Source organism: Chelmon rostratus, chromosome 13 (genome assembly GCF_017976325.1).
Source record: "Chelmon rostratus isolate fCheRos1 chromosome 13, fCheRos1.pri, whole genome shotgun sequence".
Lineage (NCBI taxonomy): Eukaryota > Metazoa > Chordata > Actinopteri > Chaetodontiformes > Chaetodontidae > Chelmon > Chelmon rostratus.
In genome coordinates, this window is record NC_055670.1 from 25,169,139 (window position 1) to 25,222,909 (window position 53,771).

Genomic DNA, 53,771 nt, shown 5'->3' on the forward strand with positions numbered 1-53,771 from the left:
AAAACGGGAGTCCAGTAAGACTTCATATTCACTTTTTCACTCTTTAATTCAAATGTCCCGACTGCAGTGCTGTTTCTATAGAGTTGTTGAGGCTAAGTGAATGCTCAAAGCTCATTTAACATCATGCAATGAAATGAAATCAGCTGACATTCTGAGATATGCTAATGAGTTTGAATCAATTAGCACTTAGCTGGCACATCTGGTTTAACAAACACCTGGTCCTGATGGGGGTTAAACAGGAACTAAAAACAGTAAACAAGCCTCTGTTATGCCTCTTGCACTTTTGGAAAATCTATGAAACTCGTTATTTTACAAATAAATATTTTTTTATTTTTTTCCAATCCAAGATACAAAATGAAAAACTTTAAGTAGAGTGAACAATCTGCACCATTCCTCAGTAATCAAAATGTTTTGTCCTTTGGCCCCCTGTTCATATTGTTTATCAATGTTTCTTCCAAAGGTACACGTGTTCTTTTGACTAACTGTATATTGGAAACTTTATATTCACAGCTGCCTTAGGTAGCTGTGAAAGGTTAAAGTATTCTGGTGCAGTGTATAAAGACTCGTTGAGGCTCGTTGCCTCCCAGCATTCAGTCTGTGTATTTAAGGGCCTGGACCAGGACATGAAAGGGTTCCATGTCAGCGTGGGTTAACCACACATGAACACCAGCCCACACCTGCAGCCGCCCGGAGGCCAGAGTCATCTCACATTTTAAAACTTCCTGTTTCTGATATGAATGCACAAAAAAGCAGGATGAGTCTTGATGTCTGTCTTCAGTGTAAGCTTTAAAGTAATGAGGTAAAGAGAGTCCTGCTGTTAGTTGAGGAAAAGACTCTGCAGTGGGTTGGACATGATTTCCTTCTGCTGTGTTCCTGTGTTTATAAAGTCCATAGTCTCTAATAGGAAATGCTCTGAATGTTTGCTGCATGCAGCGGCTGTAAGAACCCACTTCACGGTAATGACTCGTGCATTACCTAATTGCCACGTATGAGCGTTAGTCTGACAGCTCTGATGTTCTCTTACTCTTGTCTCCCAGAATAGACAGTTTTCCGGCTCCTTGCTCACCATTCATCAGAGAATCTGCCCAAACCGTGTGTCTGCTGTATGAAGAGAAACACACCCTGTGATTGACAGGAAGAGGTGCTGCCCCTCGTTGAATGCTTGCCTGATTGCCGAGTTTGGCTCACAGGATTTCCAGAGGGGGCAACTGCAAAGCGCTCACTGTGTCTGCACGCCTCACTGAGTATTTTAAAAGAGCACAAGAAATGGATGGATATGGAAGATTGATAGCTTTAAGCTTTTTTATTTAATTAATACAAACACCTTTGAGGAGAGGCCATGTTAAAAATCCAGAAGAAAAAGATCCTACAGGCTAATGGTAACAACGTAAGTGTAAGCCGTCTGTAAAGCTGAGTTTATAGAGCAGTCTGGTTGCTGATTTTTGTGCTATGCTCTCAAATCATCCATTACTGCAGAAGCAGAATGGAACTGAGTACATGTTTAGGTAATCATGGTCGGCACTCGCCCCCTCCGACAGGTGGAGGGAGTCTGTGTGAACGTGGAACTTGTCAGAAACGTGTCAGAAACACTCAAATTAACGTTAACGTATCGCTCCTGTGCCTGATGATGAAGAAGTGCTGTGTGGAGGAGCCAATTGAATCCAGCAATGATTACTTAACTCATGAAACTCTGATTTCTTCCATTGTGATCAGAACAATTGCATAGTTTCATAAAAATCAGACACACATAATACTGTGAAATGAAATCAGTCAGACTTTAGTGGTCCCTGGTCTTCCTTTGTTGCCAAACTGCTCAGAAAGCACTCAAGGATTTGATAATAATGGGGATTTAGAAAGGTAAAAGTAATTTCATGTAGGCAAAAGCTTGTGGCTTTAACTTTTCCATTTCTGTCTCACAGAGCTGCAGGGTGAGCGGCTGTACAGATTTCCTAAATGTGAAATCCTCTGCATACAGTTCAGCATTAAAGCAGGTTTGACATGGATGTGTGTGTGCATGAGCTCTCTGAATACATTTATTTTTCAGTTTACATGCACGGTGCCAGCTTGTCTACTTATTCCTACAGTAGGTTTGTCCACACTTCGGGTGGAACAGGCTTTTGATCGGCTTTGGATTGACGCTGAGAGGAAATGATCAGGCAGCATTTTAAACATGCCAGCAAGTCATTGTGTGTTAATTTACTTTGTGATAGAGTGACGAAGAGCAATGCACACATCAGTCATGGTGTAGCGACAGCACCTTTGTATGTATACTCGAAAGCTGGTGCCTTCACGCATGTAATAATTTGTCGTTGCCGCCACCTTGTGACTCTTAAATGCAACTGCAGGTTAGATTATTTGTTATGGTTGGCTGGAGTCTGTGCGTGTGCAGCCTCATGATGCGACAGAGAGGAAGAAACCACAAAAGTAAAGACGTGTGTTGAGTTCAGCTCGTAGTCTGCCGCGTATATTAAAACATGCACTTAAATCCACCATAAAGTGGCATCAATCAATATCTTCATAATAACAATGTCTTAAATGACAATTCAAAGATATTGCGAAAGGGATCAACCAGTGAGAGTGAGTCATCAATCTGCAGCTCCGCTCGGCGTTACAGAGTTTAATTAGTGAGGCTTAGCTCACTGTTTAGCTGTCCGGCACGCAAAATCGCTGCTCTCATAGCGCCTGTTTTCAGAGAGAAAACTCCTGCTTGCCAGCAAACTGCAGACACAGTTAGAGGCTAGCTGGTAGCATTTAGCAGCTAAAGAGATGCTTCCCTTGTTCGCTGGTGGAGACCAAAACAGCAAAAGGAGAGTGAATATTGGACTTGTATTTGACTCGATATACATGATGATGGTGCTGTGTGTAAACAAACAGCTCTTTGCTAACAAGTTTGAGCTATTAGCTTAAAAATATGTAGATGTGCTCTCAACTTGTTTCTGCTGCAGCAAGAATAAAACAAAGTTATTGTTGGTTTGAGGCCAAACTGATGCAATTGAATTTTGGAAATTCTTAAAGTATTTTCATTATATCAAACATCAGTTTTTAATACTTTATGACTTTATGACAGCCGTTCAGTATATATGCAGTCTGCAAGTACATTTTGTGCATTTCAATTAATGCAGAAGACAGTATAGTTTTATTTGGAATGTGGCAGACACTCGTCATTTATACCATTAAGCACTTCTGGCGCATGTTATTATTAAAACACACTTCAAGATCAGAACCAGAGCTGGAATCTTTAAAAAGTACAATTTTTATATGCAGAGTACAGCCCCGTTTGCTCACTGCCAACTCCCGACATTACACAGCCCGGTCAAAACATGTAATTATCAAACCATACTGCACCGCAGTCGAGCTACAGCACGCACTGATAGCCTCTGGATAACATGCAATCAACGCGGAATGAGAAAATTCACACCTGCACACTCGACAATGACTTTCTATCGGGATGGCGCGTCCGCCTTCCACCTGTTTTCTCAGCTCTGCACGCCGCTCACCTCACGGAGCCGAGCGGGGGGAACTGCTGGGGAACTGCAATCACAATCATCTCCTTTCAGAGCAAGACTCAGATTAGCTCCTCCAGCTGCTTCACCTCTTTCATAGTGCTCTCGCACCAAAAGATCCAAGCGATGTTAAAACCAGTGCTGCTGTAATTTGCTTTAACACTTCACTCAGAAGCGCTCCATGAACATCGGAATATCAATTATGAAGACTTATTTTTAGTCCTCTTCTGCTTTATGCTTCAGCAGAGGCAAAAGTGGTGGAAGTGAGTCGCTGTGTTCATCTGATGACGAGAACCAGACGCTCATCCTGTCTTCGTCGTTTGTTTTCCAATTACAATGGCCCAATGAAATCTAAGAAGCTTATATTCAACAAACCAACGGTACATCTGGCAGCGGTTAAGTAAGAGCTGAACCAGTTTTAAGGATTTTTTCTAATGGCTTCATCGTGTGGAAGATCGCCAGCGCTGCATAGAGCTGACAGCTGGATTCATCTTGATGTCTGTGAGCAGTATGCCGCGTCTTTGCGGCCTTTCAATGGCAATTCAAATCCTGTCGCAGGCTGTCTGACATCTGCCTAGAACCATACATATATTCAAAATGAAGAAACACCATCACTTGCCAAACTCTATAAAGCACTTGCCAAATCGTAGCCCTCACAAGGTTGGCAGTGACAGTGCTTTTACATGCAAAGAGCCTGCAAGCTCCCAGTCCGCTCAGGGTTGAATTCAACCCTTTAAATATTCTTGTAATGTAAATGATGGTCAACATGTTCCTCAAACATACAGTGTTGTGCTCCTATGTTTTCCAGAATCTCTTAAAGAATGATCTGTCGTTTGATTCATGCTTGTTAAATTGTGTCTTTCACGAGTTTTCCCAGCTCCTGGAGACCTTGGTATCAGAGTTTTGGTGAAAGGTTTTTGTCACAGTGAACACTCTCTGCAGGGAGCGAGGTGACAAGAGCCCGACTGTTTTCCCATCTGTCCCGCAGTGTGAGCTCCCTGTGGTGCTGGCTTTCTCTCCGGTGAGCCCTAATGCGTCGAGGGGATTTCCTTTAAATTACACACTAGGCTGTTCCAGAAGACAGCACTGTTCCCCTGTGCTGATCCGTGTGCTTCATCAGTCCAAGCAAGCTGTTTGCTCACTGGAGGCGACAATAATGGAACTCGTCATTTGTACCTGAACACATCAGATGCTGGACAAAGGGAATAAAAAAACGAGCCGAGTGCATGTTTTGCTATGTTGAACGCCCAGTTTGAGATGCTCACAGCTGCTGTTTTTCTGTAGATAGACTATCTCTGTCAACCTGCTGGCTTCATGGATTCCATGTTTGGGTATGACAGCGGATATTCCAGCCAGAACTGGGTGGCCAAATCATTACCACTGGCCAAATGAATGCATGCTAACTTCAATGTGCTGCTTTGGATGATCATAGAACCAGAGTTACTACACATAACCTTTACTGTTTCCCCTTGAGGGGCGTTTAGAAGTCGACCCTGTGTTGACAAAACACAATGTGCTGCATTGGTGAGGGTTGTTGCTTCAGCCAGCAGGGTTAGGAGGCTTCTGCATATTGAGGCTGCGCTCTTTCACGCTGTAGTCTAAGGCTCTGTTTTCACGTGTCATTTCAAGTTTCTCATATCCAAATAAAATCACTCTTTACACGTAGCCACATGTGCGCATGTCTATTGGCCAGATCACAAACCACATGCAAACCAGGGCTCCAGTCCAAAAGGTCGTAGTAATGCACCTGAAGCTGCTGGGTAACTGCCACACATGCCAGAAGAAGAGTAACTTACAGCTGCACTTAGAAATTTAGCTTTAACAATAATGGTTAAGCTAGTTAGCTAACAGCCATACACTTTAAACACTTTAGCTGCTTTATCACAGGGACAAATCCTGTACAGACTACAGACCACTTCCTGATGTAGTTTCAGTTGGGAGTGTGACGATTCTGTATGTCAGCCCCTCAGGAGGGGGCTTGAGCAGTGGGATTTCAGTCTGTCTTGATGCCTTTTGGCTTTTTGGAAATCTGATAGCTATAAGAAACATGAAGTGTTTCACAGAGGGGTCTCTTTCAGTACCGAACCCAGAAAGCACCTTTTAGATGGACAGGACAGACAAAGAGGTGAGAAAGCACATCAAAACCTCCAAGCCAGATCTTAACCAATCATGCTGTGAGACACCCACTGCTTTAAAACACGTTGTGTTCCTTTTACCGGCACCGCTCCCCACAGCAGCTGCTGTCCAACCCCAAAGCACTTCTGTATCCTGGTGACATATTGCCTTTGATAACAACATCCCTGCTGGGGAATCCAAACAAAGTAAGATAATGGCAATCTACCATTCAGGTAAAGATGTGTGATCACAACTGTGGAGGACTCGGAGATGAATGTTTAAAAACCTCATTCTTAGCTGTGAGCAGTGCCTCGAGTGCCTCTCCCAAAATATTCAAGGAGTTCTTCAATATTGCCCTAGTTTCTTAGAAGGATGTGTGCAGTTTGGCACTTTTTGTAATACATGTATAAAATAGGGGCATTGATTGTTGTTGATTTTAAAGAAATATTCTTGAAAGAACTGCAAAAATCTTGAAAACTGGCAGAGATTCATTTAACCTGTATAAGAAAATACATGTAATTTTGGAAAACTTACCTCATATTTGTTGTCTGTATACGTCATGTCCACACATGTCCATATATAATACACTCAGTGGCCACTTTATTAGGTACACCTGTATAATATAATGCAAGCCCTCTCATAAAACCTGCCTGTAGGAAGCCCGTCAAGTGTTGGAAATGTCTACCTTCAATTATATGTGTTTTACTGAGGTCATACTAGAGGTGGTGTTGTGCTGGACTACATTATATTGAGAGATGTTTCTCATTTCCTCCTTATTTATTTTCATGAGGAGGGCAGAATATTAAAAACACCTCTCTAATTAATATCATGAACTATGATCTCCATGGTAACACATATAAATTAATTCTAAAATTAACACCTCTATCACAGTGTCCATTCATTTATCAAAAGAACTGAAAAATCTCCCAATGGGTTCGATTTTTGTAGCTTTTACCAAAGAAATACACTAATTTCTGAGAATTTGTGACACCAGTGCAAACAATGTGCCCGACTCTGTCATGTTTCAAGATATTGACATTTAACCCAGAGCAAAAAAAAAAAGTGAATCATCTCACAACAACGAAAAAATGATATATCTTTATATTTTGCCTTCTACAGAGAGGTGGGGCTTTTTGTAGTGAAAAGTAAGAAATGGGCCTCAAACAGATCTGACACTGTGTTTGTAATATTCAGATGGTTCAGAGTGTGTCATTAGGAAAATTGTTAGTCTCGAAAGAAAAATTGTACAGCTCACATCCACAGTTTAATGGACAGACTGGAGGAGGCAAGAAAAAGAACAACTGGATAGCTGCCAGCTATGAATGCACATTTATTTCTCCCTCAAAGCCCACGAGGGGGGAAATGTCACAATTGCCCTCATTTTCCATTTTCTGCAGCTGGTTTTAATGGCTACAGAATTCTGGATGTAATGAGACAAGCGCTGAGTGAAGCATAAAGCCGAGATGATTGAAATTAACTTCTGTTCCTCAGAGTGAAGCTATCATTTCACTCTACCGGCCTGGCTCGAGAAACGGCAGTGTCAGTCGTTCGGCCCTTTGGTCCATTAGTCTGTCGGTCCAAACCTCAGAACGACACAAGTGATATTTCAACAGTTAAATGTTTGGAGCATATAGACGATGCATAATGACACTGATCCACTGACTTTACATGCACCGCCACAAACTAATAACTTATAACATGATGCTTTAACAGCAACCAAACATGATACACGTGAACATGTTGCACCAGCTAAACATGCTCCGAAGCTAAATGGTACATAACGAATCATATGGACAGGTATCAAAGTGACACACTTCATATTACAGGTAGATGTATATGACCTGAGTTTCTCATCAGCAGACCGCTGTTTGAGCCAAAACAGGGAATTTTTACATGTGACATTTTCCAGCCATGTTTTAGTCTTTTCAAATCAAAACCTTTTCATAGCTCTAACCGAGTGGTTTTTGTGGCTTAACCCCACCAGCACCACAGCGTTGTCGCAACATAAAACTGAACCATAAAGAAACGTAAAGTTTCAACTTATCTGTCTTATCTATGTTTCTTTGCAGAAACACCAACGACTGGGTGTAACGGCCACGCTAACATGCTCCTGTCTCACTGCCGTCTCTAGACGCTGACAAAGATTATTTTCATTTTATTCTACTCCGACTGTACTGCAGCGCAAACTCCTTAATAAGGATCATGCAGTTTTTATTTTCACCTTCATACTTTTATGTTTTTTTTTTATGGTTGTAATCACAGTTCTCTCCAAACACACACACACACACACACACACACACACACACTGAGGCGGCTGCACCTGATTCGCTGCCGTTACTAAAACCAAGAAAGTGAAACATCAGCTGAGGTTTTTGCGCTGGTGTGTCAGAGAAATAACATGGACATGGACTACAGAGCACTGAAGGGTTTAGAGTGACACTGCAGCCACATCATGAACCGTCCACACCTCTCAGATCATCTGGGGCAGCTCTGCTTACTGTCCTCAGGGCCAACACTGAACAGGGAAGCTGCAGTGAACCAGATATCTGGAAGAAACTCCCAAAAAACTTGAGGTCTGCTCCAACTCTCACTTTTTTCACATAAAGGAATAAAACTTTTATGTTTGCCACAACTTTTTAATAAATCCAATTTGTAGTATTGCACTGTAGCTGCAAAGCAATTTTTCATTCTTCTGTTTATTCTGGGTTTTGACAGAATCATTTGAGATTATTTTCTCTTCTGTTTTATTTCATTCATTGTGTCTCCGTGTGTCTTTTTATATTGCCTTGTGTTCTTTATATCTTGTCTTAATGATTGTTTATGTCTTATGTAAAGCACTTTGAGTTGCCTTGAGGTTGAAAGCTGCTGAACAAAAAAAAAAGAGCCTTGAAATTCGTACATTTCTAACACTGAGGCCTCTTTCTGTGAAGATGAGGGTGCAGAAATGTGTCTGTACCATTTAGTAATTGTTTGTAATCATAATCATCTTTATCCTACATAGTATTACACTTAACAATGTATGTTTTTCAATTTATGTACTGCATGTTATATATGATTTAACATATAGTGTGCACAAACATTTCCATCAGGATGAATGATGATGAGTTCTTTCCTATCTTATCTTATCTTATCTTATCTTATCTTATCTTATCTTATCTTATCTTATCTTATCTACACTGTCTTCATTGGCTTGTTGCTATGTTACCACTTGCATGATGCCAGCAAGGAGAGCAGAAGAGAAGCTCATGCTGACCCAGCTTGGACTGAAGACAGTTAAGTCAATGGGCAGCTAAGCCTTTGCAGATTCATGAAAGTTGTGGGGAATAGAAAAAGTTTTCACCCTCTCTTACAGGTGCAGACTTTACCAACTCACTGCTCTGCAGAGAGCCATATTGGATTTGAAGCTTGGCATAAATGAAGAACTGAATAATAATAATAATAATAATAATAATAATAATAATAATAATAGTGAATGGATGTTTCCTCCACGTCCCTCATCCTCTGGATGGATGCAGTTTTTGTGCTTCTATCATATTAACTTTAAGAGACATCAGCGTTCTTTCTGATGGGATTCTAGTATTTGGGGTGTGGCAGCTGGACATTAGCTGTGGCAGATTACACCCTGGGATCCATTATCAGGTAGATCTGAGATCCTGTTCAACCAGTTATCCAGGTTGATGGGTCTTTGTCTGTTTGCACAGTTAAAAGCTCTTAATCAGAGCCAAAATGGACAAACACTATTGCATCTGCGTCAATATGCTTCAGTCCTTTGTTTCCTTTTGGTGGTTTGTTCCCTCAAACTGAGAAGTGTCTGATTCAGCTGCAGGAAACCCTGTTTCCTCTAAACTTACCTCTAACAGAGAGACAGCTGCTGAGTCTGAGCATCAGTGTGAGCATTAAACACTGTCGTACTAACATGTTAATTCACTGGTATGCAATGCAATGCCAATGTCTTTTCATTTCCACTGAAACACCAGCAGTGAGTCCAGCAACAACGCTGCGATTGATCCGTTTCACTCCAGGAAAGACTAAATAAATGCGTCCAGTATCCAGGGTCGATATTAAATGTTAATATTTGGCCTGTCATATTTGTCGGTAGTATTCAAAGGCCCATAAATCATTTAATCAAGTGGATGCACTGGAGAGAGACCGTCCTCAAACGGAACACCGCCTGTCCTGCCCTCCTGCTAAATCATTCATCCAACATCGTGCCTGCGCTAAAGCAACACAACAACCGATCAAATGTTCAGACGCAGTAATCACACACACACTCTCTCTCTCTCACACACACTTTTCTGTAGTTTAAATCACTCACAACTTGCTCCACGTGGTTTACTTTTGTTCCTCGCAACTTATCCGAGCAGCAGCCAACTTTATTCTCCCGCTGACTTGGCGCTTCTGAAAGTTGAGCCTCAGATGTTCCAGTCATACAAACAGCTCCACTCATGCAGCTTGCATTATGAGGCACCACACGAGACACAACCCCGTCGACATGATGCACGATGCAGTGGACGGCGACAACCAGCCTCCCTCTTACCTTTCCATCAGTGGAGTACCGCCGGGTGTGCTGCGCTGCTCCTGCGCTTTGGTTCATGTTTCAGCACCGTGGAGAGCTCCACCGGGAAAGAAGCCGCCAATCAGTCCGCGGATCGATAAACTGCTGCTCAGAGTGATCACAGAGAGCAACTGCTCGACGAAGGGAGCCACTGAAACTAGTTTACTGGTTCGTTTAAGCTGGTTACTGGTTCGCTGTTCTTCTCCGTGACACGCATGAGTTCTCAGCCAATGATGCCTTGTGCGTAAAGACTCGCTCTGCTGGTGCGCCAGCTGTGCGCGCAAGCGGGCTGTTCATTCATCCGACACTTAGCCCACACGAACCGAGATAACGTGAACAATTTGGCTGCCGGATGCTGAAAATAAACAGAAAAACTTCTAATGCATTAAGAAAATATGTTTCATAAATGCTAAATCATTACTAGACATGCGGGGACAGTTGCTGGCTCAGGCATTAACCTTTGTTTTATCCTTCCACGGGGTCAGATTGCATAACGTGATAAAGCTGATGACAGCAGTTTGCTGCATGTAAAAGCATCATGTTTGCAGAGCTGCAGCACATGCACACATTTCTTCCGCTGCTGTTAGCACGCTCCTGCTGTCTTCATGCTGAGGAGCACAATTAAAAACGAGTTTTGGTAATTATTGTGAGAAATGTGTTATTTAAATAAAATGTGCAGAAAACAAGTTCAGTGCTTTAAGTATGTAAACATCAAGTCCGTCATCACCATCATCTATTTTAGCCCTTCTCTCCAACATAAACTCCCAGGAAACCCTAACAGACTGACATTTAATGAATAATACATATACATGCGCACAGCAACAACATTAACTGATGATAATAATGACTGATGCTGCAGACTCTTTAAGTTGAATTTGGAGCTTCCAACTGAGAAACATTCACCCACATCCCAGTAAAACACTATGGACGTTATGTCTCCATAACATAATCACTGCAGTGCTGTCTCGCTTTCTGCACAGACTCTGAAGAGACTTGCTCAAAGGCATAAGACAGATGTAAGATGTATTTCTTGGCGGACTCCACCTTTAATTAGGGTAGAAAATCCCCTCCCACGTTTCACAGTAACAGCGTCAGTGCAAAATAAATTCCACTCTTTATCTACCTGGGTGCTATTTCCATATTTCATATCTTTTTCCATTCTAACTATGGGTCATATACTGTTACTGTAAAACAGTATTTCTTGTGGTATCCATGAAGAAAGGTCACTGTGATTAGACTCAGTGTGAAGCATCTTTGTTTAATATATGCCCATGAACACAGCAGCTAGGACGGACCCCTCTGGAGCCCCGACGCTGGTGGTGGAGTGAAGCTGGCAGGGGGAGGATGGAGCCTCTCATGTGAACCTCTCTGAACATCCTGAAAGTCATGGCGGTGGTGGGGAGGTGGTGAGTTTGCGCACTAGTGAGTCAGAGCAAAATCTTACAACCAATTGGCTCAAGATAGGTGAGCACAAAAATGATGGGTCAGGCATGATGATGCAAGAATTTGTGACCAACAGGAACTCTGACAGCGTGGGAAAGCAGAAGTGAGAAACAGGAAATACAGGAAATTAACCAATAGAGAAAAAATGTGAACAAAACTGAACAAATGCAGCTTTAATTTATCCTGAACTATCATCTTTGGAACTTGAACTAAGAACCATGGTGGCTTTGTGGCTACACAATGTGTTACATGCATTATTTGAAATTTTCTCTTTAGTTACTTCACCTTCCTTACATATACATATAACATACATATAAGCTCAAGCACGACCACCAACATACAGCTGCCATACAACCCAAAAAGACCACAGCATTGTATTTTATACCTGCAAACTTTTTGTTACCTCTGCACATCTTACAGTTGTTTGCACCATTTATTGTGTCAAATTTTCGTGTGGGCTTTATAAAGAAGCACAATAATCAATGTCCACATGTGTCCCTTGAAGATTTACCACTGCTCTGACCAGTGCCCCATCTTCAGAGGTCAAAACCAATTTCCTCTGCGCTTTCCTGCTCAGATGAGGAGGCAGTTTGCATTTTATAGTAAAGGTCTCGGCACTGTATTCACCTTACTTCTTAAGTCAGTCTTGTGCTATTATCGTATGAAATAAACGTCCAAATGCATTTTCACACACAGGTTTATCTTTCAGTAGTTAAATCAGAGTGTCAAAGCTGCAGAATCCAGCTATGTTTGACAGCTGTGACATTTTAATAGCTTTGAAACATGCTAAGAATACATGCTTCACCCTTCTAACATGAAGGAGATGTGAAGAGGGTATCAGAGCAGCTATCCCCTCTGTTCTGTTAAAGAGTGATGGTACAGTGGTCGTCAGCTGTAAACTATCCCGCAGATGCAGCCAGATTGTACCCACGCTGCCCAGTAACTCTCGGCATCAATAAGTAAAAGCCTCCTCTTCCGTTAACTTATCACAGAGCACTTTGAAGACCGCCGCTCGCCTTCACTTGAAAGCATGCATCTAGTTTTAGAATGAAGGAGACGCAACCCTTTGATGCATCAAAGGTCGAGGTGTGATAGGAAACGTGTCGCTGTCCAACGGCAGAGACGCCTAAATGTCACCAGGAAGTGTGGGTCTGTGCAGCGGCAGGCGCTAACAGCACAGAACAAGGCTGAGCTGCTGTGAGCTCCAAGTTCGGAATTACAACTGGGTGCACAAAAACCACAACCGAGTAAACACGGACTGTGCAGCGTTTCTGACGCTTTTTCACAGCATACATTTTGGCATGTTAGCCTTTCTAGTACTTAAACATGTGGTTGTTTCTGGGGTCACTCCCTCATTGGCAGCATTAGTTTTTTTTCAAAATTTGTGCACTCTAATAAGTTGTGGTTGTAAATAAAGTGCATAACATGCCAAATAGAGAGTGATTGGTGACACATTAATTAATCCGATAATGTGAATCATGTGTTTCCATCCGCAGAATGCGAATATCAGGAATAGAGCACATCAAGATCAACACGAGTCAAACCTGAAACGAAGGAAACTCATTTGGAAACATGATGGAAATGTGACATTTATGTTAGTTTCATGTACAACGGCATCCAAAGAAGTTTGGGCGCTGTGTAAAACATGAAAAGAACAGAATGTGATAACTTGCTCATCCTTTCTGACATAAACAGCACAGAGACAATATATTGAATGTTTGACTTCATCAGCTTTATTGATTTGTGTAAATATCTGCTTCTGAGTTTGATGCAGCAAAACGATTTAGACAAGTTGGGACAGGAGCAGCAAAAGACTGGGAAAGATGTGGAACGCTCCAAAAACACCTGTTTGGATCATTCCACAGGTAAACAGGTTGATTGGTAACAGGTGAGAGTATCATGATTGAAAGGCTCAGTGGTTCACAGCGAGGATGGAGCGAGGGTCAACACTTTGTGAACACATGATTGGATAAAGGAGATTAATACCTGGACTCACTTCAGAAAACTGCTGCCAGTAAACACAATTTGTTTGCAAATGATCCTGTTTTATTTACATTTCACAGGTAGTCCAGACTGTTTTTGGAATCAGGGTTGTATAAATCTGAGGAAGGTTAATGTCTCATCTTTGTTTTTTTTTTGTCTGCCATGATTGTTAAGGAGTAGGAGGGTTCAGGGAAAAATGATTATCATCATGGGGCATCGGCAAGGATGCATGAGCCAGGAGAAGTGCTTATATTCAAGAATATGTTGATTTATTTTCACTTCTTCAGTTAACACACATCAACAACAAAAAACACACATGGACCGATGTCTCTGAAACAAAGCAAACCAAGGATTAGAAATTATCAAGTCCATTAAACTTAAACTTAAATAAAGGATAAACAAAGATCTAGTTTAACTTCATGAAAATGCTAAAATGTGCAAAACCAGCCCTTACCTGTGCTGCCGCCCCGTGAAATGGTGAAAGACTGAATGAATGGGTGAGTAGGACTTAAATAGGGTGTGCACAGGTGAATGAGGTGAGAGGCAACCAATGAGTGAAGAAGAAAGGGAGGGAAGTGATGTAAAGGGAAGTGAGGTGAGCTAAACAGGGTGGGGAGACACGAGAAATAGGAATCTTTACTACAATGATAGTTCTTCACGTATCAAGTATCTTGTGTTTAAATTAACTTCTGACAAGAAACCAACTTTTCTGTCTCATCCAAGTATAAAAACTTCTTTCTGATATTTTCACAGGTCCGGTTTTCCAACATGTGCTAATAAAAATGCTAATAAAATGTATATTGAGGTTGCAAATAAAAACAATCTGAACTGTGTGTCTCGTGGTGTTACTAATAACATCAACGATGGCTGATGGATGATGAGCCAGCGTGCACAGCACCAGGATCCTGACACAGAAGCAGCTAAATGGAATTCAGCCACCATTTGTTTTATTATTTAAACTGTGCTGTGACATGTCACAGTGTCTCTTGTGCAGAAAAGGTCAGCACTCTTCATCTATTAAACCTTTCTAACCAGTCATGTTTGGGCCTTTTTGCCTGTTTCCTGTCCGTCCTGTTTTTTCAACCCTGCCCATCTTTTTTTCAGCTTTTGTCTGCCAGCTTGTTTTGATTGTCTACAACTCCTGACTCAAAAAACTCTGCTTTTAATCTCCCCTTCCTGTCTGTGAGTCATGCTTTTGAGCCCAAACCTCGCTTTGCTGAGCCACTACAGTCGTACCCGCTCTTCATCCTGAGAAGTCTTTTTTATTTTCTCCGGCTTGTCTCTGTCTTGTGAAACTACTTTTATTAGTTATGTACTTTTGAAGTAGATTCAAAAGTACAAAAGTAAATGAAGTGGTGCAATCATTTTAAAATAAAATGAGAAGCAAATAAGACCAGCTGGTCGGCAGTCAGTCAGCTGTCGGCTCTCCACACAGGCCTGAAGGAAGCACCTCGACACAAAATGACATTTATGAGATTTAGGATGATAATTATCTGCAAACTCTGTTGACATTGTTTCATGAAGCGTCCTAATTTCCTTCATCCACCCACAGCCTGCACGTACTGAGGCCTTTTTCCTGAATCCTCTTCCCTTTTAGGAAAAAAACAAATGTGAGTGCGCCCTCCCTGCCCGCCTGTCACATCAAAGGGATCGGCTGTTATGGCGGATATGCTTACAGACTTCTGTGAATTCAGTCCCGCCACGCTGCCCCTGCCCACACTGGTGCCAACTGTACTAATCCCTCTGACTCCTTCTGATCTGTGGCCTGCGGATAATGCAGCTGATGTTACGTAACAATGATTTGTTTTCTTTTCTTATTTCAGTCGCGCTATTTTTGCTCCTCTCCATTAAGGTGTATTAATACACTCGTCTCCTGATTTCTCTCTCTCTCTGATTTCCATTTGATCATTTTCAGACACCAAATAAAGTCTAAATTTGCATTCAGAAAGCAACACATTGGTGCAGGCTCACTAAACGTTTGCCTTGATGACACGTAGGACGTTTCACTGGAGTGAAAGTGCAGCACAACTCTGACTTTGTCCACTCAGAAATTCCCTTTAATCTGTCTCATCCATTCCTGGGTGCGATCCGGCTCTCGTCCATACGCAGCACGTGTATTCTTCTACAATATGATGATCGATTCCTCTTTGATCTACATGACAGACTCACTCCCCGCTGGTGCAGCCGAGCGCTTTGCAGGCATGTGGAGGAGGAAGTTCACGGGGCCTCGGCCAGACAGCATTGCTGCGTCAGTCCAAACTCACCTCCCGATGTCACAATCTGTCCATCAGGCTGCCGGCCGGGGTGATGTGTTGTCTCTGCTCTTCTTCAATCAGCTTCGGGAAACAGAACTGAGGTGCATCTCTTCTTCAAATCTCCCTCAATCACCATTCATCTTGTAATCTATTCCCAGAGAGCGTCTGCATGCTTATTTGTATGTTCTGCAACTGCGACAGCTTCACTTTTTTCCAGATTCTCAGCATTTCAATCCCAGACTGAGGAAATGCAATTTACACACGTCTGATATGTTACATTTGAACCGCTCACGGTCATTAAATAAATCTCCACCTCCACTTCCCACAACACCGGACGGCTTTATTTGTGCCCAGTGCTTTCATTAGTGACCACATCAACCGATGTGTTTTCTTTATACCTTCCATACAGAGGAGGGATATTAGTGCGAGATGGATGCAACTGCTCCCCCAGACAGAGGAGACAAACAAAGTGCTCGTCTTCTTTTTTGATGGATTCCCAGAATTGTCAGTGCTCCTACCGGAAGAAAATCATGGGACTTTTATTTATTTCTGTCATAGGAAATTGCTATTTCCCCAAATATAAAGGTTATTACTGCAGTACTTGGTCTTGTTTCAAACAGGAAGGACGTCCAGACCATCAGTGGAGTTACATTCAGCTTCCATTTTTTAGGTAAATTAGGCTTGTATACTAACATTTACCACAATAATGAAACCTGTTGTATGTGTATTCCCTTCATGTAATCTGAGATGTGTAGGAGTTATGCGTTAATGGACTGCTGTTTCTCTGACGAACATAATTCTACTGAATGCACAGTGATGTAGAGCCTCAGGTAGTGAGACACTGGATTAAATTACAGTATAAACCTGACTGACACCTCGAAACACCGTTTACTATTTCAAGATTGCAACATAATTAAGTTGTATTCTCACAACCTGGTCCCCTAGAAATTATGGTATATATTTGTATTCATTTGTATCACCAAGCTAGCTAAGGTTTTTGTCTCTTTTACTACAGTGGAACGCAATGATCAGAAACCTTGGCTAACGTTAGCTAGCTTGGCGATACAAATTAGTTATATATAAACAGAATTTCCCGGGACCGAGAATTCTATAGAATACCAGTTAATTAGCTCTGGAACAGAGGATCACACGTAATTATTATTTGGTTTTATGTTAATCACTTTTTTATTATGGTTTTGTATCATTTTACTGATTTCACAAGCAGAATTGTGCAGCTTTTAAAACACATTTGCTGTTTCAGATTGAAAGCGCTCCACATAAACATGTTGGTCCTCAATAATAAAAAGCAGCGAGAGAAAGCAGGAAGCGTCCCTGCTCTCAGCCTCGGTGATGAACAGATGTGCAGACAGCAGAGAAAATAATTGCCACAGAAAGGCAATTCCTCCTTCCTCTCTGCACAGAATCAGCACTTAAACAGTACTCTGCGTCATCCACTTGTGAGCGTTTACTTTGGCGTAAAAAGGACGAGTGGGACCATTCGCTCCTCTGTTCACAGGGAATTAGGTGGGTTGACCTTCCTGCCTCCATTCTGATTACCTCTTTGGCTTCTCCTAAAGTGGAAGCTGATCTAATCAGAACTTCGCCCATGCAGCACCACGATCTAATTCTCTTCTCATGCCTCCCTCACATTACCATTCGGTTTCCACATGCAACTCTTCAAGCCTGTTTTCAAGCTCGCTCTCTTGGGGAGCTTTCCCTCACCTTTTCATATGTCGCCCATTAATTATGAATGAGACAGAGGTCTCTGAAGAGTCGGAGGAGCAGTGATGGTATGGGGCCACGGGTAGGCCTGGGGGAAACAGGGGAATTGTGCGCCTCCTTGAAGAGGAAATAGAGAGGAGGTCCTGCAGTGCTGCATATCCAAGTGTTCTATGTGATAAACCCATAATAACTCCTCAGCAAGTCGCTCAGTAATGCACCTGTGCTTTGTTATGGAGCTTGAAGTAAAATTTGAATGCTGCACTTTAACTGCATTTCATATTAAATTCAATCACTCATTTACGTGGACAGTCAGCGGGGAAGAGATTCAACCTTGAACCCACAGCGGAGCGAGGAACGGGGTCACGTTTCCGCTTTTCTGTGGATTCTCTGCTGCGCCATGACACACTTCACTGTACAGTACGGGTGCACGGCTGACAGGAAATGATTAATGCACGGGTCTATTTAAGACTTTTTGTAATTACAGAGAGAATAGAGGGAGAGAAACTAAATCCACAGAGGGAATAACCCTCGCAGTAAGACATCTGTGATGAATTGAGGACTGAGCCAGTGACACGTGTACCATAGAGAAATTTTATAATATTTTAATGATGTTTGACCTAGTACTTGAGAAGGTTCTGTATTATAAGTACAGCTCTGGAAACAGGATAACCATAGTGATTATATGAAAATAAAAGAATACCACACTGGGATTTTATGATAATATATTTAATTAAGTCGTTTTCATTTCATATTGATAACAGTTATTAAAACACAATGCCTCCTCTTAGATCCAACTTCTATTGAAAACAGTCCTGACTATAAAATGACTTTCAGAACTGTCAAGTTGTACCAGAATACTTTCCTTTAACATTCAGAAAGTGTGTGTTTTTGTGTACAGCCTTGTAGCCCAAACTGCTCTGCAGGTTTATTGATCATTATTTGTTGAGAGCAAAGGAAACATTCTCAAGGCCTTTGTGCATCCTCGTTCTATTTTTATTAGTCGCTTTGAGGTGAGCTCGGTGCTGCGGAGCCTTGTTTTTCTTTACTTCTGTTGTCTCTTCCTATAATCCTCCTTGTAAACTGCTTTCAGCTTAAGGGCTATAATGTTTATTATCATCACTATCATCATCATACGTTGCAGAAACATCTCACCTGCACTAGCCGAGGTTATGCTTTCCACAGTAAAACCTCTGATGGGGCTTCTGAAGCTTGTGTTTGAGCTTTAATAGCAGTTACAGTGCAGACTGAGTGACAGGAGCCGGCAATGAAAAGCAGCTTGCTGCAGGGGAAATGTCAGTTACACATTATGAATTAAATTGATGCAATAAACTATAGACATGTGGTGCCACTCCAGAAAAAAACAAAGGCACAATTAGACTTACAGTAATTAGTTATTGGGCAAAACCTTAAACTTAAATATCTTCTTAATAGAACGATATTATTGCCACCAAGACACACATTAGAAGCAAAATTAATTAATTAATAACTAAATTTTAAGACTAGCGCAACCAAATGTTCCAGTGAGTTTGTGTTTAGAAGAAGAGCTGCGCATGAATTAGCAAACTGGGTGTAGTTATTTATTAAGGCACCTCTGTGTGGGCTGTTCACTGACGAAGATCATCCTGGAGCAGCTGCTGTTCGAGGTCCAGAGGAGGAACACGATGATGAGACAGGCAAGAAGTGACGGTAAAACTTTAATGTCCCTGAGCAGCTATTTGGCTTACAGACAGCACTCGATAATAATAAATACAGAAAAATACTGCAATGAATAAAACTGTCAATCAATACAAAAAATAAAAAAAACTGCACAGGTTAACAGTTCCTGGTGAAGGAAACCAGCGGCGCTCTGTCACATCAGACCAAATCACAGTTTATTTTCACCTCCTCCAAATCAACGGGAAGAAAAGAGCGAGGCCAGCTGGACCGAACCGTCAGCAACAAAAAGCAATTACAGCGCATGAAATGCTATGTGACGGATCACAACGTGTGGGGCCCACCGGCAATAACCACGAGCATGTGATTATACATTTTCCTGCACTCACGGTGATCAATAATGGCGGCTGAGAGAAAACACCACAGCTGTGTTGGATAATTAGCCCCAGGTAAAAAAAAATATCCATAAGAACAACGTGACATCTCGAGTAATGTTTGGGTCAACCTGCAGAGCAATTAGCCACAACTTGGGCCTCCATCATGCAGTGGCATGCATACGACACACACACACACACACACACACACACACACACACTGCATTTTCAGCTTTGCTTTCAGTTTTCAGATTTAGCCGTGCAGTAGAATCGAGTGTGCACAGATGATTGTCTGTAGTTATTCTCAGGAACGTGATTGTGTGACGTGACTTCAGCAGCAGACTCTGGTTGTCTGAGAGGGAGGGCAGCAGCTGTATGCAGCGGGACACCAGCACACAGGAAGTCACGATGCTGAAACACTTCAAAACACTGGTCGAGATTAGAATTGTTTTTATTATGTGGCTCAGATTTAAAGTACAACTACTACAACTCTGTAATAAACTCTTCAACCACTTAGAGGCACCAAGAGACCAACTAATTCCATAGCATGTATTGCAGCTTATATGGCAGCGCTAAGGCATGGGGGGGGGCAGCATGGTGAATTCTCCCAGTGCTCCTGATGGTCTAAATATCATAATGGTTTGTACACCCAGAGTGGCTCACACTTCTTTCCTGGTGTGGATTCTTTCCAGTGGATGAGATATTTTGCACCACCTGACTGGCCAATGAGAGAGCATCAAAAAGGTTATGGTTCGGCTAAGTCTCCAGGAAATGAATGGAAGTCAATGTAATGTTCTTTAAGTAATAAAAAATTACTGTGTGTGTGTGTTGCCTTTGGGGGCCACTCATCAAACTTCCTGGGGCCAGCACGCGCCGGATTCAAATCCATGTCTTTTATCATTGTATTTCATCTCTCGGCCATCGCTTCACTTTCATGTTTGAGCAAACACACACTAAACACACTAAAATCAAACGGGCAATTAAATGCGATGATCGCAGCGCAGACGGGATCTTAAAACGGCCAACATGCTGAAGTGTGCAGCGCTAACAGCAGCAGGTCGCTGACTGATCTCCTGGCCAGCGAAGTCAAATCCACATTTAATTATCAACCACAGTGAGTGGAAACTAGAAGATGCTCACACTTAAATAAACGCTGTCGGAGTGAGCAGCATTTGTAACAGTGTATTAAGTGTCAAATAGGTGAATGAAATGCAGGATCAGAATGGCCACCTAGCGCTGTTAGCGGCATGTAGAGAGACTTCAACAGAATCAATCGTCCATGAAGTTTAACACATTGAGTTTGGATAAAACCAAAGCTAATGGAAGTGCACTCTTATTTTATGTTTATCCAATACCATTACATACAATATATTGTTCTATTTAGCTGGATGAAGATCACATAAATCATCTGTCCAACAGTTCAATTTTCCCTCAGTGCACAGACGCTCTACTACTGCTAATTGATTAGCACCCTGCTTGCAAATGGATCATGTATAAAGTTGTCTGCTGCCTGCTCTGACACTCTTCCATTACTCAGTAGTTGTCCTGCAGTACGACATGCTGAGCAGGAGCAATTCTCTACATGAAAAAAATCACCTGAAGTAGAGATGACTGGCACAGGTGACGTGACGTCTGGAAAATCTGGTTTTAAATGCGGCCGTGGAGCCGATGCAGTCAAACTGGTGCACAGGCCGCATGTTTTCCCACCCTGTCGGGATTCATTAGGTTCTTCTCTGGGTTTAAAGCAATGTGTTTTGTTGAGCCCCGAAACCTTTATTCATATTGTTCACTCTGCTATTGCAAGGCTGTCGGGCCACAGCGGATCTGCTGCAGAGACTCATTTCAGAGAATTCATATGGACAAAAGGAGACATTCACGGAAACCAAAAGCTGCATTTTGCCTGAGACTGTGCAGTGATGTGATGGTTGAACTGAGTTCTTCACACAGCGGCACACCGTTGCATGTTTAGTGCAAGTTATAATATAAAGCATCTTCACTTCTTTCTTCCTTTGACAACACGTTTGAATTGAATCAGACTTTCTGAGCCTGTTAGAGGATATCTGCACCTTTCTGACAGATCAAATGACTTCTAAAGCTTCAACTTCCCTCCTCCTCTCAATCTTCCCTGCAGCCACTGTTGTTGTTCTGGATTCTTGTAGCTATTTCTGTTTTCCACATCTTATGTTTACTTCCACATCCCACTGGCTTGGTGTGTAAATAAATTAGCACCTGCAGAGAGTAAATTTATGCAGTGCTAATATTCAACTGTGCTGCTATTTTGGGCAAGTTCATCTTTGTGTCTCCCTTTGAAGACAAACTCTGCAGTGTAAAAATAGGATGTCTTTGTAAGGCTCAAAAGAGTTTCTTTCTGAGATCCCAGAAATAAAAATTAAGAAGCTTCACAAAAAACAGACGATGTGGAGAGCAAACCCAGGATTAGCTGCCTTGATGTGAAAACAAGTGCACTTTCACAGGAGCTTCAGACTCTGCTCAGCTTTTAGCCCTCGTGTACAAGGACTCTAAAAATGATGGCATGTGTTGCTCTATAATGTCTGCAGGGGGCGCTCAGCCTACACACAGCTTTGCACAGGTAAATCTACTGCAGCTCTCTGGCTTGGGATGTGAAGTCACGTCAAACTGCACTGAGATTATTGAGACACAGTTCATCAAGTGGACTATTTTTTTGAAAAAATAACTGAAGCAGAGAAAAGCGAACAAGCCCGCAGTCTCTGGGAAAACAGCCAAACAGATCGACTTTGCAAGCAGGTTTTTACAACCCGTATTATATTGTTTGTTAAGTGGCGACCTCTAGTGGCTTTAGTAGCTATAACGGGGGTAGAGGAGGAATAAGGTGAGGTAGTATAAAGAACAAGAAAGTCTGCATGTGGTTGACGTGGGGTGGATGGACTGTATGTGGAATGACTTTCACCCAGGAGACCGCTGCTCGTGCCCCATGTGAAATGCAAAGTAACAAAAAGTCAGTGTGCGAGTCAGAAGCCATGTTTTCTTCTATCATCAAGAGAATTTTGAAAGGAGGAGCTTTTAAATGTCGCAAAAAGACGAGAAAAGAAGGTGAACTAGGCACGTTTCTGTCAACTGATTTGGAGTGAATAGACTAGGATACACAGCATAGTTTCACCAGAAGGTGGCAGAATAAGATACGCAAAACGTGGCTGTAATAAAAAGAGTAGAAGAACAAGAATGTTGAAAACCGGACACAACTTGTCGCCTTAAACAGCAGAGAGAAAAATGGAAAGAAGTTGTTTCGTTTTCGTCTTTCATGGCAGCTAGAATCAGCCATGTTTCCTGCTGTCTGGAGACGTAGATAATGAAGATGAAGAGCGTTATGGGAATAACTGGGAAGACGACGGCAGTGGAGTCAGCTTCCTCTTCTTCTTCTTTGGGTTTTTTAGCAGCAACGCCTGATCAGTCATGTGATTTATGTTCGCTACGTCAGAACTTTTTCAGCAAAGCTGTTTCCTTCTCACATTTAGCCTTTAGCACTTCTTCAAAAAAGACAAAAAACAGGTGAAAAGCACAAAAACTTTTTAGCAAAAGTGAGTTTTCGAGTTTTGGCATTTCCATCCAGCTCACAGCGCACAAAAAAACACCATGATGGTAATACGACTACAGAATCGACCTCTCCAGTTGTTTAGATACGAGGACATGCTGTTTGAACATCGTTATATTCTTTTGCCTCACCAGTCTATGAAAAATACACGGCACTGTTTCATCTTCAGTGTTAATATGTTGTTTCATTTGAAGACAAACGGTACAATCGGAGATGTCTTTGTGAGATGTGACACAGCTCAGATTCAAAGGAGCTTCTTCAGAAACAAAGACGAATGCAGTTAATATAGGTGTATTATTAGTTTCTGTATGTCTGTGTGAATGTTTCAGAGAGGGCACAGCTCCACTCGTGGTCCGTTCATTGTGTGTGTTTGGACTCTCACAGCTGTTTTATTTCTCTGACTTTCATTACTGTTGGTTAAAGAGAAGGAGACGAATATGTGTGTGCCACATGCTCTTATGGTTTTCTCTGGTTTTACACACTAAACAAAGCTGGAAATGTCTTAAGAACAAATGATGAAGCGTGTGAGTTCAGATCACTTGTGGACGGAAGATACTGGATGAGTCTCTGACCAAAACAACACTGATAACAACTCTTGACTCAAGTACATCCTGGTATCCTGACAGTGTCCTAACATCCATCTGGACCTACTTTTTAAAAAGAAGATAGCTATACCTGCAGCTATAGTTGCAGTTAAAGCATTTGTTCGCATATAATTACCTTAAAGCAAACCTGAGATTCACACAGCCTCCATTGGATTCAGTGTGATAATCCAGTAGAAATCTTAATTTATTCAAATGGCTTTAGGAAGACATTCATGATTTACCTTTATTCATTTTTGATAAACAGGAGGTAGTCGCACAGCAAGGGCACCTGGAGTTCAGAGACTTTGTACAAATCTTTTCATTAAATCCAGTCAGCCACAAAGCAGCCGATATCTGAGTCATCAATTAAATAAATAAAAACTGTTGTTGTACGTCAGTGTACATTTTGAGTACAAGGACAGCCGCCTATGTAGAAGGAAATAATCAGTATACAAACATGCAGCCCAGGGAAACAAACCTTTCAATATGAATATATTTTGCAGTATTGTGTGTTCTGTGCTACCAGTGATTGGACATCTGTGTGTGGAGTTACCTTCAAAGAAAGTTTCCCTCCCATTGCTCTGTTTATCTGCAGACGGTTCAGGGAGCGTACAGATAAGATTTTGCATTATTGATGCACTCCGCTAGATTGTCATCAATAGCCACTGCCATCATCGCGACCAGAGAGCCCACTAACCTTAATGTACGAGCTGATGCACACGGACGTTGATTGCAATTGACACACGCTGAGCTGCAGTGCTGACTGGCAAGCGACCAAAGAGCTGCTGTCTCGTCTGTTGCTGCGACGCAGAAAATAGAACAGCTGGAGCAGAAGCAGTCACTCGCTGTAGTCCACAAACAGATTTGGGTTTGCAGTGATGCTGTTACAGTATCTGCACATTTTTGGTACATTTACTCTGTTATTTGTCAGTGTGGTTTGTGGGGGAAATAATCTTTGGCAAATAACATTTCTCATGTATGATTGTATGATTATTGAGTCTGCATTACTGAGACTTAGGTTGAAGGTCTGCAGAGTCCAAACCCCTCATTAGGCTATAGGTGAAATATGTCAGCACAGAACAGCCAGCAGGGAGCTTCTTGTCAAGTCACATGTCAATGGCTGCAATGAAAAAAGCTGAAAACCACAAAATCACTGCACAAAAAAGGTCCCAATGAAATGTGCTTTCATTAGCACCACAGTTAGCATATTTAATGGATTATCTACGGTATGTCGTCATTTATTAACTGAGCCAAGACAAACTACAGCAAAAAATTCCAGGACTTCAACAATACCCATGCAAACCAGAGCAAAGCTGCTATTTACACTTTCAGCGCAAAATCTGGGTCAGTTGCAAATCCGTTCTAAGCTAAGGATGATCTGGCGGCTCGCTGAAGTTTCTCTTGTCCTCAAATCCAGGCAATGCATCCAGCTGCCACAGCCGGTCCCTTGGTACCTGCTGGAATGTGACTGCAGCACAGAGAGCTGAGGAGGTGGATCGAAACAGCGCTACCTCATGCAACATAGACAATGAACTCCCAGATTCTGCAAAAAAATAAGAAAATGAAAGAGCATTTTACGATGAATGAGGATCTTTTGCTTGATGGCGTCACTAAAGAATAAAGAATGACTCAGCAGTGGTTACTGAGCTGAGTAGGAAATGATCCAGGAATGGGATGAGTTCTCTAATCTCTAATCTCAGTGTGTGTGTGCGCACACGTGTGTGTGTTTATTCTTGTGCAGTTCTATAGTATAGTACTTTATACTGTATGTCTATGTAAGAAGTATTGTCAATAGAAGTTTGTATGGTGCAACAGGACGAGGACCTGAATGGAGACGCTTTGGCAGAGCAGGTCAAAGAAAAGGGGAGAGGAGCAGGAGAAGGAGAAACAAAGTCAGGGGTGGAGGCAGGCAGGTCGAAACACATGCAGCAGAGATCAGGCAGAGAATCAGGTGGACAATATGACAAACTGGCAAAGGGAACCGGCTGGTCAGCTGCTTATATACACCGAGGGACTGATGAGATGATGAGAGGCAGATGTGTCGGCAGGTGGCGATGATTTGGGAATGTGAGCGGGTGGATGTGGGTGTCAGGTGGAGAATGACAGGTCTGGGAAGTTGCTCAGAAATGCATGGTGGTCCTGGGGGAAGCGGCTGAAGGCTGAGAAACAAGTGAGGCAGCTGTCTGCCAGTCTGACGAATGATGAATAAACTAGATTTGTGGGGGGACTATTTTCAGCCGTGGATGAATACAGTGCTCTGGTGAGTTTTTACGACTGGCAGGATGTTGTTATGCTCTCCGTCACCTGGACCTCCGTTGGCGTAACAGGAAGTTGAGATCCTGACTTCATTCTTACTTTGGTTTCAGCTTTGTGCATCCATGCAACAGTCTCCATGACAACTGAGCAGCTCGAGAGATGAGGTGTGCTGAAGCTGCCGTTGTCAAGGTCAAGCATGAACTTGCTCCACAGGGCCCATGTTAATTATAATGAAGGAACATGTGACTAAGTGCAACAGTGTGGTTCAAGGCAATACTTGTTAGGAGAATAAACCTGCTGAGCTTCCTGTTACACTGGTGGCCCAGCTCCATCATCACTGTTTTTTTCTCATTTAATGTCTTAAATTTCCCTTTGCTTCAGATCATAACAGATCATCAGCAGAACAACAGATGCATTCTTTACAAAGCTGGCCTCCATTTGCAAATTACTTCTCATTATAGTGGAAATACACGCCTTTGTTTACATTGTAATTCTGCTGCTTATATAGCATCAATGCAAAAATGCACCTTTTCCCATATGTTATAATCATCTGCGGTTCAGTCATTTGCAGCTGAACACTGACACGGGTTTCGCATCTATGCACGTCAAGCCTCTTCTGAGTCAGTGTGTGACTTTGTGCATTTTTTAAGAGAATGTAGCACATTTACTGCACAACTTGTGAATCCACTCGCAATCGTTACATATTTTCACATCACGGTGCACATTTTTTTTCACTTGCAATTGCATTCAACAATGAAGCATCTTTGACCAGAGGTACAAAGTAATTAGTGTGACAATTAGTGCAGAAAATAGAAATTTGCATGCATGTTGAAGGGTCATAGACATGCACAGACAGTTGACTGTGATCAAAATCAAATATATATTATAATTATGTTGCATTGTATTGTCTATACAGGAAAATAAATGACTGGGTTACTGTTTGCGCCATTTACGTAAATATCACTTAGACTCAAAACTGAGTTACAGATGTGCATAGAAACATGGACAGAAAACAGACTGCTGTGGATTTACTGCAGAGTACTGACACACATTTTATAGAGATTTATTTTAAATGCATTAAGATGTTTACAACTCTGTGTCTGTGGACATTGTCTCAATCTCCTTCTTCCCCTGACACACACATACACAAACACACAGAGTAAAATCATAAATATTGCATCTTTCCAGCCCTTATGGGAATATCATAAAGATGTTGACATTCACCCGCCTACCATCTGCGATTTTCACCTCTTAGAAAGAACTTGGATGGTGATGAACTGCTCCGTTCTTGGCGAGGGAACATAACAAACTGGAGGATCAAAGGGGTTTGGGATTGTGCCAAGATGAACTATGATATGTGTTTGAGCTGAAGCGAGCTTCATGTTGGATCTAATTCATGGCAAGCCCTGAGAAACTAACCGCAGTCATTAGGCAGTCAGGCTCAAGGAAAAATCAAAACAAACTTTCTTCCAGCTTAAATCGTACTGAAAGAGCAACCAGGCTGAAGAGCAGTGTGTCACTCGGCTTCAGCTCTGGAGACATCCAGCATGAAGGAGGATTGTTGCTGGGTATCAAACCTGCAGCAAAATGTATTCAGGTCATCAGCCAGTTGATGGTTCTCAGCTGTGTGTGGGGGGATGGTCTCCTGTAGCTGGTAATGTCCTGCAGTTTCTTCTTCATCTTCTCCTTCTTTTTCATATGTGTGTGTGTGTGTGTGTGTGTGTGTGTGTGTGTGTGTGTGTGTGTAGTGTATCTAATTATTCATATTTTCTTCATGTACAATTCAAAATCCACTGTGAAAATGAGCCTTCTTCTTCTTCACAAGGCAATATTTTTTATTCTCTTTTATAAATTATGTACATAGTCTCTATATTTCATTTTATTTTGTATCTTTTTATTGTCTATTTGTTTTACTTGCGCTCATCTTATCTTATCTCATCTTATCTTATCTTATCTTATCTTATCTGTGCTCCACACTGACAAAAGTGAAGTTTAATAGTGGATCACATCTATGTGGCATTATAAAAATTCAACAGGAACCTCTTTTTTTCCCAGATTGTCAGCAATCATTTATGCATGTGAAATAGTCAAATCTGACTGAATTACACTTAAAAATATTTCCAGAAATAATGACAACATGAAACCCTGGACAGGATTTTTACTTCTACTTCCTTTTTTTCTTTTGGCTCTGTGCTGGTATTGAAGTGCAGATGGTTACTGTCTGAATGGATCATTGTGATGGCAAATCAAACCTTGCACTCGGCACAGAGAACATGATGAACGCTGGATCTGCAATGTGTCCAAAAAAAAGAAGTTAAAAGCAACATCATCTGCTCTTGGCAGTATTTTTGAGCCACTATTCATATTTGAAACTCTGCACTTCAGGACAACATGAAGTTTCCTCTGAGAAAAACTGTCAGTGCATCATGACGGGGAGAGCATGGGTTTGAAGTAGTGAGTGTGATTGGCCATGATTGGTACAGCTTCTGAAACCAAGATTGGAACGATAAGATTATTAGATTTGATTGACGCAAACGATTTCAAGATGCAATCACAGCAGCAGGTGCAATCAGCTCCACACGGGTGAAGTCTCAGTGATGCACCAATCGATAACACTCCAACAAAAATGGTCCGGTTACATTAGCAAAGGCCACACGATCCAATCCATTAAAACATTTAGTCCAGAACACTATAATAATCCACAGAAAGCTGTTTTGTCATTTCAAATTAGCCAGCAGACGTCTTAATCTTCCATGTTTTCTCATAACTCCAGTAAGCATGTGCGTGTTGGTTTGAAAATGGCTGCTGCACTCTGACCAATTAGTAAATAATTTCATGACATGTCAACAGCTAATGAAGAAAGGACGTTGTTCTCTTCTTTTACTGAAGCTTCGTACAACTAAAGAAATTCCAAAAACAAGGCTTTGCTGCTTCAGCTGCAATCTTACAGCCAAAACAAGGAATTCAGGTCAAACAGGGATACACAGGTTTTGAAATGCTAAATATAGTAAATGACCTCAATATAAAGATATATAGTCTAAATATGATTATAGATGGCATAAATATAGATTGCTTGAATATAGATGTTTATTTAGATAAATATAGTAAATGCCCATTTTTGACAGACATACCGTAAACGTAAAATATTTCAGTTTTTTTATTGAACTTGGACCAGGATAAGGCCTCATGCTGTGGTCCCATTGTGTTTCCCAGGTAATAAGTCCCACATATAGTCATCTGCAGGCATCTACTTGCAAAGAAAATATCCAGGTGGAATTAAAAATCCTTCTACTTCAGTGTGTTCAACCTTCTGTTATTCAATGCCAGTAGCACAGCGCTGGGGATAAAAGTTTCCAATTTTTTACATAGCAACCATGTATGTACTCCAAATGGTTCAAGAACAACTTTTCACTTTGCTTTGGGTCTGCCTTGGATAGGCATTTTAGGCTCGTTCTGCAGGAATTTACAGGAAGCGAGCTCACCAATCGGCAAAAGTAGATGAAAGCCCTGAGAAAGAGAAAAGGTCAAAGGAGAAGTTGCTCAGGGTTTTTTTTTTGTTAATTCAAAAGAAAAAGTTTCAATTAAAACACCCCAAAATTATGGAAATGTTGAGGTATGAACTTGGATTAGAAGAACTTAACTCAGGCTGTTAAATGGAGCTGTGGTGGTTGCAGTACAGTAATGCATGCAAACACAGGAAGAACAAAACATTTTCCTTGCATCTTATTATGAATAGAAAATAAACGTGTATCTGTTTGACCGCCCTTCCTTCCCTTCTCTTCTATCCTTTCACTCCAAAGCCACCAGGAAGTGTCTCAGAAAAGGAAACAGCTGCAGTGGAAGCCTTAACCAATCAGCAGGGAGCACAATTGAGTTAAAGGGAGGAGAGGTCAACCAATACAATCGGATGAATCGATAATATCTGTTAACACAGCTTCCAAACCTTTAAGCTTCCCCTGGTGTGTTGTTGAAAAGTCAATGGATGGAAGTAAATGATTAGATTTTACTGTGTGCAAAAAGGGGTCATGTGTGTCCTAAGTGATGATGGATGGATTATCTGGAAAAGTGTTGCTGTTGTGTTCTGTCTCTATTTAGAATCTGTTGATTTCTATTGAATCATTTGGGCCAAGAAACATCAGCACAGCTGGAACGAGCTGCTGTTCTTCATTCACTATAACTCGTGATGGAAGAAGCATTCAGATCCTTTACTGACGTAAACACAGTGAAAGCACTTTCTATTATATCTGATGTTTGCTGATTACTCTTACTGCTGCATTAATGTTGCATTTTACTGCTGTAGATGTTTCAGGTTGAGCTCATTTGAACTACTTTCCATGCTTTTATCTGGTTAAATCTACAGCTACGAATCATATTCTTTAAGATCATCATGTATGTTTGTAGCGTGGTTGTCCACGTATCTCTAAAAACGTTTGATGAGCTCAGAAAAACAGCCTGTTTTCAGCTTTGTGACAGCGTGTTTTCCATCTGATTCAAGAGGCTTTTTAAAGAGTTTATTAAGCTGCAGAAAGAGGAGAATTTTCTCAAGACATGAAGGAAAACTTCATCCTTCAGTTTATTAACAGATCTGGAGATACGTGGTTGTCACTGGACAGCAGGGGAATGAAAATTGTAATATTAAAAGTAACAGTAACTAAAGCTGTCAGACAAATGTAGTGGAGTAAACAAGTGCATTTGCCCCTGAGATAAAGTTGCATAAAATAGGAATACTCAAGTACAAATACCTCGAATTTGTACTTGAGTCACATTCCACCACTGATTGGAAAATATTGTGTGTCTGCGTATCTCTTCTTCGCATATATTAAGTTCAGACATCCAGAATCAAGCGTGAGTAAAACCTGGGTCAACACTCACTGATCGCTTACATCATCGTTTGCGGCCTGCAGCTGGGATTTGAGATTCTGGTATTTCCCGGGAATTCTAGCCAAAATCTGCACCTGTTTCCTGTGAAAAATAGCCGCAGGATCCTGGCGCCTGCGTGTTGGTATACTGACTGTCAACAGAATGAAAGACTGGTGAGAAAAACCACCAGACGACTGGCATAGCAACAGTGTGGCCTTAAAATGCTGTTATTAAAGTGGCATAGCTGAATCTAAGTGATTTAGTGGCGAGATGTTTCTTCCGCTCGCTTTTCATGCTAAAACGGCAGCTTACACTCCAACTGTGCGGTTAAACATTGATTAGAACGACTGAACGACGTGAAGAGGGGAATCTGCGAACGAAAACTCTGGAGGCAGTTCAACAAGTGGCAACAAGCCATCCACAAATCAGTGCAGAGCGGCAGTCAACAAGTGGACGCTGAGTGCAGATAATCGCCCCGACATTACAACCAAACACCCACGAACAGTTCTCCTCCCCCTCCAAGCACAGAAACTACATGCACAAATGGCTGCACTGTCCTTTTTGTTGTCACTCCATGTGGTAATAGCCTCCTGTCCGACCGCCAATATTCTGAAAAGCAGAGGTTGGAGTTTGTTCTTTAACCTCAAACATCGAGTCCTTTGAAGAGGATTTTTTGTCCTACTTCGACGAAAATAAATAAGAAAAAAAGAACATGAGAAATTTAGGATAAACAGTTCAATTTCTTTTACGGTTAGTTAGAAATCCTGTAAATCCTGCAAAAAGACATATTCCAGGTAAGTATGACTTCATGATCTGGAATAAAAAATGTTAAATACTAGTGCTATGAAGAAATCATTTCTAAAAGCAAGTTTGTTACATGTTTGTCATATAATGTGTTAATCCAAACCCACTTAGCACAAATGGGTTTTAAAGCTACGATAATGAAAGATGCAGCACCTCAATTCAGTTGATTTGCCAGTGAAGTGAAGGTGAAGCAAGGCAGTAAAGCCTCTCACTTCATCCGCTCTTCCAAAAAGTCAGTCGTGCATTCAGTCTCATTAAACTCAAAGATCAAAGCGGCACTTTCCCAGTAAGTGAAGCGTAGCAGTTTTCAGAGGCAGACATAAAAACAACCCTCATCATCCTCTTAATTACTACATGTTATTTTTCTTCTGTATTGGGATATTAAAGACGTGTTTTAGGAAGCGTTTTCCCTCACCGCTCCTCTAAAAAAAAGCTTCTGTGAACTGCTCTCCACATTTCAACATTTGTTTGGTTGTTCTGATTGACTAGCGTGAGAAAAAAATAATGCAAATATTCCCTCTCCCTCTTCGAAATGCTCACCACGGAGACGTACATGTACACAAAGTGATCTGCAGAGTGCTGTAAATTGAGGGCTCCCAGCGGGGAAACACTGGAGGGGGAGCGTTCATTGAAAGAGTGAGGCGAGTCACGAGGCTGCTTCACAAAGCTAAACGCTGAGATACTTCACAGCAGAAAAGCTACAGAAATCACAAATGTATATTAGAGCTGCTCTTCGGTATTGTCGTTGACAGCTGACTCTATTCTCTACCTTGCAGGCAGGTAGGAATCAACCACACGTCTGTGGAGAACATCCACGGACGTCTCAATGAAATGGTTGTTCATAAACCTGCAATTAACCCTCCATTGTAGACAGTCTGAGAGGCGGCTCAGGACTAGTTTACAGCTCTAAAATCCAGTCCACAGAGAGGGAAGATGTCCTCGTAGTCCTCTTATTGTAATGTTTGACTCATTCATGTGTCTGAGGAATTCTGTCTCAGGATTTTTAAACTGTTAAACCACTGCTTCGCATTCCTCTGATCCGCTCCGTTAGACTATATCGCAACAGGGATCCTGCTCTCAAGATGCTTTAATTATTGAGGATGTGACCCGAGCGTCATCTTGGATAACAACCGTCTGGGTTTGTCGTGCACCGATTAGTTCAAGTCTGAGATGAACGGCTCATTTTATAGATAAATTGTAGAATTTGTAGAAGGAGAGGAGAAGAAGGAGAAGTAAGATAAGGGACTGTGGGACTGGACTGGGTGGTTTCATCAGAAACATATTTTATCCCTAAACCCTTCAGTGCTTTTATACTGTAAACCAAAAATAGTATCAGTCCATTCTCTGACACGCAAGGAGGTCTAAGAGCTGCAACAACCGCAAAACTGAGCAATGCTGCTTGCAAGTGGTAACTTCAGTCATTGCAGAATTCTGCATTACTGCTACAGCTTCGTTTACAGTGGAATCAGCATGAGGTGCACACGTTTATGCACAATTTAAAGTCATGGAAATCATGATTGATCGCGTGGATTATTTTACATCACACTCAAGGATTTATCAATCAATTTTGGCTTCACAAAACCACCAGCTGGCAACTGATGCCCTATAACCTAAATCTGGCGCCCTTCGATTCTGCATAATATCTGAATATTGCAGTGTTTGAAGAAGGTTTTGAAGCTTTTCCAAAGCTTCAGGTCTTTTTTTGTTGTAGAAAAAGCCATTCAGTAACCAGCAGTGATTTTCTACATGTGGATTTCTTCCTTTTCAAGTGCAGAACAGGTTTGAGAACACTTCTGCTTAGAACTTTAGGGCCCATGTTGTTTTTCACAGCGGAAGAAGAGGCCACCGCGCCATCTGTCGTCATGTTGGAGCTCCGATTCTTACACACATCAAATATAAATATACATAATGTAACGGTGCTAATCTGCCTGAAACCATATTCATTTTTCAGCATTTTGGCTCATAAAAACATTTTAGAGGAATAAACCATTTGTTTATATATGTCAAACACTTACATGGGTGTAGATATCTGTGTGGAATCACAGGGGCATGAACACGGACCCAGGATTTTAGGGATTATGTATGAAACTTGAATTAATGAGATTTATTATAACTGGGTTTGAGTCTGTTTAGCTGAAGAAGGAGGAGAGTTTTCTCAAGACATAAAGGAACACTTCATCCTTCGGTTTGGCAAAAACATTCAACACCAACACATTTTGGAGATACGTGGTTTTCACTGGACAGGATGGGGATGAAAAATAATCTAAGCAATATGAAAATGAACAAAGTAAAGCTGTCAGGCAAATGCAGTGGAGTAAAAAGTTTGCCTCTAAGATGTTGTGCATTGGAGGTATAAAATTGTATAAGTACAAGTACCCTGAATTGGTGCTTACAGTATTTATTACAACATGCTTTTATTGTTGCCCTTAGATATTAAAACCAGATTGTGAAACTTAAAAATGAATGTATGCAATATTTCCCCAAAAGATGAAAAGAGGCATTTTATTTCTAACCTGAGGGAAACCGGATGGCAGCCTTTAAACCGAAGCTTCATAAAAGAGACGTGAACCTAAAAGAAGTTTCACACAGCAGGTGTAACATTGAGAAGAGACGTTTGAAGTTAGCAAACTACAAAAGTTCTGAAAAGCAAAAAAATACTCCCACATTTACCGTCATTAAAATGAAAGAGCTTTGGAGGCTTTGGAGCCTCACCCTTAACGCTGGGGACGACCTAAAGCTTGGGAACAGCAGGAAAGATGAAGTGAGAGTGCAGATTCATAACAGCTAAAAAAAAAAAAAAAAAAACATCTAAAATCATCCAAATAGTGGAGGCACATTATAGTTCTTCCTGTGGTGCCGAGCCATTTTTCATAATGGAGTAAAAACACGTATGTAGTCAACAACATCAAAGAAAATGGAGAGATCAAAAAGGATTAAAATACAGAAAGCCGTGACTGGCAGGCAGTGGAGGATCATTAGTGATCCTCAGCACTGCCGAGTCACTTAGACCAGATTCAGTTCTACAAAAATGCTGCTTTTAATCAGATAAAGGAAACATTTTCTAAATCCTTCTGGTATGGACGAGAATTAAAGGACAAATCTATATTTCCAGGTTTCTCAGAACATGACTAACATACTTGACCCTTCAGAGATTTTGGTGTTAAATCAGGCTAAAAGAAAGAGCTCAGGATAGCAAATGTTTTAAATCTTAAGGCAAAATCTCTTAAAGGTGCAGAGAATTTCCTCTCTGTCGTTGTGACGTGTTGTAATGGTTGCATTAACTGTCAGTCAGTCTTGTTATGAGTAGATAACAATATCCAATTTAATTGCTCTTTCATTTTCTAAACCTGATTTTGTCTCAGAGTGATGAAAAAGCTTGTTTTAAAATCTAATTGTGGTGATTTCCACATTTTTGGCAAAATAGTTCATCTCCACATTCAGAGTAGGGTTCTCACTGTTGTGGTGGGGTTTATAATTCAGTTAGTGAGATTAAAAAGGACCTTGGAGTAAAAAGATTTCTACAAGAATGATGTGGAGTCTTTTTTTCCTTCTCTGATTTTTATCATGAACATTTCCGGTTCTTTCTTATTCTTTTCTGCTCTGCGGGATCATTTTCTCTATACTCACTGGACCAGGGTAAATTTTTGGGTTTGAACTTTCTTTTTCTGAATGAAGTAGGACTAACTGAATCAAGAATAGAGTGGCAGTATAGAATATTATTATGTTTTTATGCTAGATATTGCTTAGTAGATTAATTTAATTTCCATGGGATGTTATTGGAATTGTATTGTATTGTATTGCACTGCGGCACAATTGCCTCTTGGATTGTTGCTTTAATTTAAAATGTTGCTCCAGGTGATGTGTAACACAGATTCTGTAGTTCCCCCTTCATCCAGTTGGGGGCAGCAACGCCTGCAATCGCAGCAACTGGAATTAGGCGACACAGAAGAAGAAGCTGCTGCTGTAAGTGCTACAGCTAGGCATCATCATGCCTGCTGCTGTGATTATGGAGGAAAATTTTGATAAGTTATTAGAGCAGTGTGAAGCTCAAGAGCTCGAGGTAAGCGTTGAATCGCAATACTCATTCTTTTTTTGTGCCTTTAACAAAAGTTGTCTTTCAGGCTTTCTGTCGTTGAAGGGCTTGGTAATGGTGTTTCTGACAGTTAGCTCATGGCCAGTTTAGGCTAACGTTATGTGTAAGAAGCTAGCCTGCATTCAAGTTTACTCTTAGACACTGATAAATTAACTTACGTTACGAGTTAGCTCATAAACCAGCCAGTTCCATGATAACAATGCTGAAAACGTGCCTATATTCAAACGGAAACGGCAAAGCTGGCATTACTCGGATTTTACTGCTGCTATAAGAAAGTAGCTAGTTGGCTAACTTAGATAGCTAGAGATTTAATCGTTATGTTGGAAAACATTGCTTCAGCTCACACTTCTGTATTGTATTCTTAAGATCTCTATTGCTGGCTTTAGTGTGTGGCGTCAGGTAACCTTAGGACCGGATATTTACCTTCATAATTACACTGATATGGTAAGGTAAGGAACCAGTGCTATAATGTTAGCAGAAGCTAAGGACAATAATAACACCTCTGACCGGACAAATGGTGCTGAATGTCGGAGTTAATTACAGTCTGCAGCTACTGTCTAGTAGCGACTAATCTTTAAAATATGCATCACGGATTGTTTAGGGGTGTAACGATAGCTTGGTTTTCTGCTTATATTTAGCTTCCAGCTTTAATATCACACCTGCATTCATTTCTAACAGGCTCCAGGGGGCATTGCAACACCTCAAGTCTACGCTCAGTTGCTGGCGCTCTATTTACTTCATAATGACATGTAAGTCATCTCTGTGTTTGTGTTCAGGAGCTGGCAGGGTTTTTGTTTTTAATTACGTTTGGGTGCATGGACTCATTTTCAGCTTTTTGCTTTATTCATAACATACTGTGCATATTCTTTGCAGTCTTTAAAGGAATACAAAACAAAGCAGTTGCGATGTCCATTTCCTCTTCAGCTCTCTGTGCTGTGACTTTTTGCAGCAATATCATAGTATATTACACATGTAATGACAGCGAAAGACAACATATCCAAAAGCAAAACTCTGATTGTCATTATCAGTTATAGTATTAAAGTACTATACCTACATTTGGCTTTGTAATAAATATGTGACAGGAGGCACCTGAAGTCTGTTCAGTCATTTCTGCAAACCCTGTGTTTTATTGCAGCCTGCCCCTGTGACTGTATTCTGTATGTTGTCTTGCTTTTTATTGTGGATCCAACAGGAATAATGCCAGGTATCTATGGAAACGGACTCCCCAAGCAATAAAATCGGTAAGCCTGTTTAAACATATGTAGACACTGGTAAGGAAGTACTACAGAAACTCTTTGCAGTCTGATATATGTGATTGTCCTGCTTATGCTTGCTGCTTGAGGAGTTACCATATTTACCTATTTCCAACTTTTAAATTGTGTTCACAAAAACATGTAATGGTAATTATAACTGATACTTGACAGTAATTCATAAACAATCTGAAGCGCAAACATAGGGGAATGTCTGACATCAGCTTAAGTCTGTTAATCATGTTGAAAACACATTAAATGCACACCTTTTTACCTCTCCACAACCACCTCTGCCCATTATAAAAACAAAGCTCAAGCATAGAAACATAACAGCAGGTGTCTTAATGGATAAATGCAGGCAATTCATTTCCATGGAGAAAAATATAACATCCCTGTCTTCTGTCCCACAGGACAACAGGGGTGCTTTTGTTTTGCTTGTGGCTGTCAAGTGTACAATAAGAAATGGAATAAACAATGATGAATAATAATCACATCATACATCTTTGTCAAATGCTTAGATGAGGCCTGAGGTTCTCAGATTATACAAGTCTCATGTTACGTAAACATCATACAATCTGGTGTTTTTACGTTTTTACGGACAGGACAGTTGGACAAATGGAACCACTGTGAGTCAGTGTCCAAAGTATTTGGGTGTGACTGCTCTTTATAGTAGCATGAAGACCACAGCCTCGTCATGCTGAACGTTTTTGAAATGTTTTTCCACTTCTTGTGTACAGGCAAACCCTGAATTGACAGCTATTTGGGCTGTTGGCCAACGCATTTGGCAGCGAGACTTTCCAGGGATCTACACCGCCATCGCAGCTTACCAGTGGTCAGAGAACATCCTTCCGGTTATGGAGGCCCTTCGAGGTAACAACAAAAGTCACGTCTAATCCGACATTTCACTCTTAATTACTTTACATGTCATTTAGCTTTTTAGATTATGAAAACACTTATAAACGTTTATGTGCTTTACCCATTTGGCTCTGGTGAAAAATGCCCTCTGCATGACATAGAAGCACGATCAGCAGAGGGCACCAGCTGAACACAGTTTTAGTTATGATGCAACCCAGGAGTCATAACATGTTGGAAATAATGAGACTGAATTCTTTTTTATTTCGAGCAGTGTTACATACAAGTATCACGAAGCTAGTTCAGGTGGTTCCAACTCAGTAAGAAATCAGTTTACATGCTCACATACTTAAACTGACTGATACTCTCTCATAATGTAGTCGAATATGTAAATGTTTCTGTTGTGTCTTGCTCCAACATTAACTGCGTCGTTTTGAGAAACATTTCTATATGAAATTATTGTTCTCGTGCTCACAGTCATTGGGGCATCTGTATCATGTGATGTTTCCTTCTGTCAGAGTTTAAGAATAGCTTCTCCCTCCTGTTTACGGTCCTTTTTGTTGATCTGCTATAGATGTTGACATACTGTTATGTCATAGGACACTTGTGCAATCATTGATGATTATGTCTTGGTGAACCTGGTAAATGTGTGAAATACAGTGTGTTTTGTGTCGTAATGTTTAGGTTATATGAATAGCAAACTAGGTAAATAATTACAAATCAATCGGGATAAAATGGTCAAAACAACACAGGAGTCACAGGATGTTGACATTGACTTGTTTACCTATTAGATTGAGCTCCCTCTCTCAGCCAGTCCTGTCACATGGACCGTGGCTGTCTCTGCTCAGTCCACCACTTCTGTCACTGCAAGAAGGTACACAGTTCCCACTGGGACATGTGACACATGCAGCACTGGGGAGGAGGGGGCCATTTCTGTGAAAAGATCCCAAGGCAGCAAGCAGGCAGGAATGTGTGCTTTGGTTGGTGGGACGGATCGGATGTCACCAGCTGTGAGGGGCTGGTATAAAGGACAGAGCTGCTAGCTCTGAGCCGGAATAGATATCAGCATTTCACATGTAAGAGCACATGTAAGTTTGCGAGTCTGACCTTGATTTTAGTAACTTTTTGAAACCAGCCGAGAGAGGGTGAAAACTTTACTGGTCTACCTGTAGGAGAGACTTTTTCATTATGGATGTCCAGAGGACAGGATCTATGGTTCGTCCCCCGAGCCCCATGGATAGCCTCGAGAAGCAGCTGAGCTGCCCCATCTGCCTGGACATGTTCACCAAACCTGTGGTCATCCTGCCCTGCCAACACAACTTGTGTCGTAGTTGTGCCAGTGACCTCTACGACTCGCGCAACCCATACCGCTTTTCTGGTGGCGTCTTCCGCTGCCCTACCTGCCGGTTTGAGGTTGTGCTTGACCGCCATGGTGTGCATGGGCTCCAGCGCAACCTGTTGGTAGAAAATATTATCGACATCTATAAGCAGCAGCAAGAAGGCAGCGGCAGTGGAAACACAGAAACCACCTTGAAGCCTAAAGAATCCAAAGAACCAGTGTGCCAAGAACATGAAGATGAGAAAATCAACATCTACTGTGTGACCTGCCAGGTACCCACCTGCTCTATGTGCAAAGTGTTTGGCCAGCATAAAGACTGTGAGGTGGCACCTTTAGCAAGTGTTTATCAGGCCCAGAAGGGTGAACTCAGTAATGCTATCGATACTCTGGTGGCCAGCAATGGCCGCCTGCAGGCTCTGCTCAACCAGATGGAAGACGCCTGCCGTGCTGTGCAGGAGAATGCTCAGCGTGCTAAACAAGGGCTAGCTGAACGCTTTGACCTGTTATATGCTGTCCTGGAGGAGCGCAAGACCATTCTACTGGAGCAGATTGGTAAAGAGCAAGATGAAAAAGTGGCAGCTCTGCGGGCGCTGGCTCAACGTTACGGTGAACGACTGCAGGCCAGTTCAGAGCTCACAGATACGGCTGTGAGGGCGCTGGAGCAGGGTGGTGCTGCTGAGTTTCTGTTGGCCTCCAAGGGCCTCATCACGCAGACCAAAGATGCAGCTAAAGGCTCACTGGGGGAAGAGAGGCCAGAGCCAGGCTTCGAGAAGATGGACCACTTCACTTTGTCAACAGAGCATGTTGAGGCCGTCCTGTCAAAAATGGACTTTGGAGTGGCTGATGATGATGAATTTGAGGATGCAGAAGAAGAGGAGGAGGAGGAGGAGGAAGAGGAGGAGGAATAATGAAAATTGAAGTGGTTCGGACTAGTAGGAAATTCTGTAATGTGTGCTGTTGAAGGTTTTTGACCCACGTGTTTATGTCAGGGACTCTGCATTTGTTGTTGAAAGGAGTATGAGGTGACGGTGGATTTGGGCTAAAATGGCTTGGCCTTACTTTCAGTGCAATATTTAATTTCAATGTCGTATTCATACTTTTTCTTAACTTTTTTTTATACTTTTGTACTTCAAAGCCATTTGAATGGAAAAAAAGGGTCTAGATAAATGTAAATATAGAATGTCTGAAGATTGATTTCACATCGTTTTCCTCATAAGTTGCTTATGGAAATGTTTTTCTCACTTTGTCTAAGTTTGTGTCTAAGAATTGGTGATCAGCTGATCTGCCTGTAATCACCAAGTCTGTCTTTAATGGAAAGTGGAATAAAGCTGCATGAAGTTGAGCATCCATTTGCTTAATTCCTCAATGAAAACATGAAGTTTATGTGAAGGGAGCATACAACGGAAGAGAATATACCCAGAATTATTTTGGTTTTATAGCTTTTCTTTGGAGTACCTCCATTAAAATGATCCCCAGTCTGATGCTGCTCTTAACTTGGCAATAGGCCGCATTTAAAAATAAAAGCCCTTGCCATGTCCTGTCTGCTTTGCCTTTGCTGGTGAGAAGTGGGGGCTATTTTTAAGAGGTGAGAGGGTGAGAAATGATAGCGGCCCTGGAATAGACTGTCAGGGAAGGACAGGCCAGGTCCTGTTTCTCCTCCATAAAACTCCCGTCCGCCCACTCATGGACGTCTTGCTCAGCAGCTCCGACCGAACTCCAGAGTCAGGAGGGCAAACTAAGAAAGTCTGGTCCAGTTGCCACACGAGTCATTTCCTAACGGTCAAGAGGCCAGTGGTAAAAATACATGTCTGCCTGGGGACTGGGTTACAAAAAGCCCCTTGACATGACCTGCTTGGTTGTGTTGGGAACATTTGCTGAGAGACCTCATTTCTTTTCTAATATGCATCCAGTCAGGTGCAAGAAAGTTGTTCCAACACAAGAAGCGGTTTAATGACGCGTGATAAATGGTTCACATTTAACAGATGGGAGTTTTATACTGACTAGAGAGGGAAAAACAACTCAGTCAGTTTCCTCTGTAGTCATGCGTCGATGGTGAGACAGCACAATGGCAAAACAATAGTATTTAATCCACATTTCTCTGTAACCACACCATTAAAAGAGCCTGCTGTAATCATTGTGTCTGAAGAAGAACTGCGTTACTCTACAACCATAACTTTGATCAAAACCATAACAAAATAAAAATTAAGTGCCTTCAGACAGTTCATACATAAACACTGCTTTGACGTAGTTTTCCAAGTTAAATTTTGTAGCCCTTCCACCTCTTTTAGACAAGTACAATAACAGAGAGGACAGGAAGCCTCTTGGACGGCAGAATGGGAAAGCGCTCTTGACAAATCTCCAGCCTTCCCCTCACAGCTGTCTTTTCTCATCCCGCTTGTTATTGTTACTGCAGCTAGCTGCTTCAACAGGCTGGGGGCTGACTGTTGGTACACATGAACCGTTGCTAGGCTATAAAAAACCGAAGGCCACAACCCTGAGGCTTTTACATGATAGCTGCAGGAGCAGCAGCAGATACGTGTATGTTGTTCTAGGCTGTTCTGAGGCCCGTCACTCTTTAAGTTATCTCCACACACTGCAGCACAATGTCAAGTCAGACTAGATAAATGGGGCAGCTTTGACATTTTGGAAGGCGAAGTTTGGCCTGCTGCTACAGACTTCAGTGGTTTGTAGTTTAAGCCCTGCCCAGCATATAATGTCATGATTCATCTTTAAGTACGCCTCATTTAACAAGATCTATTGTTAAGTATTCTTGCTTGTGGAACATCTTAATTTCTTATTTATTCCAAATGCACCATTTGATTTAAAACAAATCCAGATGCTAACAGCAACTAAAGGCAGACAACCCAGACTTTTTTGTCCAGAATAGCTGAATTTTATTAAAGTCCTGCGCCAGTTTGTGTGAGTTGTTAAGTTGTTTGTGACTGTGGGCTTGTTTGGGCTGAGGAGGAGATGGAGTGGTGAGAGGAAGCAACGTCATCAATGCAAACACACAGAATTACCAAAACCAGAACAGGAATAACATGAAATAAATGCAGACCTCAAGCATTCCTTTGACATTTTAACAGCACACTCACCTGCGGGAGTTAATGACCACAGCAGAGGACTGTTTGTTTGTTAGTTTTGTGGCTTAGAAAACGCTGCCTGTCACTCTTAATTAATCGTTATTCACAGTACAGAACCTCCAGTGCTGCTGCAGACTTGTTTAAATGGACTGGTTTAAACAGAGCTCTTCAATACCATGTAAAAAAATGCACAACACGCTGTCAGGTCACAGTAAGCTGCTGTTGTCCTTGTGCTGTATGCACTCTGAGGAGAACCAGAGCACACTTTAAGCATGTATGCACTCAGCTTGCACCTATCTGATATTAATGTCTCTGTGGTTCATGCATCCTTCACAGAGAGCACGCGGCAAAGGGCGTACAGTCTAGTGGCTCAGGCATACACTTCCATCACGGCAGAAGATTTCGCCGCCTTTGTGGGATACTCTGTGGAAGAGGCAGTAAAAGGTAAGCTTGTTCACGACCTCTTTTAGGGAACGTTTATGTAAAACGTTTTTAGTTCTAAAAACTGCTTTACTGTTGCAGTACTTCTACATAGGTGTATGTTAATTTCCACTAGATTACCCTTTATGTATTTACTGCTGAAGGTATTTTCCTCTTCTTTCTCACCTCTGTCTTTGTGTGAAGGTGTGGTGAGCCAGGGCTGGCAGGCGGACCCCGCTACCCGGATGGTGATGCCCAAAAAGCCAGGTAGGTGGCAGTATTGCTCTTTGTATTTGTTCCCATCATCAAGCCGCTGTTCTGTTGCCCAAACGGTTTTCCCCACAAGAGTAATCCTACACCCACCGTTCTGCTACTCTTCCTCCTAGATTTTATTAGGGAGAGAAAAATGTACTGAGAACAGGGATTTCATCTCCAGAGAATCTCTCTTTGACTTGCTAATCTCCCTTTTCTAGTGTCCATATTTCCAGAACCTCCCTCATCCATTTCCTCTCTTTTCTCCGCCCATGCTTCTTTATTTTGTCACATTTTTAATCACATCATCACACGTCCTCAAGCAGAGACATTCATGCATTGATCCGTCTTGTAAGAGCAACCGACTGATTTATGCAAACAGTCGGAGGGGGAGGTTGCGGTCCGCCCTTTTCTCTGTAATCATCAGACGTTGCTGCAGAAGCATCTGCTGCACACGTGTCCTGCACAACACGCTAACCCGCTCACCATTAATCCTCGCATGCCTGCCTTTTTTCCCCTTCCACAGCGCCGCTGGGACTTAATGGCACTTTGGTAATTTGGGTTGTAGTAGAGTGGATCTCGCACAGGAAATCATTCTGGTCGGGATAAATGTGAAGTGTTGTAATGATCTCCAGGCTGAACGTCTCACAGTCGCATGGGGAGACTCTCTAGGTAGCGTTGTTAAACAGGTCGGGGGAGAGGCAGTGAGGTCAGATGTCGACAGTGCGGTTGACTTGAAACCAGCGGCGTGCTGAGCCTGTCTGAGTTGGAACACGTGGGATTTACCCGCCGAGCTAAAACTGGGGAGATGTTAGAAGATCGATAGCATTTGGCACAATGAGGAATCCCCTCTGACTCAACTTCTCCTCCTCCGCGTCTTTCTCCTCTCTCTCGACAGATCCTCCCCCCGTCTCGTTGGTTCCAAATGAGCAGCAGTTGGCCAGACTCACTGACTACGTGGCTTTCCTCGAGAACTGATAACCCACCACAGCCACTGCCACCCCCTTTTTTTTGCTTGCTTGGTACAGAGGGAGGACACAAGTTCGGATAGACTCTTCTTCCTTCCTGCAAAGACCCACTCCCTGATAAAGACGTACCAAAAACACACCCATCATCCTGCATGAATGCTGCAAGCTCTTCTCCAAGACCTGCCTATTTATGTTCATTGACTCATTTAGCTTCCCTCGTTAGTTCATGTGCTGAAAATTGGCCATCTTTCACTCACAATGTTGTATTATACTATTTTCTGTTCCCTTCCTCTCTGCACCCCAGCTGATGTACAAATTTGGGTCTGATTTTGAAGGAGGGTAATACAGGAATTATGTTTCCCACGACTGTCGGTATGTTTTTATTGCTAACCTAACAAACCCTTCCCTCATGATAGAAACACACAAACTCGTATGTACAGTACGTCCACTCTGTCACCATGAAACAGGCTGTCAGGTAACAGAAGTCTTGGCATGCATGCATCAACGTTTGGATTTCAGACCTCATATTTTGAAGTTAATGTTTGACTGGTGAATAAATATTTTGCTGTTTCTAATGCAGTGTTTGTTATTTCTTTTATTTCAGACTTTCATTTCAGGTTGGTCTTCAGGGGCCAAACAGTGTTTGTCACATGAAACTAAGTTTTTCTGTGGCCTGGCATTAACAATTCACATACATGAGGAAGAACTTAATGTACACATATATATATTCCACATGTATACCTTAAATGGTATGAACTGCTCTGGATAATCAAAGGCTGTGACATCACCGATTCAGTCCACAAACTTTCATGTCTGTTGCCTGATTAAACCCACCAGGATGCTTTACTGTAACACACGATGCAGCAAAAGATTTAAAATTGCTGTATGGATGAAGTCATTGTTAAATATTATTACTGTTAAAATGATTTCTCCCTGAATCTAATTAGCAGGAATGAGCATCACAGAGAAGTGACGGACGTTTTATTTTGTAAGGGCGGATCTGGCTGCCATCTGTTCATCGATGCTACAAAATATTTTTTTTTTCTTTTCAAACATGCACTTCTTATTTACTTTGTAGTTATTTGATCTGCAGTGTAGTTTCACAGTCAAAGGACGTGGCAGACATTTGATGTGATTTAGCGTGAAACCGAGCACGTCGGGGCCATTCCTGACATGTTTGTGGAGGCGAGGAACTCATTAATTTCATGACATGGTTTGCTTTGTTTTGAGATTTACACATTGGACTCGACTGAACACACGGAAATTGACATTCCCTTTGTATTTGCTGCTTTGTGCTCCTCACTCGCCTTGTCAAGTAGCTGTTTTAGCAACAGCCGAGGCTACATCTTCCTTTTACATTTAGCGAACGTGGTTTTTTTGTTTGTTCAGAATTGAACCCATCTTGCTGGTTTAGATTGCTCTCACCTATTTATAGAAATGTTACAGTATGTGTTTGTGCATTTGCTGTATAAACACGTGTCGGCTCAGACGCCATGTCCAGGCATGTGTTGACCCAGCATTGGCCTCATGACAGCACGGCGTGCCAGAATCAGTCAGCAGGAGTGTGAGAAGGTAACTGACCCCGATCACTCTTCTGTGTTGCTGCTCGAGTCTCTCACAACAGAACTAAATTTGTACACAGGGGCACATGCACCTACACAGATCTACAGCTGGAGGTATGTCAGTGCAAAAACAGATTGCGACTGAAATGGTTGGGACAAACTCAACGTGTTTCTGGTGTGAAAGTCAAGAATAAAACTTGCAAGAGCATATAAGACCTACTGGCTTTCGCTAATTTAATTCAAAATGTGCTGACACATAATAATTAATTATCAGAATCGGCTTTATCGGCCAAGTATGTGTGCACATTCAAGCAGGCTGATCAATAATGCTCAGATACTCCGAAAAAAAGCTTCGGCTATGTGTTACGATTAGTTCAGTTCGTTGGAGTGTGGTGCTAATAATGCCAAGGTCGTGAGTTTGATCCCCGTACAGGCCAAACTCAACTTCTTCTGTCTGCATGTTGGATTCCTTGAATGTGAAACCAATTATGGAAAATGTGTACCTTCATAGAATGCATTTATGTATGTCCCAATTAATTAGTAACATTTATGTATATTTATTTATGATTAAGTCGTTTTGTGTCCTCCAGCTGAACCCCAGATATGTCCCTTGCAGGGCAGCTGGTGTGTCGCCACAATCAGTTTTTCCAAGTCTGAAAAGTGAAGCCAACCTTAAACCTGAATTCTTTCTAATGGCCACCGCGAGATGACGCCACTGGTTGCAAAAAGAAGTCACATTGTATAGAAGTCTATGAGAAAATGAGACTTCTCTCTTCATTTATTACCTCAGTAAACAGTTTCTGAATGGGCTCATGGTCTCAATCGTAGTTTCAAGTCTTAATAATACAGCACAATGTTCATTTTTTAAATTATGGTCTGATTTCGAGTAAAGTAGACGATAAAGCACGGTTTGCTTTAAGGCTAATGATCTTGAAAGTCGTCACAATGGCAACCTTCATGAAAGTTAATTATAACATTTTGTTCACCTAAAAATGTATTGTTCGGTGTTTGATTGTACACCAACTCAAAGGAGTCAGCTGTTCCTTTCAGGTGAGGACATTATGTTTTACGCCTGTTTTTCGCTGTCCAAACTTAGCTTTCCAGTGTCACAGTTAACGTGAAATACTGATGCATCGTGCTAACCATGCTAGCGCTGGTGTTAGCTGACAGCTAGGTTCTTGTTCAGTTCCACCTGTAACTCCACCTGTTACTCTGCAGCTCCGCCCTCTCGTCCAATTATGATCACCTCTGGCTCTAAAAAACCCAAGATGGCGTCGACCAAAATGCCAAACTTGAGGCTTCAAAACAGAAGTCCACAAGCCAATGGATGACGTCATGGTGTCTACAGATACGTCCTGTATTGGGTCCATGTGTGTGAATGGGTGAATGCGTGGTAAATAGTAAACTGCTTTGGATAAAAAACATTCCTCAGCACTTCAGATGTATTTTAAATGCTGTGAATGTAAGTTTTGTACTTACACTGGCAGGTTTCCTGCAGACCAGGGAAGAAGTTCTGAGTAGCACGAAAGTCTGGACATCTTTGAGGCAAATCAATTAGAGAAACAAGACCATTTGAAAAACCTGAGCTTGTATCCTGCCAGTGGATACTAAATCAGCCTTCACAATACAGTTTTTGTGCTCTTTAAAACCCTTTCAGCTCGTTAATACTGAGGAACACGATGCTTGCGGAGAACCAGCACAGTTTTACAGGTTCATATGATACATGAAATATGTCAAGGCTGTTGTGAAGCAGCTGGGAGAACGCTTTGAAGTGAGGATACAAGGTCATACTGGATTTCCAGGATATGCTCTACTGCAGCAAGTTTTACAGTCACATATTGGTTCAATGAAGGTCAGTGAGGTGTCAGACTTTTTTAAACCGTAAACTTTTCTGTGCATCCCATGAATGCATGACATGTAGTTTAGCCTGGATGTAAAGAGCCAAACAGAGATAAACAGCAGTAACGACTTAAAGGTTACGACCACATAGAGTTCAACTTGAAAAAAGATAAATGAGCTGAGCTTTATCTACAACACTTCTGCGGGACTTGTATATTTTTTTCATTTTCACTGGTTATGGTGCTGTCTGTGCTATGAAGTACAAAGACTAGCATGTGCTGTTCACAGACCTTCTATAATGAACTACAGCCATTGTTTCAGAGAGTTGTCAGCACTTAAAGTTGGTCTTGCCTTTGCAGAGTTTCTCACAGCTTCATACAAACTGGTCTGTCTTCGTCGTGTTTCCACTCCGACCTGCAGCCCTTCAAGTGGCTCAGATCGCTGTTCTGCATTATTTGTACAATCATTTTTGTTTGCAGTGAGCCTCCAGACAGATACCAGATTTTAGAAACAATTACACTGAGCACAGAAGAAACAGAGAAGCTCGTCAGTATGTTTCTTTCTTTCTTTTTGTGTTTTTTTTTTTTTTTAATTGTTGTATGTTTGAGTGCAACAAAGAAAACTCATGGGATCTTGACGGAGTCGATGGCCGAGCGTCCTCCGCACAGACGCTCCCATGAACAACAGCCGGGGGGCTTAATGAGGTCATTTTTTCCAGGGGTGAAAGGTGACTCCTGCCTCGCATCATAGAACATGCCACTGACATGATGTTACAGAGGACTGCAAGGGTGGTATACAAACATAATGTTGCTAAAGAAGAGGTTTTCAAAGGCTAACATTTGGTCCCACTCCCCAGACACAATTGAGACAGCTGTGCTCCCCCACCTCCCAAATATTATACTTCCTGTTTAGAGGAAATAAAGTGTTGCCATGGACTCAGTTAGCTAGCTGTGGGCTACATCTTGAGCTCCTGCGTATGTCAGTCTATATTTGAGGACATTTAGGCAAATGGTAAATATTAAAAGCAGTTCCTGTAATGTACCGACTATCTCTGGATTGAAACCTAAAAATATGATTCTCTGGCAAGATTTGGAGTCACAAGGAGGAGGTTTTTGTAGGATTCCTGCAGATTGATGGCACATCTGTGTGTTATGATTTGTGAGATATGATGCAGAGCAGGAGTCTGAATTTTGACATAAATTGGGCACTAAGAGTGTAAAGTGCCTCTTTTGCTGCTCCCTCTTCTGACTGTGTTGATAAGCCGCCAAATTCAGCAGCCAAACTACAAAAAACAACTTCCCATTGTTTTTAGAACAGTGTGCACCTGTCCCCTTCACCTCCCTGGGGAGGCACACCCCTGCACCACCTCCTCTGCTCTCTAAGTAAGCTCCAAATGACATGTCTTTCAATATTTTGATGACACAGCAGCTCCAGCTGTGTGTAAACCAGGTGGAGATAGCTGAGGAAGAGGTTACATAAGAGAGGAGATGAACCAGCAGGGGGCAGTCTTCACTGATAGATGGTGTGATCGCAGGGAGAGAAAGATGACACATACTGCTCACTCTTACCAAATACTGAAATCCATCATAGACTAGTTTATAAAGCCTTCAACAAAAGCAGCAATATTTGGATAAGAGGAGAAAAAGCAGATTTCCGTTTTTTTTCCATTTTTCCTTTTGCTCCAACTTGGGGGGGCGTTGTTTAAATTTTCATTAGCAGCAGTAAAAGTTCCTTCACATCCACAGAGAAAATGTTTCCATGTGGGATGATGAGTCATGAGCATGAGACCAAGAGGAGTCTCCAAGAGGATGTGGGAGACTGCACAGAGGATGGTGATGAGAAAAAGAGGGAGATCAGAGGAGGAGGAGGAGACGGTGCGAAGGCCCGGTAGGAGCCAAAGCAAGAGAAGTGGGAGGAAGAGTGAGGAGAAGGGGAGTGAAGGAAGCAGAGCAGAGGCATTGCTGCAGGAGTTTCAAGTGGACAAATATCTGCTGCAAAGACGATGCAACACAAAGACAGAGGCTGGAAATGTATCAGGGCTGAAGTAAAAGTTGATTTTTATGGGATGTTTAGAGATTACTGCAAGGATAAATGAAAAAAAAAAAGCTATTTCAAATTAGGTAAACAATGTGGAAATGTATGAATCTGTGGCAGCTTTTTAACATTACAGTTTATCTCAGTAGAAGACATCCGAGCAGATTCCTCTCATATACAGACAAAAAAAAAAAAAGAAAGACTCCTTAAACCTGAAATAAAGTCCTGCATCCTCGAACAGATCACGAGAACCAACATAACAAGAAAGCTGATTCTCACGAACGGAGAACTCGATGTTACTCCATGCAGCTGTTTCCCGAGCCATGTGACCTCAGTAAGAGTTCCCAGATAATGGCCACGGGCTCCGGGCCCTCGCGTCTCTCATCCAGCCGATTTCCTAATCCACTATTAAAAGTCAAGATAAAGATACCTAGCAGGACTTGACTTGGCTTCGGCGACCCTGCTGCCAGCCAAAACTGAATGGGTCTTTTATGAGCCCACCTTGTACCCGTCACTCATGTCCTGCTCCTGGAGTCACGTTTAGACTTTGTGTGAATGCAGAGGAAATTAAGTGAGGAAAATGAACACAGATCACTGGCGGAGCGGCGTGAGGACGCACAAAAGCGTGCTTTCATTTACTCAGCTTTAACGTCTGCTCTCACTTGAGAAAGACATAAAGTTAAATATAAATTCCCTTTTAATGCCAAAAATGTTTTTCAAATCAAGACTGCTTTGGTGTTGCATAATACTTTTTGAAAGCAGGACGTGGTCAGGTCAAAGGGACACAGCAGAGATGAAGCCTCTGCTGGCTGGAATATACACAGAATCATTCCCTCAGACACTTTGTTCCTTTTCATTTGCTTCCAGAAACGATAGAAAATGTAATTAGTTTGGCTATATTGTGTATCTACGTCTTACTGTTATCAAATCCCATGAAAATAATCAACCCAATGATGGACTGATCCACCTAACAAGTTCTATTCCTCTGTGCCATTGAGCTCCACTGTTGTCCAAAAATCATTAAAACATATCCTTTAGCCACACAGTTGCACTGGTTGACATGTTTCTGTCTCACTGCAGCCCCAAATGTGTCCAAACTAGTCGCCTGATGCACAATTCACTCCTGTTGGCATAAGGGTTTGCTAAAAAACTGCAGTCTTAGAAAGTAACTGAGCCTTTTTAGCCGTGCTGATGGTGTAGAGAGGTTGACGAGCTGGAAATATCTCAACAAATGTGAAATAGCGTGAAATGTGGTGCAGACACTCGTGTTCCCCTCAGGATGAACTGCAGTAACTTTGCTGATCTGCGTCTTACGTAGCTTTGTCACTGAGCGTGAATGTTCCTCTGTACACCCTGACAGAGCCGCGACCCTGCCTGTGGACTTAAAGTCTCGTTTTAAACTGGAAGTCTGTTTTTGGGGGGATTAATAAAGGAAATATTATCATTTCCTCAAGGAGCTCTAAAGCGCTATAAGAAGAAACAACTGGCAGTACGTCTGTGCACTGTGAGTTTCTTTAACTCACCGTCCTGCTCTGTATGAACTTGTGTTCCAAGCATCTCATTGTGGTTTACGGTGAGCCACAGCCACCCTGTCCCGTGTTATTATTCTTTACTTTCTCTGGATTCTCTGGATATTTGGAGGTCTGAGTCACCCGACGAGGCTCGGGAACGTGACGTCACGAAACGTCACACTACACTGACTCCACTTACAGTTTGGATTGTTGTCACACAGAAAGCTATCTTTGCTGTGAGATAATCTTCTCCTCGAGGCTCAGTCTCCCTTCTCTTCTGCAACAACTGTGGATGCTGTGCCAGTTCCTAAAGCCTGCAGTTGAGGAACAGGGTCCACCAGGTGCACAGGCACAAATCCAGCTTCCTCCTTCAGGAAACTGACTCCGGTGCTGCGAGCCTAACCTTTGTGCCACTTCAAATCAGAGCATCTTAATGGCTCCTGCACATGTCGAGAGCTTTTTCTTTAACGTACAGCCTCCCAAATAATGAGACAAATGAAAGGGGCCCTCCACTGGCCCTCCACTGGCTCTCCGGTGGGAAGTCTGAGAGAACAACCCTGATCATGTAATCAGGGTAAATCCTGCCTCACGTTTGGGACGACATATTTATTACAGAAAGCTTGCTTTACAAACTCAGGCAAGGAGTCTGAAAGATGTGGACATTCCTAAGGCAGTGGAAGTCGGGCAGTGGAGGCAGATGGCCGCCCACACAGAGCCTGGTCCTGATCGAGGTTTCTGCCTGGTAGGAAGCTCTTTCTCACTGCTGCTCAAAGTGCTGGCTCACGGGGGAACAGTTGGGATTGTTCTCTGGTCTCTGTACATTAAAGAGCCTAGACCTGCTCTATTTTCTATCTTTGAAGTTAATATTGCTCCCTAGACTTGGGGTCAAACTGGAGACAATGAGACACGACATAAGACAGCTTTTTTTGTTGTTGTTGTTTTTGCATAATATAAAAAAATGAATTTAATTTAATTAGCCAGAGATGCTACTGAGTAGCATTAAGGTGCTGCTTTGATTTTGACCCCTCTGTTTTCAATGTGTCACTCCTCGCAAGTTCCTTGCAAATGGAGATTAAATAATAAGTAACTGGATTATCCCTTTAAATCAGCTAATTTAAAAAAGATACTTCTGTTGTTCGGGGACTGAAATTTCAGAAGTTTACGAGGTTGTGATCCATATTTTTCCAACTAAGCTTTTGTAAAATTTTTCTCAGAATCAGCATGATGAACTGTGACTGACAACCTGAATAAATATGCCGAGGATCATGCAGTTTGTCCCCAAGTCCTGGAATATTCTCCTCCTCGCATCTGAGTTGACAGCGTTCCCATGTCATGAGTTTAAGAGACACAGCTGCACAAGATACGAGCTTGTGTAATAATGTTTGTTTGAGTCACATCTACATAAATCCTGCTTTAACAGATTCTAGGAATCTGTGACAGTATGATAAAATAAACTGAACAAAATGGTCTTGGAAGGCCTGAGCTGGCATATGTGCAGACTCCCGCTCTACACAGCAAAGGGGACTGGTGAAATCCCGCAGACAAGGTCCCAGACTCCAGAAGACGGGTTTATTCAAAACAGTACAAATACAAAGCTCAAGTGCAAAACAGATTTTATGTCATTTTTATCTTTTCCTTTTAATTAAGTCGTGGTTAGCGTGACTTTTAGTGCTAAACATGTCTATGCTGCACTTAGGATCAGTCGCAGGCTAATTACAATACAAGGACTTTAAATTTCAACTAAACTGCTGCTCCCAAATTAAAGTTTGATAAACATGAAAACTTAAATAAATATGTCTCTGCAATGGCACTGGCTCCACATGAAGAAAATCTGGAAATAGTTAGGTGTTGTGTGACTTCTGAATTCTTTATAAATTGCAGCTTATTGTTTGGTGCAGATGTGTTGGAGCCAACCTGAAGGAGCAGGGCATGAAATGCACCATCATACAGAGCAGAATACTAACAACTGAGACTTAAAGAACAACTTTACACCAGGCTGAAACGTTTCCTTGTCCCCTCGGGTTGACAGATTCAAGCCTGTTTCACATCCTCACACACATGACGCTGCAACAGTAACATCGGGGGCCTGGAGTACATCACTGCAGCCAGGTGAGTTAAACCACAGGAGGGCAGCAAAGACGAGGCTTTCTGGAGTGATAAAAGACTCCACCACTGATTTAGCATTACACTCCAATAACGTCGGACTAAAAAATAAGATCAAAATTGATGCAACAGAGCCAGAGCTATTGTGTTTTTTATTCCACACATTCCTCTTCCTCGTCAAAAACCTGTCACTTCATTACCCACAATGCAACTTGATCGCAGACAGTTTGGTTGGAGATTTGAGTTTGTTATGCTAGCAGTGGCTAATGTAGCCTAGAGCCTCCAGCAGCAGCTACAGAGGTCTGATCAGCTCACTTCTTTCTAACTCCACACCCCACATTCTTTCGAACATGTAGTCTTCACCTCCACCCGATGCTGACTCAAGTGACATCACTTGAGGACATTTATTTCGCTCAGCCCCCCAAAACTTTGTACATCTGTTTTCAACACCTGTAACAAGAGTTTGACGTGAGCTCCTAAAAGACAGGTGAGCTTGCTGTTTAATTTGCTTCAGGAAATTCAATAGAGACAAACATCTAAACTGCAGGCTGATGCTATCAAGAAACAAGTCTACAAAACCACTTCCAGAGGGTCTGTGCACATGTGACTTCGCACCGGTTGGCAATCTGGCATTAATATTGGAGAGCCAAAAACTTCAACTGACGGAGAGAGCTGTTCACAAGAAAGCTGTTGTTCTCTGCTCTCTCAGTGCCAGCGTCCCTCTTTGTTAGCATGATTGTTTCCATTTGTGAATAATACATCCCCGACAAACAGAGGGCAAGTAAGG

General features: G+C 41.9%; 2 protein-coding genes across 2 annotated transcripts; both read left to right on the top strand.

Annotated features, from left to right (window-relative positions):
* Positions 1 to 35,614: 35,614 nt before the first annotated feature.
* Positions 35,615 to 44,510, top strand: cops8 (COP9 signalosome subunit 8). The gene is made up of 7 exons (XM_041951219.1): positions 35,615 to 35,738; positions 36,450 to 36,520; positions 36,964 to 37,012; positions 37,759 to 37,891; positions 42,632 to 42,739; positions 42,920 to 42,982; positions 43,866 to 44,510. Exons 1-7 carry the CDS (start codon positions 35,667 to 35,669, stop codon positions 43,943 to 43,945), a joined length of 576 nt encoding a protein of 191 aa, XP_041807153.1. The 5' UTR covers positions 35,615 to 35,666; the 3' UTR covers positions 43,946 to 44,510.
* Positions 37,905 to 41,668, top strand: trim63b (tripartite motif containing 63b). The gene has a single exon (XM_041951218.1). It carries the CDS (start codon positions 39,062 to 39,064, stop codon positions 40,118 to 40,120), a length of 1,059 nt encoding a protein of 352 aa, XP_041807152.1. The 5' UTR covers positions 37,905 to 39,061; the 3' UTR covers positions 40,121 to 41,668.
* Positions 44,511 to 53,771: the final 9,261 nt, after the last annotated feature.

What these genes read in the sequence shown, in the direction of transcription:
- trim63b (XM_041951218.1), top strand. Translation starts at nt 39,062, where the DNA reads ATGGATGTCCAGAGGACAGGATCTATGGTTCGTCCCCCGAGCCCCATG.
- cops8 (XM_041951219.1), top strand. Translation starts at nt 35,667, where the DNA reads ATGCCTGCTGCTGTGATTATGGAGGAAAATTTTGATAAGTTATTAGAG. An exon ending in GGTTATGGAGGCCCTTCGAG is followed by an intron (nt 37,892 to 42,631) that starts GTAACAACAAAA and finishes CATCCTTCACAG; the next exon opens with AGAGCACGCGGCAAAGGGCG. An exon ending in TGTGGAAGAGGCAGTAAAAG is followed by an intron (nt 42,740 to 42,919) that starts GTAAGCTTGTTC and finishes CTTTGTGTGAAG; the next exon opens with GTGTGGTGAGCCAGGGCTGG.